The 60,948-nt window shown below is 43.5% G+C and overlaps 1 long non-coding RNA gene across 2 annotated transcripts; it reads right to left on the reverse strand.

Moving 5' to 3' along the window:
* Window positions 1–23,109: 23,109 nt before the first annotated feature.
* Window positions 23,110–60,735, reverse strand: LOC114597368 (uncharacterized). Of its 2 annotated transcripts, none has more exons than XR_013393226.1 (3): window positions 60,650–60,735; window positions 27,836–28,074; window positions 23,110–25,836 (listed from the first exon to the last, which is right to left on the reverse strand). It is a non-coding gene; the product is annotated as an uncharacterized LOC114597368 (long non-coding RNA). The 2 variants fall into 2 exon arrangements; XR_013393225.1 differs by having other exon boundaries at window positions 23,111–25,836; window positions 60,654–60,719.
* Between the last annotated feature and the right edge of the window lie 213 nt (window positions 60,736–60,948).

The following is a 60,948-nucleotide window of genomic DNA, read 5'->3' on the forward strand; positions in this document are numbered from 1 at the left end:
GCTCTATTTTATGTTCCTTTGGTTTCTCATACAGATGTTGAAAGTTGGTATTCACAGTCGAAGAACATTTTTCTTAAGATTCATTTCCTAAAAGAAAAGTTCCTAAAAGCAAAACTTACATTATCAATCATTTTATAAATAATTGTGCATAAATTGAAAGAACAAGCATTCCATTTATTTCCTTTTTAAATAATATATAATGCTTTAAACCAACCAGCAGATATAGATAGATATATATACCAGCAAATAAAATCATTTAAAGAGGACCGTTAAATGAATGTAGTAAAGGCACAATATATGGCAGTCTTTATTTCTGCCTTTATTGGCGTCAGTTTAGATGATCCACTGCTATAGTGAGCCATTTAACTACCAAAGTTTTTTGAGAGTCTTTGTTTCCCATTATTTTTTATACCATGGCAAATAACTGGCTGCTGTCTATTTCCAGAGGAATGGAAACCGAACGATACAGCCTTGACAACCATCTGCTATTTCTTGACGAATGATGAAGACAAGCATAATATTAATAGAACAGTGGGCTGGCTTGGAAACATCCTCACTATACTCAATGCCAAGGCTATGGACAGCATTGATTGGCTAGCGCCTGTAATATCACTAATCTACCTCCTCTTCACCCAAACAAGAATAGTCATCTTTTGGGTGGGAACTGATATAGATACATATGGAGATATAGATATATATATATATATATATATATATATATATATATATATATATATTACAGACACCATCCAGTAGCCAAACCATGGTGGCACCTCCGGATGCTGCACCCCCCTGCAATCCCTACACAGATCTGGCTGGCACAGGCCACAAAACCACAGCTCGCCCCTATACACGAAGCCAAGCCAGAGCACAACTAAACTCTTCACAAAGTTCAAGAGGTCAAGACACAAAGGCTTTAGCAACTAATCCACACCTAATGACCCACCTAAGTGGTACTCAGGATATCACTCAAGAAATCACTCATGATATCCCTCAAGCAATTAAGGAACAAAAGAAGAAAAGGCACACTAGCCTGGGAACTTCCTCTCTGCCCAGAACATTGGAGGCTATACACCACACCTCCTCATCAGTATTTATAGGAACTCAAACACTGAGATCCTGCTCTGTTCCAGTAACAAGAAGCCGAAAGCACCAGCCTGAAGATGACGAGTGAGACCTCGTCGAAACGTCGCCTAGACACCCCAACTTTTACACGGGAAGACACCCGAGGACACCAAAACCTGCATATATGATAGTATATATATATAGATGATGATAGATGATGATGATAGATGATATAGATATAGATATACGGTAGATATAGATGATATAGATAGATAGATAGATAGATAGATAGATAGATATAGATAGATATATAGATATAGATATAGATATAGATATAGATATAGATATATGATGATAGATAGATATAGAAAGATGAGAGAGAGAGAGAGAGAGAGAGAGAGAGAGAGAGAGAGAGAGAGAGATCCAAACAATTCCTACTTCCCTATTCCCCCACAGTGCATTTCAAAACTTCCTCATTTATATTCAGTAGGTGTTATCTATCTATCGACACACACACCCCCCCCATATCTGTCAGGGACTAGGCAGAGGAGGAATGGTGGAGACTGCCGCCCCATCCTGACCCCTCCAGGGAGGAGGAAGGGGAAGACAGTATAGATTTACAATAGGGGTTTGAGGGAGGTCACAGCTCAGAGGCAGATGAGGGGGAAAGTTGGGAAATAATGGGAGAGGAGGAGGCAAAACCGGAACGGCAACTGACTGGTGCAGTGTCTTTAGAAAGCATTCCAGACCCACCCCCCTCCCAGAACCTGGAGAGCCTTAAAAGTAGGAGAGCTAAGCGCTCAAAGACAGAGGGCATGTAGCAGCACCTGCAGAAGTGACGAATGAGGAAGTGGGACATTCACTTGGGACAATGCCATTATCTAAGAGGCTGGGTACTATAGCCTCTGTAATATTGAAATAAAAAAGGACGGTAAGAAACTTTCCCTTGTCTATATACTTTCCTGGGTGACCAGCCAGGAGCCGCTGACAGCATCCTGACAATATCTGTCTCTCTCACACACTACATATTGTGAAAGCATCTCTAGGTGGTTTATAACAAAATTCATTAAAAATACAGTAACAAAAATAAAATCCAGCAACATTAACAGCCAGTGGAAAAGTTAACCCACAAAAGCATGGCAAATGGCTGGCATTAGTAGCCAGCAAAGGCTTCTGTAAGTTTTCAGCATATGACAAAACTGAAGCACCATCAGCACAGACCCTACTTCTCAGGGGAGTCTTTTCCAAAGAGCCTCACCAGGTCTATGCAGGGTGAGGGCAGCTGGGTACACTTGCCCTGGGCCTCAGAGGGCAAAAGCCAGTGAGAGATGGAGCAAGAATAACAAGCAGGGCCACACTCCCCATCTTCCTAACTGCTTTAATATAACCATGCCCACCCTTCATCCCAAAGCACACCCTCCTTACCTGACACCCCAACCCCTCTTGCCGTGCCCTAACCAGGACAGAATCAGGAGGAGGAAGCTTCTATTTTCAGTAAAGTTTTTTTTTAAGGTGTGATAGCTAAATATGTATGTAGCGCTTAAAAATATAAAGTAGGCAGGCAGCCCACACTAGACACCTGGTGGGAAATACAAGACAGATGGTTCACCCAGTGTTCTGCTTGACAGAATGTATGTCTGACAGGCAAATTGTAAAGCCAGGAGGAAGCCTGTAGGGGAGAGACCCATTGTGACTTCTCTTTAAATATTATGATTGCCTTCAGCCTAAGCTTCAGTTTGTTCTAGAATGTTACAGGGGTAGAAATAACATGAACCCGGTGTACAACTGTCAGTCTCTGTAATCGTAACTAATATCTCAAATACTTACTATTTATTTATGGCTGGATTTCTGCCCCACCCTTCCTCCCTGCCCAGGGCAACTAACAAAAAATCTTATGAAACTGTATCCAATCGTCAATAGTGAAAATGGCAATTATAAAAATTACAGTGCCTAAATATATCTAGTAGTGGACTGTGGTGGGGCACCATCACCACTCACCTGACCTCCACTCAGTCACGCCACTGCTGCTTATTGGGATGTGGAGGGTGAGTGAAGTCAGAGTGGTACAAACACACTGGTGGAGCCAATATGGTTTTCCTGCCTGTATGTTTCGTGTATCGCTCAGCAAGCAAACCAAACTACTGTACCAGCCAATAAAGAAAAGAAACAAACCCTCTTGCACCTAGCAAGCTGGAACATCAGGACCATGTGTCCTGGCTTGTCCACTGACCTGCTGCAGGTCAACAACTCACAGAAGACAGCTATTTTGACTATGAGTTGAAAACACTCAACATTCATATTGCTGCTCTATAGGAGACCAGACTCGCTTTGAATAGCATCCTCTGAGAAAAGAACGACTGGCAACGAGGGCATTCAGGAGAACCATGTATTCACAATGTTGGCTCCACAGTGAGGAGCTCTCTTCTGTCTGTGACAGAACTGTTAACCAATAGCTCAGAACACTTGCTTTCCCTCTGCCTCCCAACCACCTCTGTTCTGGTTAATATTGTGAGCATCTACACTCCCACTGTGTGTTCTGACATGCAGACCAAGGATCAGTTCTACAAGGAACTAGACTAGGCTGTCAGGAGGGTCCCAGCCTGCAAACATCTATTCCTGCTGAGAGATTTCAATGCCAGAGTTGAGGATGATCATCACACATGGGACAACTGCATTGGCAGAATGAACAAGAATGGACAAAGGATGCTTGAGTTGTGCTTGTATCACTGCCTACACATCACAAACATGATCTTCTTTACCAAGGCAAAACAGAGTGTGTCCTGGAGACATCCAAGATCAGACCACCAGCACCAGCTGGACTTGACTGTTACCAGGTGATCAGCACTGAACTGTGTTCATGTCACACAGAGCTACCACAGTGCCAGCTGTGACATGGATCACCCCCTGGTGGCGAGTCAAAGAGGATTCATAGCACAAAGAAGAAAGTGCAGCCTTGAATCAACGCTGGCAGAACAGCCATACCTGAAATTTGTGAACACTTCTCTGATTCCGTCGAACAAGCTGAATAGCCCCAGAGGCATTGTCGAAGGTGGAACTAGATCAAACAGGCAGCCTGCAATGCAACAATGCTCTCCTTCAATATTTAGGTGTGATACAATAAAAGCCACCATATTTCTCTAGCTCACATTTTCAACCTCTTTGTTGAATGCCCACCCTTAATACACAAACACCAGGATCCTTGACTGGCTCAGCTCAGGTAAAAATCTGTTAATAAAGTACATAAAAAAATTTCCTCATCTGATCACATTCCATAGGGATAAATTAATCCCCATAAAAATTTCACATTAAGAGATACATTTTAGCAATGAAAGTAATTTGAACTAAATGGTGCGGTGATATGAAATCAAATAGAATTTGATAGCAATAGTATTAGGAACGTGTATAGCATGAAGGAAACCTTTTCCTGGAGGGTTCAAGGCATAGTAGTGGTGGTGCTTCTTTTGTGTTGTGTTCATTTCCCAACATATTTATAGAGCTTCCTTTTATAAAAGTCTGGAGTGAGATGAATGGCTGTCATGGGCGATCTCTCAACTCAAATTTTATCAGAGAAGACCCAGTGAAATAGAAGGACTTAAGTAACTTAAGCCCATTGACTTCAAAAGAACTAATATGAGTTTAGGAGTGGACAAATCTATTTTTGTGAGTGAGAAAGATTATTTCAATCTTTAATTCAGTTCACATCTCTGTAGCAGGCTGCAATTTTATTTTTATTTAAAAGTCATCATGAAAGTCATCAGCAGTTTAGTGTGATTTATACACATTTTTGCAGACCATTTTCCGTATTATGATGTGGGACTTACTGCTGAGCAGACGAGAGTAGGATTTCACTGTTAGCTACTCTTCACATACCCTCCAATATTCTTCAGATGAAAATGGGGACATTTCTCCCTCCTCCTCCCCACCAACTGACCCTCTTGGGGCCCCCATTTTGCACACACAACCCAAATATTTGCTATCAGAAAAGGGGGGAGTGCCACTGTCACTCCACCCAACGGGAAGCAGCACAACATCCTCCACTGACTTGAGAAAACCTCTTAATACCAATTTTATTTCATTTTATTCTTTGGTAGATTTACAAAAAGACAAACACACACAAATAAACTTTAGAAAGTGGCAAGATCACAAGCGGATGCACAAAGCATTTTTTTTTAAATAAAAAGCATGACTTCTCACGTTCTTCTCTGGTCCCCCTTTCTTCCTGCCCAGGGTGGCCCTACCCTCTGCCTGCCCTTCAGAGCTGGCGCATCACGCAGGCAGCTATAGCTTCTCCTCCTTGTCCGCATTCCAGCAGCTGCTGTGAGCTATCCAAGGGAGGAGGCCAGCGGTGGCGGCCATGTAGAGGCAATGGGATGCTCCCTCACCACTACCGCCACTCGGGATAAGAGCTGGCACATCCTCCTCAGCGACAGCACTGGTGGTGGGGAATAGGGGCGTTCAAAGCAAAAGCCAGGATGGCTTTTGTCATTTTGGGACTGTTCCCCCGAAAATCTGGACACTTGGAGGGTAGGTCTTGAACCAATTGTGGAGTTTAGCTGGGACAAAAAAAAATATAAGCTACAAGATTGATGACCTTAAATCTGCCAGGTCAAAAATGCTATTAAGCTAATCTTTTTCAAAAAATTGTTTTATTAGACAAGTTCAGAAGATGTGAATTAAACAAGACAGGACTCTTCACAGCACACAATTATCAGCTTGTTAGCTTGTTACTCCTTGTACAAAGCTCATGGCTCATGTGCCATGCTTTGTGGTTGCCTCAACTGAATGTAAATCCATATCCATACAGCAGCTTCCACCAACCTGGTGCCCTCCAGATGTTTGGGACTACAACTCCCATCAGCCCCAGCCAGCCATTGGCACCAGATTGGCAAAGACTATAGTACCATAATGTATATTTACTTTTAACTTTAGCCTAATGGAAAGAAGACTGTAAGAGTAAAAGAAAACATTAACAATCCAACTGAATAATCAAAGTGCACTGTCTTCTTCAGGTATAAGTATGTAGAGGGTTGGGGCCCTGCTCACTACTACAGCTATTAAATTTTGGGCCTGCTTTGGGATGTGCAGGTGCTGGATATTGTTAAGTAACCTATTGCTATGTTCCATTTTTTTATATATTTTACATGAATTGTTAGCTCTTGCAGTGGTAGTTGTTGTTTTGCTATGTTTTGCGCTATTGCGATTATATTTATTATTGTGGAAAGTGCAGTACAGTGGTACCTCGGGTTAAGTACTTAATTCATTCTGGAGGTCTGTACTTAACCTGAAACTGTTCTTAACCTGAAGCACCACTTTAGCTAATGGGGCCTCCTGCTGCTGCTGCGCCACCGGAGCACGATTTCTGTTCTCATCCTGAAGCAAAGTTCTTAACCTGAAGCACTATTTATGGGTTAGCGGAGTCTGTAACCTGAAGCGTATGTAACCTGAAGTGTATGTAACCCAAGGTACCACTGTATGTAAATAAACCAGCCATAATGATGACTAGCATTGGCAAGTGGCTCTTTCTTAACCTCAGTCCCTGATATTTAAAATGGGAATAATTGTCCCCAGTGACTAATCAATACTGCAGCTGAAATAAAGACTGCAATACACTGTGGGAATAGAACAAAGAAATAGACCATAGGTCTTCTGTACTATATCACTACACTTTGGAAAATTATGCAGTCAGGGAGCATAAAGTTTATTCTGAGGTTGCTGCTCCACTAATATAGTGAATAGCAGGTAATTGCATTTATTCCAATCCTTGCAACTGTTTCTAGTTCTATTAATCATATAATAGGCTGAGCTAGAACTCTCTTGTGCTAGAATTTATATCTGTTTAAAAGCCCCTCTTTGTCATGAAGGGTAAACTGAATCATTTCCATTCTTTTAAACAAAAGCGGGCAAATATCACATTCCAGTAAATTGTTTCAGGTAGTTACTTTCCCCCAGTGTTTTTCCAATTAAAGAACAATGCACTTCTGGATGACACAGTGCCTTCAAAACAGTATCATCTTCTGACTTGCTTTGATGCAATTTATTAAGTCAGAGCTATTTGATGCTACAGTAGTAAGCACAAGCAAGTACCCTGTAGATGATGAAGAAAAACAAGTTTAGCAGTAAAGCAAATAGAAAATATTGATCTCTCTTTAGATGCTGTAACTGAAAATCTTCTGTAAGATATATCTTCCCTTATTCTCTCCTGATCAGTGCCCTTCACTATTTGCCAGCAAGAGACACAGAGAGATGAGTGTAACCTTGAACGATACGAAACTTTCATGTAAGCACTGAGAAAAAGAAAGAACGAAAGACTGGTCCTTTCCATCATCAGAAAGGTTCAATAGTTGCATATAGACTGAGGAAAACTAAAAGGGTGGTTAATTCTCCCAAGTCTTTCTCCAGTATTGCTGAAATGAGTGCAGACAGCCATTCTATGCAGAATATGAAATGTATCTGATTATGTCTATAGCATAGCTTAATACAGACAGGAAGGATCTGGACATGAATAAACCATTAACTGATATTTTAATGTGTGAATACAAGTGGGAAGGCAAGGGTTGTGTGCCTTTGGAAAAAGTGCAAGCACGTTCCCCATGTGACAACTTCTGAACTCTTCTGAGTTCAAAAATGTGTGTGTGTTTACTTCACCAGTAACACTGCAGGAGACCTAAGATGCTGAGAAACAGATGTTTAAGATATTTTCTGTACCACTGAACACTGTTCTTTTTCTGCGCTCTCTAGCATTGCTGTGCGTTGGGAAATTATGAGTTGAAATTCATATGTTATTAGCTGCTGCGGAAAAAATAGACATGCAGTCTTGAGCTTATTATATAACTATAGTGGTGAAAGACTAACTGGGCAAGATGCCAGGGGATGTTAGCATTTTTAAAGGAACTGAGCTCTGTCAACAATACCTTCACCATTTCCTTACTGCCAACACATCATGGAAAAAGATCGAGAGATGGAGTCATGGTGGAAAGGTCCCATGTATTCACATATAACAACAGATCACCTGCCGAAACAATAACCAAACAATGTAAGTAGGGGCAGGTGGGTTTGAAGTAACATATATGAGGGAAGCAGCCCTCCATCCCACTAAGTATGGCAGTAGCCAAATTCCATGGCTCTCCAGCGAAGGGTTGGGAGAAAATTCTACCTACCTGCTAAGTGAGCCTTGGGTATGTAATTCCACCATATGCACTCAGACCTTGCTGTCCAGTATTCACCAAGGTGACATATCAGGTCTAAAGTGCAGCCCCAACAACCTCCTAAGCCAGCCTTTCCTCAACCTGTGGGTCCCCAGATGTTGTTGAACTACAATTCCCATCATCCCTAGCTAGCAAGGCCAGAGCTCAGGGATGATGGGAGTTGTAGTCCAACAACATCTGCGGACCCACAGGTTGAGAACCACTGTGGGACCTAAGCAAAGGCTGTGGAAGGTGATTCCAGGGTGCCATTGAATCCCATAATGCATTGGGGCATCTTGAGTTCTTAAATTCCCTTCCCTTCTCTTGCTAAATGCCAAACAGACCAAATAAGTACATACATCGAGAATAACCATACAGTGCAGAGTAGGCAAAAAAAAAAAGTCATGCCAATAGTCAATCAGGAACTCCCCCCAGAAAATTCCTACTCAGCCCCAGCAAAGAGTGATTAGCAAAAAAACAGAAACCCAAAGTATAGATGGCTGAGGGGAGAGTGCTGCAAAAGAGGAGGTGGAGAGGGGAGAGCAGACTTAAAGAGCAACCTGGTGGCTCCCCTCCTATTGGGCACTCCTGCCCATGTGATCCCACAGAAAACAGCAATTCGTGGAATACTCACGTCTTCTCACAAGAAAGGGTGTGTGGCAAATTCACCCCTGCTAAAAGGCAGAAGTGGCATTCTCAGGATTTGTTGCAGTAGTTGACATGAAGTCTGCAGGCTCTTATCTGTTCTTCCAATGATTCTTTTAATTGACCAAGAAGCTTTCTTGAAATTGATGGGCCCAGTTATGAATTACCACATAATGACAGTGTGTTTAATGGGGAAGGGAAGGCATGTGGTGCTGTTACATATATGAATCTGGGTTACACCTATTTGTCATGCATTCACATGGGTGTGAAATAACCGAGTAAGAGCTGGTAAACTAGTGGAAAGCTTTCTACAACCAGTTTTTGTATGATTATCATTTACAATTGTTTCCTAAATGAAATTTGCTTAAACTGGTTATTTTTGACAGTGTCTCTTTGACTTTTCATTTAGGACTGTGGGATGCAGCCCTTATTGTTCATTGCAATAATAAGAGTGCTTGTGTATTTGCCAAATATTCACTCGAGATTTCATATTTTTATTCGGTATTCAATTATGTTTTATTTCTGTATTTAATTCTTGTAAAATCTCTGCATCGATTTTGATAATAGATTTTGGCAAAAATTTAACCAGAATGGGCTTCTGATATCTCTGACACTGACATTAAACAAGACCAAAAATGACAACTGATATTTTCTGTAACAGCTTTCTCAAGCCTGGTGACTTCCAGATATTTAGACTATAATTCCCATCATCCCTGACCTTTGATCATGATCTCTAGGGCTCATGGGGGTTGGGGTTGTTGTTCATTTGGAAGGCCACAGCTTACCCATCAAGGAAAGCTTCTTCTAGGATTTTAACAGCTATTTAAGTTGAAATGGGACTTCCACAAGATTCATTTGGGGAGAGTGCTGTTGTGCTTATATCCTGCCTGGAGGCTTCCCATAGGCATCTGTTTGGCTACTGCAAGAACAAAATGTTGGACTAGATGTCCCTTTGGTCTGATTCCGCGGGACTCTTCATATGTTCTTACATTTGTATATAGATATAGGAACACTGGAAAATTGCCCCACTGAGTGTTTTGTTTATCCCCAAAGCAAAATAGCAGCAAAAAGCCAGCCGCATTCCAAGCACATTGTACATTTGTTTGTGACAACTGTTTAAAACAGCAGCCTTTATATGGTGGTAATATTGTGGTTCCTTGCCACCAAGGGCTCTTCTGCCTTTATATATATGCATACACATATATCTATATCTATATCTATCTAATCTATATCTATATCTATATCTATATCTATATCTATATCTATATCTATATCTATATCTATATCTATATCTATATCTATATCTATATCTGGAAGGACATTTCCAGAATGTGCTATACCAGAAACCACACTGGTACCTTATAAACAATAGTACTTTTATCAACTTCCATTGAAAGAACTACAAATATTGCTTTGAGAAAGTCTCCCTGTTTTTCATTCCAATGCCCGGAAATGTCAAGTGTGTTCCAAAACCATATGTTGCAATGTATATGGCACCAGTGTTAATAGCAAAGTTGTAAGCTGTATTTTCAGTGGAGTAGAGCTTGTTCTTAAGTGTTTGCATAATAATATACAGGGGTTGCTGTGTTGTTTTTTCTTGATGGGTATAGTCAGCAGATCTGATTCCAACCTCGATTATGAGAAACCATCCAGATCTGGAGGACCAGCAGTGAAGGCCATGCAACAATTGACCCAGGAAAGGCTCAAAGCCAGAACCAAGAGAGTGCAACCCCTAAGCCTGAAGTTTTAGAGGAACCACTCCTTATTGTTGCATCACTAGCACAGGCAAAGAGCCAGGGACTGAAATAATGGAGAGGTGATGGGCCAGGATGGGTGATCCAGGGGTAAAATAATGGAGAGGCTAGATACCAGTTCAGGAGATCCTCTGGGAAAGAGGGGGCAGTCTGATCTGAGTAATATAAGGGGTCTTGCTTGGGCTTCAATCAGAGCCTGTTTATTTATAGAATTTATATACTGCTTAGCAGTTTTAAAAAGTATCTTCCATAAGATATAATAAAAAAGAATAAGTTCATATAAAAAATTTAGCAATAGCATTCAGATGAGTCTTTCTAACAATTAAGTCAGAACACAATGCAGTGGAATACCCTAAGTAAAACTGAGTAGTGCATGAAATAGAGGAATTTGTGGAGCTTCCATTGCATAAGCTAAGTGGGAACTCATAGACAGACTTGATCATCATAGTATACAGTCGCTGGACAGCTACAGCCTTCAATTGCTATGACCAGGTAATGGCAGCATCACCTTCATGGAACAGGGTTGCTTACCTGAGCCCTCTGAGGTTTTGCAACTCTGGTCTCCATTGCCCCTTCGTGCCCTGTGGGATTCTGCTTGAGATCAGGAGGGCAGACGGGTAGCATCACAAACAACACTTATCATTCAGGATGTGGTTCAGGGGTTGTTTTCTTTCTTGCCATTCTATGCTGTATGTTTAGATGGGGGAATCTGTCAATTTCAGTTTGTCTCTTCATTTTTCCAGCCTTAAGCTCAATTCTCCACACTGAGGTGCATCAAAGTCTGCTTGAAAATTAATCAGCATTTTAGTGCCCATTTCTCCTAATACACACACATTGGTATGCAATTTTGCCTAATATATCCATTTTTTTTCAAATACAATGGTCCGAAATGCAATGCATATTGTATGTTATTTTCATCGACACTTGCATTTTTATGTGCACTGTACCCATGTATATTAATATTTGTCCACATTGTTTGGCTGGAGAGCAGCATTGCAAACATCAGAGATGGGCAAATTTTGAAGGCTAGCAGTCCTTTGGTTTGAGGGTTGTTTTGGAAAGTTCAAATTGTGTAGCCTCACCTTAAAATGCAAACTGAATTGATTTTTTTCCCTACCCCATCCCTACCAAATGCTCATGGTTTTCTTCTGCTCACCGTAGAAATGGATATGCTCTCCAGGATTGTATTCATTCGTCAAAAGCCACACAACACTGGCAGATCTTTCTCCCCACTAATTCTTTTCTCATTCCCTCGTTATGACCCATGAAACAGACAAATCCGCAGGCATGAAGCTTTTATTACAGTCGACAACAGTTGTGTATGTGTGGATCAAGGGAGAAATAGACCTTGAAAGGCTTTGCATCTCATCTGCCAATAATTTTCTCTTCTTTTGTCTGTGACACATCAGTTTGGTGTGCTGGCATGAGCAGGAACCTTCCTTACAACTTCATCTGGGCTTCACTGGCTTGAGGCGCATCATGTTTAATTATTTAAACATTCAGATGCAACAGGAAAGACAATGACACTTTTAAAGGCATGGCTTAATTTTATCAGTCCAATTTGGTGTTCCTGCAGGCCACTCCAATCTCTGCCAAGCAGTGGCAAGAGGTTCCACAAGGCTTGGCAATTACCCAGTGTTTGTGCTCCTTTGGAATGAGGCACAGCAGACACCGGCGTCTTTTAAGACACTATGGTTTATTTTATGCATATTTACAACCTGGGTTTTGATGGAGAGAGACAGCATTTACATCTCAAGATGAATGTGCAATCCCTGTGTCTTATCAGGCTGCTCCAGCCAGCCAGCATCACTGCTGCTGTCCTTCAGTCCCTGCATGAAGTTATACCCACTTCCTGCTCCTTCTTCCCAGAAAATCCCTGCTCCCCAAACCTCTGTTGTAAAAGGACACCTTCTTTTCCTGCGGTGACATCATGCCCCCTGTTACCCTGGCAACCTTCCTCTCTCAATTCTCCTATTTCTGTCCACTTCTCCACAGGGGAAGGACAACATCTGCATGGTCAATTGTTCTCAATAGCCCAGTACTTTGTTCTTAATGGCAATTGCTATCAGCAATCTCCTGAACAGAAGAACTGGTTCAGTCTGTATTTTTCACTGGCCTGGCATCTTCTCTTCAGACTCCAAAACCAGCTAAATTCTACCCCGCCCCCATACACACACACACATTCATAACGGTATTGTAACCCTAAGTTTGGAATGCTGTGTTACTTTAACATAGCCATTTTCAATAATAAAAACAACTGTTTGGAAAGCAATACAACATCCCCCCACATCTAGTTTTTGACTTAATCAACTGTTGCTTTGTTGGGGACTGAATAATTTATTTCTGAAATAAGAGCTCTCAGGAGCTTAAGAATTTTGAGGTAAAGGCATTGTGTCCTAATGCAAAGAAAGTCTAGGATGAAAACAGCTATTTCAAAGACTATAGCAAAGTCTTCTTGTATGTTTTGGCTTGGGATGGTGCATGACCTGAGAGAATTCCAAGGGCCAAAGAGATACCCCAAATCTACCTTAGAATATTTGTGGTTCGAGGACCTGTACCCCGTGCAGTGGAATGAAACACAAGGACACGTGATATAAGGTTAATGGGCAAGAAAAGGCCACAACTTTATTGATTACAGCAAGTGAAAAGGTATTGGCTTAGGCATTGGGTTACGTCAGCTGACTCCACCCCCTCAGAGAGGGGTGAGTCTGAAACAAGGGGGGGTTATTCACCAGTAGGTGGAGCCTGTTGATGCTAATCCAACTATAGGCTCTCCCCTGATGTCACCGAGGGTCGTGCCATGGCCTCCCACCAAGCAGGCATCGGACAGAATACACGACCGCCAGATTCCTTTAACGGAATACCTAGAAATTGAAGGCATAGGCGATGGCCGCACCTAGCCCTTCGACACCACAACACATTATTCCAATGCCTAACCTACCCACCAATACCACGATTGCTACGAGGTAGGCGGAAAAACCAAAAAGCCTAATGCCAAATGGAAAAATTCCTACCAGGCTCCCCGAACAACCAGGGCGACCAACCTAAGGTCCATTGTTGTTGTTGTTGTTGTTTAGTCGTTTAGTCGTGTCCGACTCTTCGTGACCCCATGGACCAGAGCACGCCAGGCACCTCTGACCTCCACTACTTCCCGCAGTTTGGTCAGACTCATGCTGGTAACCTCGAAAACACTATCCAACCATCTCGTCCTCTGTCGCCCCCTTCTCCTTGTGCCCTCCATCTTTCCCAGCATCAGTGTCTTCTCCAGGGAGTCTTCTCTTCTCATGAGGTGGCCAAAGTACTGGAGCCTCAACTTCACGATCTGTCCTTCCAGTGAGCACTCAGGGCTGATTTCCTTCAGAATGGATGCGTTTGATCTTCTTGCAGTCCATGGGACTCTCAAGAGTCTTCTCCAGCACCATAATTCAAAAGCATCAATTCTTCGGCGATCAGCCTTCTTTATGGTCCAGCTCTCACTTCCATACATCACTACTGGGAAAACCATGGCTTTAACTATACGGACCTTTGTTGGCAAGGTGACGTCTCTACTTCTCAAGATGCTGTCTAGGCCTGTCATTGTCCTTCTCCCAAGAAGGAGGCGTCTTTTAATTTCGTGGCTGCTGTCACCATCTGCAGTGATCATGGAGCCCAAGAAAGTAAAATCTCTCACTGCCTCCATTTCTTCCCCTTCTATTTGCCAGGAGGTGATGGGACCAGTGGCCATGATCTTCGTTTTTTTGATGTTGAGCTTCAGACCATATTTTGCGCTCTCCTCTTTCACCCTCATTAAAAGGTTCTTTAATTCCTCCTCACTTTCTGCCATCAAGGTTGTGTCATCTGCATATCTGAGGTTGTTGATATTTCTTCCGGCAATCTTAATTCCAGCTTGGGATTCATCCAGCCCAGCCTTTCGCATGATGTATTCTGCATATAAATTAAATAAGCAGGGAGACAAAATACAGCCTTGTCGTACTCCTTTCCCAATTTTGAACCAATCAGTTGTTCCATATCCAGTTCTAACTGTAGCTTCTTGTCCCACGTAGAGTTTTCTCAGGAGACAGATGAGGTGATCAGGCACTCCCATTTCTTTAAGAACTTGCCATAGTTTGCTGTGGTCGACACAGTCAAAGGCTTTTGCATAGTCAATGAAGCAGAAGTAGATGTCTTTCTGGAACTCTCTAGCTTTCTCCATGATCCAGCGCATGTTTGCAATTTGGTCTCTGGTTCCTCTGCCTCTTCTAAATCCAGCTTGCACTTCTGGGAGTTCTCGATCCACATACTGCTTAAGCCTTCCTTGTAGAATTTTAAGCATAACCTAAGGTCCATAGCAAGGCCAAAAGAAAACTGGAACCCTGCTCTAAGGGAGTGGAGGGTGGGTGACTCGCGATGGGACAACGAAAAGTGAGGGCTGGAGGCTGGCGCAGCAGCAATTTAGGCTGCTGTACACACTCCCCCTTGAAGGCACCTGGTTGGGTGCCTGGCCGAGGGCGTGGGCACCAGCCAGGTGAGTGGGAGGCAGGGGGCAAACGCCCCCTGCTTGAGGCGGAGTCCAGCTCCCGGCCACAACCACTCCCCTCTCTTGCAGGGAGGAGAGTCTTTCCACAACAGATGGAAATTTATGTTCAGTATGCATTTTCCAGGATACCTGATGATTAGGAAAGTGTGAATGTCTGATATCTGTATGTCTCTCCATCAGAATTCAGGGAATAATAACAGCTAGCACTACAGCAGAGAGAAAGCCAAACCACAGATATGACCATGCAGAGAGGTGAGAGCTCCCCTAGCTTTGGACCGAGGGAGGGATGATTTAGAATGACAGCCAGAAAGATATCTGTGCTTGCAGAGCTCAAGCTGTATTTACTAGCATGGATAAAAGCAGCCAAATCGAGCCTAACACCATTACCATCCATTTTCACAAATTGATTTTAGAAAGAATGAGTGGTGCTTCAGATATTACATTTCCCAATTTCTATTTTTAAAAATGTGTGCAGAAACAGAGCCAGACTATGGACAAAGCCACACATCTTTGTAATACTGGAAAGGTCAGGAATGAGTGTGTCCATTATCTTCAAGGCCAGCTCTGTCGTTAGGCAGAATGAGGCAGCCGCCTCAGGCAATGGATGCTGAGAGGCAGTGGCAGCATCTCCCTGGCTGTTCTTCCTGAACCCCAGCCACTCCTTTCTCTTGGAGGATGGAGCTGTGTATGCCACACGGACTGTGCTGGGCCTGCTTAAACTAGCCTGGCGAAAGACACTATCCCATATTGCTAGTGTTGAAGTGAAATTCAGCTTCCACTAGTCTGCTTGCATAGGTGGAATGGGGACAGACACCATTTTATTATTCACCACATTTCTTGGACTGGTCCTGTTTATCTTTCTGAGTTCCTGGGTGTTTGATCCGACTTCATCTCTTTGGCCTTTTCAAGCACTGCCTGGAAGATACTTTCAACCATTTTGTGGCAGCTTCTCTTTTCAACACTGAAGTGGAGAAGCGTTAACATCAGAAGCTGCTCTAAATAACTTTCCAATCCATCTCAGTACAATGAGGTATAATTTATTAGTTGACATTGGAGACATTAATTTAACAGTGCATTACAGGCCAAGTTAAGCTTCATATAAGTCACAAGAGGCCTTATCCAATCAGCCCAGATTATAGATTTTAATTTCTCAGCTTTCATTTATGGTAACGACATCAGGCAGGGTTGCTTTTTTACTGGAAACTGCCAAACCTCTGGTGAAAACATTTAACAAAGGTGATTATTACAATCAAACTTGTCAGCTTCCATTTATTATTTTGCCATGTGTGGCCTTTTCTCCCATCAGCGAAAAATTGTGCGCACAGTGAAGAAACGAATCAAATTATTTTCAGAACCAGTATGTTTACTATGATGAGCACAGTGTATTAAAACTTACCTGTTGATGAACACAAACTGAAAGGCAAACACAGAATTTATCAGAGTGGCTTAGAGTGCGAACGCACCTTGTCAGCTAGCCTTCTTCCTTGTTTTGCATTATTGCTTCATTGTTTGACTCTTGGTTTCAGTAAATGTGATGCAGAAGGTGTCGGGGTCTTCAGATCATATTCCACAGTACAGCTGGACACTTAGGTAAAAAAAGTTGGGTTCCTTTGTCCCTATGCTTCCCTTTGCTTAACAGTGTGTTTTGGTTTGTTTGAATTTGACTTCAGTTGCCACCTCTCTCTTTTGTACTGCTGAGTCTCTAAACACCATTAAATTTTACACACCCATGTGTCAGGCGGCAGAGGAACCAAGCCTCACAGCAGGTTGCCAGGAATGGATAAGACAAGAAAAAGCCCTTACCATCTGCTTTTTATTCTATATTTACAAAGAGAGGCTTTAGAATGTAGCCTCTTGGAATAATGACGTTGTCCCGAGTAAATCTCTCTCCCCCCCCCCTTTCTTCCACTTCCTCATTCGTCAACAGCACCCCCTCTCCCTTATGGTTGCTGAGCTCTTTACTCTCCTACTTTTAAGGCTTGCCAGGTTCTGGGAGATGGTGGGTCTGGAATTCTTTCTAGTGATAACGTGTCAGCTAGCTGCTCCAGCTCTGCCTCCTCTCCCGTTATTTCCCAACTTTCCCCCTCATCTTCCTCTGAGCTGTGACCTCCCTCAAACCCCTGTTGTAATTCTGAACTGCCTTCTTCTTCTCTGAAAGGGTCAGGCTGGGGAGGCAGTCTCCACCATTCCTCCTCTGCCTAGTCCTTGACACCATGTCACTCAGCACTAATCAGCTATTTTTCTCAGCAAAAAAATAGACAAAAGCACTACACACCATTCAGGCTGCATGCTTATGTTCACTTCACAGTCATGTTCTTATTTCCTTTTCCGTGGAATAAAAACTATTCGGGGAGAGGGCAATGAAGTGGTTTTCATAAAGCAATGGGCCATTACTCTTTCCAGTTCTACTTTTTAACTCCAGAGGATTACAAATTCTCACAAAAGCTTTCTGTTTTCAGAGAACCAGATGGATGAAAGAAACTCCCTGGTGACAGGCCACATGCACATGCACGTAGACCACAAATTCAGTGCAAGTACTAGAAACTCTGGCTTCTTCCTTGGGAGGGGGGAGAAATTGGGCTCGGTTTCTATTTTAGTACAAACCTACCTAATCCCCACTTCCCCAAACAGTACATGGTCTGAAACACAGGTATCCCTCAAAATTCACGTTTCTCTGAATTTTTCAATGCAGTTCTCCAACTGAAGAAAAAGCATACAAAACGGCACGTGTTAGTGGAGAGCGTGCATTAAGATGCACATGTTAGGCAAAATAAAATACACATTGGGGGAAATTTTGTTTCATTTGCAAATATTAGTGGAAAAAACCATGCAGAAATGCATTGTATTGGGGAAAATGCTTGCAAAAATGTCAATGACTGTCTAAACAGCATACAAAAACGTGTTATGAGAAATTCGCATAGAAATGCTGATTAATTTTCATGATGATTTAAAAAAAAAGAAATTGCAGGTTGCTGCAGAGATGTGGAGAACTGAATTTAACACTGGGAAAATGGCTAACTGGAGATAAAACAAAACCGACAGGTTCACCCATCCCTATGCTCCATCCTCATACTACCACCTCTCTCCTTGATGCACCACAGTGCATCCAGCCAGGAAGTCTTCAATTAATCATAGTTTCCCTTTCCATCTGAGCCAGCGTTCATAGAGCCATCATTTTGCATCCATACTGCGAGTGGGTAAAACATCGCAACTAGCTCTAAGTGCCAACTAATACTGTCACAACTCCGTTATGAGGCTTGAAGCTAGTAGGAGAGCTGGGATCACCACAACCATCTAGGTTTTGTTTTTCCTGGGAACTGAGAAACTGCAGGTAGGCTTTCTCCAGTCACCAGTGGCGTAGCGTGGGGGGTGCAGGGGGGGCCGGGCGCACCGGGCGCAACATCTGGGGGGGCGCGCTCGCTAGACTCGAGTGCTAAAATCCACAAGTTAGGGGGCGCAAATTACTTGCCTTGCCCCTGGTGCTGACAACCCACGCTACGCCACTGCCAGTCACCACTGGGTGTAGGAGTCAGCCTGTGTCGTTCTTCCCCCCCCCCAAGCTTCTGTTTGCAGAAACCTGGGAGTGTGTTGCTAAAGAGTCTGGTTCATGGCAAATAACATCGCAGAGGTCTAAAACAACCAGCCACCAGCCAGTATTCCAAATGATGAAAGAGTTTATTTTAAATAAGTAATGATAAGAAGGGGGAGAAAGATGATCAGAGTACAATATAACATAAAATGTAAATTCAGCCTATAGCTAGCCTAACACTACAAAATTCAGCTGCTTTGCTTGGTGTATGCATGGGTCGCCAAGATATTCCAACAAAGAAAAGAAAAAACTCATTAAAAAATCACCTAACTTTTATCTCGGCTGGCAGAGGGGTGGATGAGGGAAGGCCCAAAATGGAAAAAGGACCTCAGGCAGCATCAAATGCAGTCAACTTTCAGAGGTGGGTACCTGGGCTATTATCACTCTGGATTCCAATTATCACTCCTGGATTCGTGCCAGACAGATTTGGCTAAAGAGAAAATGGTATCATGTATTGGTGGGGGTGATGCTTGAGACATGCATCTTTGAGCAATGGAGTCTTTCTTTGGTTTAAGGAAAATTGTGAATGGACAGGCAGGGGTTTGGGCAGGCCATCATGACACCAGGAACCTGTGTTTACTAGGTTCTGTATTAAACAAGGATGTAATTCACAATATGAAGCCAGTTTAAGATCTTGACTTGTTCTAAAGCTGGTAACCACACTTTCACCAGTCCAGATGAAACAAGAAACTATGGAAAGTCTTCCTTTCAGGTTTGACTGTGCCTTTCTTAGAAGGGAAGAAAAAAGGGGTGTGTGCATGGATACTTGGCTTATTCACATCTCAGCTTATTTAAGCATGTGTGTGTGTGTGTGTGTGTGTGTGTGTGTACCTGCCTGCCTGCCTGCTTATGGCCCGTACTTTGACTTCTACAGCAATGACCCATTCGGTTTGGCTGAGTCTCACATTCCTTCTTTTAAAGAAACAAAAACAACTTCCAGCAGGCTTGTATCCATCATTCACCTGGAGAAACAAGTTAAATTGGTAGTTGGTAGCAAAGCCGCAGGTTTCTCAAAGCAGGCAAAGCTACGTGCTTGTGCTGTGTGAGAAACCACTCAGCTGAGAACGTGAGCAGAATTCTCTTCAGAAACAATGTGATAACAAAAGAGGCTTACGTTGATTCAGAGATATTGGTCAAGGCAATGTTCACATTTGCAATCGTATTGTTCAAAGGACCTAATCAGCTGTGATCCAAGCCCTTGAATGCTTCTTCGTTCATGCCTACACTGTTTTGTAGGATGACATCCTAAAGCAAATGTGAACATTACCATAGGTCATTTGCATATCCACATCTACCTTGTAGTTGTTCCAGGGTACAGGTTTCAAGGGAAGATCCTCAAGTCTAGGGAACCAGACACAAAAGGTTGTATCCAAAGTAGTGCTAAACAAGGGCTCAGCAAGACTTTTTGTTTTTGTCCAAGTGCTTTCCCTGGGAAAACTCATGTTTTACCACTGAATCAGAACAAATGGCAACAGCGTTTTCTGCTGTTTCCTGTTTGCACCAATTCAGCAGTAGAAAGAAAGTTTTCCTGAGGAACGCTCTGGGACAAAAAACAACAACCACTTGGACACAGAACCGCTTGGGCACAGAACTTCCCAGGACTTGTGCCTAGGAAGTGTAGAGCAAAAGGAAGTCTGGGTGAACCCTAAATTGTTCTGTTAGCACAAGGATTTAGACTTGCACAATGGAAATTTTTTCCATCTCCCCCTTTGCACCCACTAAATCTGTTCTGGGGGTTGTCCCGCCTCTCTGGAGCAGATTTGGGAAGGCTGCAGAAAATACACAGGAGGAGATGATGAAAAGTTTTGTTGTGCAAGCATACCTGAAGGAGCGTCTCCACCCCTATCGTTCAGCCCGGACACTGAGGTCCAGCTCTGAGGGCATTCTGGCAGTTCCCTCACTGCAAGAAGTAAGGTTGCAGGGAACCATGCAGAGGGCCTTCTCGGTAGTGGTGCCCACCCTGTGGAACGCCCTCCCATCAGATGTCAAGGAAATGAACAACTATCTGACTTTTAGAAAACATCTGAAGGCAGCCCTGTTTAGGGAAGTTTTTAATATTTGAAGTTTTATCATGTTTTTAATTTTATCATGTTTTTAATATTCTATTGGGAGCTGCCCAGAGTGGCAAGGGAAACTCAGTCAGATGGGTGGGGTATTATTATTAGTATTAGTATTAACAATAACCATGCATTACTCCCATCATCCTTCACTACAGGCCAAGCTCAGAAAACCTCTGGGCAACCACAGGTTTCCACCATTGGTGTAATGGAGCTTCAGTTTAGCATTGTGTGAATTGCCAGCAATGCATTTCTTGGATTTTTATCTGTTTCTTTACATGTATATCCCATTTTTCCACAAAAGAGTTCAAGGCAGTGTGCATAATTCTCCTTTCTCCATTTTACCCTCACTGAAACACTGTGAAATTAGGTTAGGCTGAGAGATAGTGACAGCCCAAGGTCTCCAAGTGATCTTCATAGCTGAGTGGGGGTTTGAAGCCATGTCTTCCCGGTTCTAGCTTGACATCGCACTGGCTTTCAGAGCCTAAGGAGCATCTTGTGGTTGAGTTGCCGAAACCTCTGTGTTGGTTTGGTAATGTTTGCAAGTGGAAAATTGCAGTTCTTGTGGTACACAGTTCATCAAGCCTGATATGAAAATCACCATAATCACTGCAAATTCTCAAAGCTTCCAAAGGAAAGTGAGGGGGGGATGGATTTCCGCCATGCTTTTAGCTTCCAAAGAATAGTATCAGAGAGTTTTGAGTAGCTACTGTTCTTTTTCTAGCAAACTGTGGTGGGGAAAGGCAATTACAGAAACAAGGGGCCTTAATGCCAGTATCCAGTAACAGCTACATGCTGTTCTTGGAGATGTTACAAATGAGCCGATAGTGCATTTCTTAAAAAAGAAAAGCCACAAGATTCTGCTTCATAGGAAGTGCAAAAGGAGACAAGTCATTTACGGCCCATTTTGTGGAGTGGCAGCAGTTGAAGAAGTATACAAACCTTGTACCGTTTTTCCTGATAGACAAATCCTAATTTTTACAGCATAAAGGAATCTGCTACAGCCCAGTCACAAGCCCTGAACAATAGTGGTCAAGACTTTTTTCTTTTTCTTTTTTTAAAAAAAGTTCTCTCCCACAACCACACTCCATCAACCGCCCCACAGCCTGACCTACTAGTGCTTGTTTCATTTTTCATAGCCTATCATTCAGTTTAGCACTGTCTTTTATATCTGAAGGAGTGTCTCCACCCCCACTATGAGCAGTGGGGTTACAGAGAACCAGGCAGAGGGCCTTCTTGGTGGTGGCGCCCGCCCTGTGGAACACCTTCCCATCAGATGTCAAGGAAATAAACAACTATCTGACTTTTAGAAGACATCTGAAGGCAGCCCTGTTTAGGGATGTTTTTAATGTTTGATGTTTTATTGTATTTTTAATATTCTGTTGCGAGCTACCCAGAGTGGCAGGGGAAACCCAGCCAGAAGGGTGGGGTATGTATAAATAAATAAATGTCTTTTTTTTTTGTACTGTCTTATTTTGCTATGGCTGTATGCTAATGCAATAAAGGTTTGATTGATTGAATAAATAAATAAATAACTTTTTTATTTAGGAAGCTTTAAGCTCTCCCATTTCACAATCTTAAGACATTTTACCTTTCAGCACCTAGGATCACTAAACGCTTCAGTCTCTTACTTCTCTCTTTTCTATGTAGGAAATTGAGGGCACCTCACACATGAAACATCATATGCCCACTTCACTGCAGGAAAACACAGTGGGGAATTTTGATTAGCAATAGATGTGGCTCATACTAGAAACTGCTTGTTTGTGTGGCTAGTACATATTAAGGACCCTGACTCTCTGCAGCCAAAGAGGAATGGCAATCACAGTGTTTGGTTCCATTTTTCTCCATTGCAAATAAGTAGGGCTGCACCGGATACCATACTCACTAATTCTGGTTTTCAATTTCTTTTGGCACTATAGACATTTCTCCAGAATCCTGTTTGGTGACAGTGTTGCATTATCTACAGCAGCAGCACTTTTCCCTGGCTGCTGCTTCCTCAATGAAGCACTTGGGAAATCCAGGTTGGGAATGTAATCACAATACCATGAAGCCAATAAGATTTGGCTTGGTGCAAACACCACCAAGGGCAACTGAGAAGGAGGGCAACGCCAACAACTTAAGGCTGCAGTGTAAGACCAATTTGCACCAGGCCTGGGGATGCTGTGTGCACCCACTTAATCTGTTCTTGGGGTTTTTTTCCAACTCTCTGGAGCAGATCCATCCAGCTCTGCTGGCCTCCAACTTCAGACTGATGCCAGCATAATTCTTCTGGTGTGGAGCACCCCATTCCAGTGAAATAGGAATGCCCCCAAATGGGGAGGAGGAGAGGGAATGAACCAGCCTGGTATCCACCATCATTTGAGGCTGCTGCCCCAGCTCCTGGCTGGTGCAACAACTTGCCAGTCACACACCTTGCAGCCAGGCGGATGCAGCAATGGTTTCACTGCTCCATCATACTCTGTTATTGCCCAGCAAAGGTTAGGATTGTCACGTTCACAAACATTTTTACCCAAAGAAAAAGGAAAATGCCAAAAAGGGCATCATATTTTTTGCAAAGCCTTATAAATGTTTACCGAGAGAGAGAGAGAAAACCCCAATACCCAGTGAATAGTTTTGGCTGATCTTTACTCATAAGCCGTTTTGCAAATGATGTTTTAATGAATATTATCACACATGATCTCCTGTAATCTAGTAGACAGTAGGAAATGAGACACCTGAACATTTAGGCAAAGCAAGTAGGATGCTATTGGCGTGAGGAGAATAATGAGGCATTCAGGCACGGTGTCGTGAGTAGCCAGGGTGACTTGCAGGCTGCATTATTGAATATTCTCAAAAGACCCAAAAGGTTCAATTGAGCACAATAAGTGAAGTGCTTACACTTTAACCTGGGAACCCAAGATGAACCAAGCAGCCTGCTTTATTAGATTTCTCCACTGTTATCTACACAGCATGAACCAGGAAACACTGCAGTGCATGGCAATAAATATAAAATGTAGAAGGCAGGGTAGATTTTTAAAAGGGAAAAGAAAAAAACAGAGCTAAACATTGCTCTCGGGAGAAAAGACGGGTAAGCCTTGAATACTTCATGTTGTTTAAAAGGTGAACAAATTCATCGTAGCAAAACAAGATAATTGAAAGACACCAGGCGTGGCTGGGATTTAAACATTTATTTTCACCCGTTTTTATGTACAAGGTATTCCTCTACCCTATAGCAATTAGTGATGTTCTGCAGCAGGTTGCACTTGAACGTTGTTAAGAATTAGTGCAATAATGATTTGCAGGCCTTTACAGCACACTTACCCTCCAGCTATTTCCCATCAGAACATAAATTCGTAGGATATGATTACTGAGACAAAGCAGCTGGTTACTCCAGGATACAGTGTTGACAACATGTATGGTATCTCTTAGGTCTCAACACTGTTAGCAGACAGTCTCATTAAAACCAGAACTGCCATGTTTCATTACTGATGCCAATGAAATGTATCTGCATAGCTCTGAGGAGAAAGTTCTCACCAGGGAGTGACGAGTGGCATTCAGTTAGTATTGTAAGACGTGAAATAGGAATGCTAAGAGAGCCGAGCAGTGAAGCTCTTTCTTTATGCTGTTCCTTTTTTCATGTAGGTTTCCAAAGCCAGTTGCCATCACATTCATGAGAGCTTTCTTTGTACATCTCAGCAGAGAGGCTTGCTTGGTCCTACTGATAAGTTGATCAGGCCCACTGACTTTGTAGACCCAGGCCATGTTGAAAGACCCTGAGCTAGGGACTATGAGAATGGTCTCAGGGACCTCTACGGCTAATTTCAGGCCTGATCTCTGCTGCTCTCTAACACCGCCACTGCAGGTGGCCAGTGATGGTATTGCAACTATCACTAGCCTTGCTGATCAATTTTAGGTCTTAAATAGTTGTGATGCTAGGGTGTTGTTGTTTTTCAATATATCATTTTTTCAATATAATTTGTTTTTATTGTTGGTGGGTTTTCAAAAGTCTGGGGGGATGGCTGTAGATTTTCATATTTCATTTTAAGTTGCCTTTGCATGTGCTGACAAAGGCGCTTTGCCATTGTTTGCACATTCCTTATTTAAATCCTTGGACATGTAACTATAAGAAGAAATGTGGATTGTTAATTCCCAGACCTTCGGATTCAAATTGTGCGGAGTTTGTAGATTTAGTGGTGTGGGGTTGGGTAATCAACTGATTAAAAAAATACAACTGGATTGAATTGCTAGAGTGACCATTTCTGCAAAAAGGAGTGTGTGGCTAGACTGTAAGGCATTAAGAGGACACTGGTTAACACTCTCCATTGTTTTAAGCCCCATCTAGACGAATCCCAGGCCATAACACTTGAGTGTTTTTATAAGGGGCAAAAAGACTAGCTTAAAAGCATGATATCAATTTGCTGACCCTTTAACAGCTCCCAATCTTCCCCAGCCTGCCTTTCCACAGTCTCATAAGTGCAGTGCCTCTGTAGCAGTTCCATACAGCCTATCCACAGGGATGGAGGCCATGAAATAAGGGCTTATAGAGAGTGTTCTGGTCAAAACAAATTAGCAGAGAGGAAAGCTGCAAATCTTTAGTTTGTATTTGATCAGGCTGTCCGGGCTCTGTGCTCTTGATTGATTCAGACCATAAATCTGGTACACTGAAGAAGCTGGTTTGTTTATTTTCTTGTTTGTTGTGCAAAGCACTCTGCATGCAGTATTGCTCCTGGAAGGCTCAGTTGGTTAGAGGGTGGTGCAGATTGATAACGCCATGGCTGCAGGTTCAATCCTGAGGGACAGCAGCATGTTCCTGAATTGTAGGGTGTTGGACTAGATGATCCTCAGGGTCCCTTCCAACTCTACAATTCTATGATTATATGTATGCCCACACACACACATCTGGAAATTGTCCTCTGCAGTTAGGCTGTGCATTGGATAAATAACTGCTGTACAAACTCAAAATGATATGGCAGCAGCATTGCCAAGGGATGGGCAACGTTCGCCAGTCCCTCTTTTATTTTCTTCTTTAACTTTCTTTATAGGGTGGCTGTGGAAAGAAGAAGAAGAAGAAGAAGAAGAAGAAGAAGAAGAAGAAGAAGAAGAAGAAGAAGAAGAAGAATTTGGATTTGATATCCCACTTTATCACTACCTGAAGGAGTCTCAAAGCGGCTAACATTCTCCTTTCCCTTCCTCCCCCACAACAAACACTCTGTGAGGTGAGTGGGGCTGAGAGACTTCAGAGAAGTGTGACTGGCCCAAGGTCACCCAGCAGCTACATGTGGAGGAGCGGAGACGCGAACCCAGTTACCCAGATTACGAGTCCACCGCTCTTAACCACTACACCACACTGGCATAGTGCTGGTGAGACACTAGCAACCCACTTCTTAATCTATATATCTAAATTAGCATATGTAAATGTATATCATGGGTCTATCTTCCATGTCCTTTAAGTACTAGCAGCACCCTGGAATAATGATGGCTGGATATCTATCTTGAACAGGCATGTGACTTTAATTGGAAATAGTATTAACTTAGGAGTGATCTACTTAATTGCCAGCTGGAAATCCTGTATATGTGATGGCACATTGACCTCCACAGGCTTTCCCTCTCGCCATGCTTATAACATGGGATGTAAGATACTGTATATGTATACATACCGAACATGTGTACACTGGATTGGGGTGATGGGAAAATTTGATTTGGTTCCTAGTTAAAGGTAAATTTACCTAAGCTGTATTTTCTGAAACAATAGTCAGTAGAGCATGAGACTCTTGACCTCAGCGTTGTGGGTCAAGCCTCATGTTGGGCAAAAGATTCCTGCATTGCAGGGGGTTGGACTAGATGGCCCTCGTAGTCCCCTCCAACTCTACAATTCTGTGATTCTACGGTTCTATGAGAATGAAAACAGGACTGCATTCCAAACTCACATTTCTCCATATTTTGCAATGCAGTTCTCCAGCTATGTGTATTAAAAAATGTACATACTAGGGTATGGTGTGCATATAAATGCATATGTTGGTGAAATTAACGTGGAAAAAATGCTTTGTTTTAGGAGAAATCGCTTTGCAAAAATGTGTATATTAGGCAAATATGCATGCAAACACATACATTCTGAGGATTTTTTAAAAAGTTTACAAATTGATGTGGAAATGTAGAGAACTGAAAATGGAGAAGTCATCATATTCACCCATTCCTCTACTGGATTCACATGATCTTTCTCACCATGCCCTGCCCCTCTGCTTCATATGTTGGGCTATATGTTCCATGGGGGATGGATAAGCAGGCCTGCCATTCAACCACAGCCACAAGTCTTCCAGCAACAATGCTGTGAACTGCTGCTTGTAACTAATTGAAACAATGCATGATGCAATGCATATATTTAGACTTTCCTGACACTTTTTCTTTGCTTCAGGGTTGTGTGTGTGTGTGTGTGTGTGTGAATTTTTATCTTCTCCCATAAAAGCTTATGAGGGGATGCAAATCTAGCACGAATGTTTCTATATAGAAACTGCAGAACCTGAACATCTGGGTGAAAGAGTCAGTGCTAAAAGTGTAGCTATTTTAGGGGTTGCGCGAGTGACATTTTCATGTGCATGGGAAATTAAGAAGAATGTTTGCATGCCAAATGATAGCTAATTTAGGGCTACAAGACTGTCAGTCCCCTAAACTTTTCTATACTTGCTCAAAGTGGCAAGCACCACCATTAAGGTCATAACAATTCCCCCGTAAATATGTCAGGGTAGATGCTTTTTAATGTGGGAATGGTCCATTGGAAGTGAAGGACTCCAAGAACAAATGCTGGTGGGATAATTAATAGGGACCTCTCCTCTAGGCTATTGTAATCTGAATCTTATTCAACCCATTAGCCTAATCTAAAAAGGCTCTTCTAATGTCCTACCAGATATGCTGTTTGAACACCTAAAAGATATCTTGGAATGGTTTCTTCTGCCAGAAGCTACTCAGGGTTCTTGCCTTCCCCATCCTTGTTATACTACCTATCCCATCTTAAACCATTTCTGAAACTGAAGGAAGAGTTGGCCACTTACCAACTTTTACCTCTTGCACCATTCATCAGACTTCCTATCCAACTGGTAGACCAGTCTTGGAAACTCAGCACTGGTTTGTCCTTTTCTTCCTTTTAATATTTCAGAATGGTTGCTGTCTCCGTGCCTTCCTTAAGAATAGAACATGCTCAGATTTATGCTCTGCCCACCTTCTAGCTTGAATTTCCATTGCTCACAGTTTCTTATTCTTTTTTTAATCTCTTTTTCAGTACTCTTTTCACCTGTGAAGAAGCCATGAATCATGACAGTCGATCACTACACGTTGATCTATACACACAGCCAACTTTGCCAGAGATAATATGGAAGGAAAGATTTATATCAAGTTGAAGAACTATTGTATCTAAAAGGAAGCTGACACGCTAAAACCCTCTCATTAAAAAACGGTTGAGACTGGGAGGGAAATGCTCTGCCTGACTCTGGATTAATGGGCCCACTATGCAATAGGAAGTTTAAGGTTGCAATCCCCCCCCCCTTTTTTTGAAGAGTCTCTGGGTTCCTTGGAGCAGAAAGTCTAGCTGAAAATAGAACTGCAGCAATCTATGATAGGCAAGAACCTACATTCATGCGACATCTATATCTAGCAGTGGGCACAGATGATGGAGTTTCTCCTAGCAGAACAGCAGTAAGGAATTAATGCAGACCTATTTAGGACAGACAGAGGTCCTAATTTGTCCCTGAGGCCATTTCCCCCAAACCATGGCTACCCAAACTGGACTAGTGTTATTGTAGTGCATAGAGTGTCAGACTAAGATCTGGAAGACCAGGGTATAAATCCCTACTTGGTCATGAAGCTTGCTGGGCAACCTTGGGCCAGGTTAGACCGAGTCAAAGGTCTAACTTTTCTGTGGCCTGCCCAGGCATACAAAGTTCAGTTATTGCAAAAGTTTTTCGTTGTTAATTTTATGCATTTTTAAAAATCACCATGGTATTTAACAGTAATATCTTATGTCCTTTAGAGGAGAAATTGTGAATTGCAGAATTTTAAATACCCGTCATCATCCTTGGCTTCACTCCATTTTGTTTACAACACTCTTCCATTTTCTTATAGTTGTGAGGGTGGGGGATGGGGAGAGGCCCCACAACTGGAGTAGCCTAGGGCCTCTCTTCATCTAAATCCAGCCCTGGCCCTGGGATTTTAGGGAGAAGGGCAGGCAATAAATAATCATACTGGATTCAGGAGCTAACTTGACATGATGGCAACAACACAGTGCATTAGAAACATACACACAGTTGCATACCCTCCCAACATTTCTCTGATGAAAATTGGAGCATCTTAAGGAAAAGCAGGACTTTCCAGGGTCAAATCAGGAACTGGGACGGCTTCTATAAATCCAGAACTGTCCCTGGGAGGGTCAGCAGTTGCAGAGCAGAAGAATGAAAGCAAAAAAAACCAGAATGCTTCGCCCCCTCCTCCCAGTTGTGTTTCTCCCAGTCTGGCACTGGTCCCAGAAAAAAGCCCAGCTGATGATTAGTGTTTAGAAAAAAGATCTGTGTGGCACATCCTGTGCTCTGAGGCACAGGTCATGTCACTGCCACTTGTAGTTAGTACCTCAAATCAGCTCCAAATAGCAGCTTCCACTGCTAGTTTCAGGATGTAAGACACCGCCTTTTTTAATGAGACCTTTGGGCCTACACTGACAGGCAGCGAATCTCTGGGGTTTACTCAGCAGTCTTTTCCAGCCTTACCTAGAGGTGGTAGGAATTGAACCTGGAACCTTCTCCATGCAAATAATGTACTCTACAACTCAGCTAATATGGGTGGTTTTAAAATAGAGGTTGGATGGCCATCTGTCAGGGATTCTTCGTCTGTGATTTTTGCATTGCAAGGAGTTGGACTACAGGACCCTTTGGGTTCCTTCCAACCCTACAATCCTGTGACTTTATACCCTTTTCCCAAATGTTCATGAAGCAAAGGCTATTGCAGAATTGACTCTTGATAAAATCTTACAAAGTGTGGTTAGAAAAACTACCATTTAAGAATCAGCAATGCATAGGCTCTACCTCGCTGGGGAAAGATGTTATTGTACAAACTAAACGTATGAATTGTTCCAGCAGTCTTCCCATGATGGGGAAGGAGGAGGGGGAAAAGAGACATTCCTCAGTAGCAGCAAAGGCTTTGATCTTCAAAGGGCATTTTCCAACTGGGCTAATAAAACCATACTTCTCTAACTTGGTAGATACACTACAAAGAGCAGTTCTTGAGGAGTTTAAAGTTAATAGAATCCCACTCACCACCACCACCCTCTACTTGTCTTCAGAAGCAGCTTAATCCCTGCATGTCTGTCACGTTGCTGTAAATTTTCACATTCCACAGATGATAAAGTGAGCAGAAAGAGAATATTTTGTTTCTCATGATTTCATGGCTGAACGGATATTTGATTCACGATCGCTGGGTTTAACACTCAGTCTGCTAGTTTGGGGATCTGCAATGAAAGGCTTCTGGGCCAAATTGACACACACACACACTTGATCTCTCAGTTGCAACCCAAGAGAAATACAGTTGTACCATAGATCTCAAATGGCTTAGTAGCCAAACAAATCACCACAAACCCAGAAGTAGGTGTTCCAGTTTGCAAACGTTTTTCGGAAGCCAAACTTCTGATGCGGCTTCCACAACTTCGGATTGAGTGCAGGAAGCTTCTGCAGGAAATCAGAAGCCGTGCCTTGGTTTTCAAATGGTTCTGGGAGTTGAACAGACTCCCAGAGTGGATTACGTTCAAGAAACAAGGTACCACTGTATGAAGTGTCACAGAGAATTGCATCTGTGTCAGGAAATCTGGGTAGGTGATCTCTTGAGCCCTGCCACCATCAACAAAATCTTAATTGTTGACTAGGGAACCAGGACAAACTTCATTTGAGAACCAGCTGTTAAGTATTCTGCAACACTCTTCAAACATCACATTTTTCCTACATAGGCTGCATACTCACCATAAGCACATTCCTCCATCCCAAAAACAGAATCTTAGAAACTATAGTTTGCTAAGGGTGTTGAGAACTGCAACTTTGTGAAGAGTAAATTACAGTTCCCGGCTTTCTTTGTGGGAAGTGGTTCAAATGTGTGTTGTGTATACGTAGAGTACAGAGGTGACCAGCCATGTGTACAGATGCATGTGGTGCATGAAAATTGCCTGGGTATCTATTTTACCCTGATTTATGCTTGCTCGGGAGGCATTGTTGCACTTTTGCAAACTTCAGTGGCTGTGCTTGGTGGCAAACAGGGCCTCTGCTGTTAGCTCAGGTGCTTTGCTTTCAAGCCTTTATGTTCTTTCAGGAAATTAGAAGTTTCATGTCGTTTGACTTCCTCCTACAGTGCCGCGAATAATATTCATCAAGCACCACTATTTTACCGTCTGCTCTCCGTCACTGACAATAACTCACAGTGAATGGATTTGGTTTACAATGGCCATTAAAGGATTGTTATGAATTTTGATTAGGGTAAGGGCTACTTTAAGCGATAAAGACTTTCCCGCAGGCATTATGTGAATGATGTTCGCTGTTCCCTTCCTGATGTAGCAAGCCTACAGCTGTTTTGTACTGATATCACTAATCTGACTCTTCGTTTTAGCAGTGGCAGGAAGGGGGGGCGGGCAGAACAAATATCTGAGAAGCAAAGCAACTTGGTTCAGCTGGCATATTTCTTTTCAAAACACACCAAACACAAATGTCACCCTTGCCCATTTCATGAAGTGGGGCATGAAGGGTCATTTTTCCTAAGGAAAGGAACCATATATCCTTTAAAAATATGCTTCCGTTTCTTATAACGAAGAATACTGTTGAAGCTTTAATGGTGCTGTTAGGTAATTATGGATCCTGGGCCCAGGCACCAATCCTAACCCCACTTTCCTGGGAGTAAGTTTCATTAAATTCAATTGGACATAATTCTATGTAGACATGGTTAGGATTGCAGCTTTTAATATATTACCAGGGGACACTTTAGATCAGAGATGGGCAGAAGAGAGATCATGATCTACTGTTAAGCGGTTTGCAGTTAGGGATTAGAGAATCACTATCAGAGTTTCTCATTTTCCAATCTACAGCCAGTCGGAAGCCACGCCTTTCGAATGGTTCCGCGAGTTGAACATACTGCGGGAACGCATTCTTTTCAAGAACCAAGGTACGACTGTGCAGTTTTTCATATTTCCACATCAGTTTGTGATTTTTTTAAATAAAAAGAAATCCTCAAGAAGATTCATCAGCAAGTTCCTCTTAACAGAGTGAATATTTCTTCTAAAATACACATTTTTGTATGCAGTTCTCCCTTTTAAACATGGGAAACTCACCTCTTTTCCCTGGCTTTTGTTGCTTGAGGTACATTGTTGGGACCCATCTTATTTTTATGTTTTTAACTTGTTTTTAACTGTTTTTAACATTGCGTTTAAATGTTGCAACCCACTCTGGGACCTTAGGGTGAAGGGTGGATAATAAATTAATTGTAATTATAATTGTTTTCAAAGCAGTTTTCCCTAATATAATGCATTTTTGCATGTACTTTTTGATAACACATACCTTTTCGTACACATGATTTGGTGGGAGAACTGTGTTGCAAAATTCAGAGAGTTGACTTTGACTCCATCTGCTGGCTTGGGTATCCAGCTCTGAGCTTGCCTTGCAGAATTGCCAATGGTGGGCAGGGTTGGGGGGTAGGGACCACTCGGGGGGCAGGCCTGACAGAGCAGATAGGCTTCCCTCAGGTCTGCTCCCAGGGCATTTCAAAGGATGGCTTTCAGAAAGTGAGAATTAGGTATGTTCACCTTTCAATGTGAGCTGGATCCAATTTCTCCACATCCCTGTTTTCAGCACATCAGAAGGATTTCTGACTACCTTTTGCTATACAAGAGCAACAACAAAATGTACTTTCTGTCCCGTCCTGCCCCCACCTCAAAATTAGACTGTAGGAATTAAGAAAAGCCTCCAGGTATCAGGAATGGATTTTGATCTGGAAGGACTGCGAGCTCAGCTCGGTTTTGCTGTTCAAAACTCAGCCACTGCTGGTATTCTGTGCTCTGTGCTCAGCTGCTGCTCACAGGCAGCATATTCCTTAATTATAAATTTATGTCTTACACACCTGGCTCCAGGTGGTGGATCTTGGGCTGGTCCTGTCTGCAGCCTACATGCTGAAAACTGTTCCCTCCACCCAGCCTTCCCAAAAGTTTGGGAAACAGGTTGGTGGGGTTGGAGATGTACAGGGGAAGACAGCGTCATGACTGGCTTTTGATGAAGCAGACAATGTCTCTGGGCTAACACCTGGCAATCCTAGAAAATGTTCAGTGCTGACTATCTTCTGTTTAACAGATGAATGAATGGATGGATGTAACTCATTTCCTCCCAGTAACACAGTAGAAGAATAATGCCTTCTCACCCTGCATGAAAAGTAACAATTTCAACTCAAGCAGTGATTGTGCAAATGCTTCAACGATGACTGAAGCTATGATAACCCCTTATTTTATTTTATTTTAAAAAGCAGAAGTAAAATTGATTCTATCCCATGTTAAATTTATAGTGATATAAGCAAAGTCCACACCTTGTCACATTGAACACTTGACGGAAGGGCGACTGCTAAATGCAGTAAATCTGTTTCCTTAGCTTTTGAGAATTGCACATGGAATTAAAGGTTCAGAGGAACTTGCCAGATAAGAACCTGCCTGAAGGTTTACTAGCAAAACTGAGAAGGTGCGCTGGATTCTGTACACTGTGTGAGGCTGCCACTTAAAATATTAGCTCTCAACATTCCTTAAAACCATCTTGCTCCCCTGTAAAATGAATTGTTGTCCAGGGAAACCGCAGTATGAAAAAAGCAGCTTCAGCAGGCAAAGGGTATCCTGATTTTCAACCCGCCCTGCCCCACTGAAAATGAGATTCGACGTTTCAAGATGGAGCAAAACATAAGGGAGAAAGTGGATGCAAGACCACGCTTGATCTCTTTCTGCCTTGCGAAATGTAAGGGAGAAAGAGGTCAAACACAGTCTTCAGGTTGCTTTGGGCAAGCTTACATGCTGTCATGTTCCACATGTTTCCACTCTGTTGCGCAAACGAATAAGGATGCATGCTGTATATTTAAAGAACGCAAGCTTAGAAAGAAATGAGAGGTTGAGCAGAGGGGGAAAGGTGGCACACAAGCCATAACTCGCAAAGAGTTTATGTCAGGGACTTTACTCTGGGGATGTCAGAGAATTCCAGTGAAAACAGAAATGGGAGCAGAAATTGCTGGTGTTCACTTATTCATCCAGGACAGAAATTAATCCAGACTATATCATCAATATTTACTTTCAGTCCACAAACTCTACATACGCACGCATACAATTTTCTTTGCTTTGAAATGAATGGGGTGGAATCATTGCTTGGCCGGGAGATTTTGGTGCCTAAGGCGAAACATATGGTGCCGCCTCTTGGTGCTGTAGCCACTGCCATGCAGGAACACCAGCACTACAGTGGTTGGCCCAGAGTGTCACCAGTGGCAGGATGTCTGCATCACAATAAAGTGGGTTATGGGGAGAGGGGACAGGGTGGCTGCTGTCTGCAATGTCTCCAAGCTGCTGCAGCAGCACAGCCTCAAAGAGCAAAGTCTCTTCCTTCTTTGCCTTTTCATTCAACGCCTTTGCTCACTCTTCCACCAGCATCACCCTTCTACCGATGTGGTGGTTAATGCATTCCTTGGAGGCCAAATCTGCCGCCCCTGTGGATCCTGCCCCCTGAGGTGGCCACTTCACCTTGCCCCATGGGTGGGCCGACCCTGGGTGGAATAACGTAATGTTGATGTAACTTACACAATGTATGCAATTAGCTACGTAAGTTGCATGATTCCATCACGGCAGATGGCAGGATAAGTAAGGCAGGTTTTGGTGGAAGGCAAACTGCTGTGGAAAGCAAACAGTGTTGCATGCAACAAATACAGAGTGGAAGGGGAAAGGGTTTCTTCTTACATCTTGCTTCACTCCCATCTCGTTAGCCTTCCACCTTTATTTTCTATGAAAGCTTCCACTCCAATTCAGATCAATCATTTATCCAGTCGCATTGTGTCATTTTGTCCTCGGCACGGTTTTAAACTGTATCCTTCAGGGCAGCACTTCAATTGCTTAGCCATAATTAGGTTATATTGGAGACCAGAAATCATGCTGAGAAGACCTCAGCCAGCTATTAAAACTTCCCTCCGGCATGCAAAGAATTCCCCTCTGCACAGTTGCTTTGTGACTCTTGAGTTGCAAAGTCCCTAATTTTTGTTTGTTTTCTTTAAAGGGAAGCATATCATTATCGAAAAACTCCTGAAAGCTCAAAAAGAAAACTACCAGTAATTTCTGATCTGTTTCGTTTCAGTTGTGTTTTTGGCAAATTATGATTTGTTATTACTTCACTATCTGAAAATAAGAGTAAACCAAAAAAAAATTCCCCCGAACATATTGGAATGTTTTATTTGTTCATTTTCACAAGGCCTGTGTAAATCACATAGTGGGTGATGCCACAATCACATAAGAATGGGACCATGCATTTAGCTCCATCTACTGACAATGCTTCAAGCAACAACTGAATATTGTGTGCATTTGTCTGCAAAATTATTCCAGCACATAAGGTCCTGCTTGCTCCATGTTTAAGGGCTCAATGTGAAGGGATTAGCAGGCTTCCCAGTCCCATTGAGCCCTTACGCGTGAGCTGGAGGTCACACTTTAGAGTTGTTTTAACTAGATAACTGCGTTCAACACATGGTGCTAAAAGAAGCAAATGCAATGTCAGAGCAGGGCTAAAAGTGCAGTCTTGCTTCAGTGGGAACACACCATTGCTCTACACGTGAGTAATATGCATAAGGCTACTATGTCTAGGGGACGTGGGTGGCGCTGTGGGTTAAACCACAGAGCCTAGGACATGCCGATCAGAAGGTTGGTGGTTCAAATCCCCGCGGTGGGGTGAGCTCCCGTTGCTCAGTCCCAGCTCCTGCCAGCCTAGCAGTTAGAAAGCACGTCAAAGTGCAAGTAGATAAATAGACACCGCTCCAGCGGGAAGGTAAACTGCGTTTCCGTGTGCTGCTCTGGTTCGCCAGAAGCGGCTTAGTCAAGCTGGCCACATGACCTGGAATGTGTACACCGGCTCCCTCGGCCAATAAAGCGAGATGAGCGCCGCAACCCCAGAGTCGGCCACGACTGGACCTAATGGTCAGGGGTCCCTTTACCTTTACCTTACTATGTCTAGACCCAGCTTTTTCATGTTTATTCAAAAGCAGGGCCTAATCTGTTCATTTGGGATTTTGCACAGGTTAAACATACCCATGATTGCAGCCTAACAAGTGTGATCTTGTGCTTGTTTACTTAAGAATTAATTCCCAGTGATGGAGCTTGGTCCAAAAATAAGTACGCCCAGAATTACAGAAGCAATATTGTAGCAGGTATAGTTTAGGCTTTTGAGGGCAGCAGTCTCAATAGCTCTTCTGCTTACCCACATAACTAACACACAAGACTTCCTGGCTGGCTCTTTGATTGCTATGCAGGAAACTCATAAGCTTGCAGTCAACTTCATGATAGGGGCACTATAACCAATTGTGCTGGTGAGAAAGCCCAGCTGTACTCCACATGAGTGGGAAAGATTATGATTGCTTGATGGATGCTTATGGACATAATATGCTGCTTCCTGTCTGCACCTGTGCCTGTTGCTAGCTCTATAGCCACTGCAATCACAGGACGGAAATCATATGGGAAGGATTTAAACATAGCATGTTCCAGTGAAGCCTGCATATTTCCTAACAAATGCAAAGACTCAAATTGGAAAGGGGTCTTACTCCTGACAGGATGTATTTAGGTGGCTGGAATACGAGATAGATGATAGATAGATTAGATAGATAGATAGATAGATAGATAGATGATAGATAGATAGATAGATAGATAGATAGATAGATAGATAGATAGATGATAGATAGATAGATAGATAGATGATAGATAGATGATAGATGAATGATAGATAGATAGATAGATAAATAGATGATATAGATAGATATACAACTGATGGTCCCTATCATATCAACTATGGTGTAGTCAGATATACACTACTAGACATAGGAAATAATACCATCCTTGACACAAGGATAGAAATTGGTGGCATGGGTCTTGATCCTGCTACACATCACTCTGCTGATAGCAAGATTCTAGGAAGTCCCAGGTGCAAGCCCAGGGTTGTGTTTCCACTGAGGAATCAAGGCTGCAGTGTCTTTATGAACTATGGTTTATTTGCACATATTTACACCTGAGCCTTGATGGAGGGAGTGCAGAATATTGCACCCCAAGCGTGTCTCTTGTTGCTTCTCCCATAGCTCCAGCAAGCCTGGATCCAGAACGGAAGGCGGGCATGCTGCCCAGATGCTGGATGCAGCTTCTCCCTGCCAGCCCGCACAGAGTTCTTCCCAGAACCCCTTGCCAACCACAACTTCCCCCTTCCGTTTACATCATCGCCCACTGTCACCCTGGCAACCTTTGTTTCAAAAACCGCCTGCAAAAGGACACTTTCCCCCCCTGTGGTGACATCATGCCCCCTGTAACTCTGGCAACCTCCCCCTCCCAATGCTCTGTCCACTACTCAGAGCTTGTGGACAGATGGTATTTGCATTGTCAATCACTCTTTATGGCCCAGTGCTTTGCTCTTTGTTTCTTAATGGCCCCTCTATCTCCTGAACAGGAAAACCAGTATATAGCCTGTGTTTCTACACTGCACCTGGCATCTTCCCTTAATACTAGCTAAATTATAACATTTACTAAATTTAAGAATTTAGGGGACCTGCTCTCTCAAAATAATACTTGTGGCATGGTGGCATCGTAGGTGACATGATACTTACAGTATCAGTATGTTAAGGCTGCTGAGAATTGTAGCTCTGTGAGGGTCAGTTGTGGTTCTCAGAATTCTTTGGAAGAGGGAGCCTTGTGCTTCCTCTGCATGTCTTGGATGCAAACAGACAATAATCAGTAATAAGGCAGCCTCTGCTCTTGGGCTTCTCCTTGCTGAGGACAGCCATAAAGGGACAGCCCTCTGGCTTGGAGTGCTCTTGCTCTCCAGGAGCTCTTGCTGGGCACATTGCCTGCAAGGAGGTGAGCTGGACTGGTGTAGTGGTGGACTTCAGCAGTGCCCTGTGCAATGCCAAAATTTGGCACCCCCCCTCTTCTCTTGCTCCACTCTAAATCATAGCTGTGGTGTCCCCAGCAGCGCCCCCAAGACTCCAAGCCCAGTTTGACTGAACCAGTCATGCTCCTCTAAATCTGCCTCTGGTTGGTGAAGTCCAAGCCCCTTGGGGAAGAGAAGGGCAACCCTGCAGTGGAGTGAGGCTCATAGAGCAAGGTTCAGGATTGGTGCTGCATCATTACTCTTTGGGTTCAGGCTCAGTGATGGGGGCTTGGTGGGGTTCCCACGATCTCCTTATGAGCAACAATGCTACCTCACACTTTGCATCTGGGTTGTTACTGAACGTAAAAGCCATAACCATTAATTTATTGTCCTGTCCGTTAATAAGTTTTGAATTAGACAGTGATCAAAGCAATTGTTGAAAACCCATCCCACCTCCAAAAAACCCCCAAACCCCAGTCTAAAAGCTCCCATTGACCTCTGTGGGAACCCATCTCAATTCTAAGATATTAAAAATTAATCTAATCAAACATTTCCTATCAAGTACTTATGATAAGATAATTACTCTTTGATTTTCCAGGCAGTATAATGCTGGCATTTTTCTGAAAGTTTGTATTTAATAATCCGAATCTTTCTAAATTAGTAATTAGGAAGGGGGGGGGAGTCATTTCTGGCAATTCTTTTCTCTCAACTGAGTTGCTTCCCAAATTGCCTTGTACTGCAAGAAGAACAAATATTAAAACACTTTCGGTTCTTGCAAGCGGGAACGGGTGCCATGATTTTTAAATCCAATCTAGGCCTGCTCATTGAGCGCTTAACAAATTGAAAATGTTGTTTGTTCTTTTATTAAAAATCTTACAGATATATATTTGATAATCAATTCCCAAAGAAAGAGTGCTGTAGATGTTTCGATTCGTGCCTGAACACTGCCCTCTGCTGTTAAAGAACAGAAAGCTACCATAGGAAATATAAGTAGATGCTTTATTTATTCATGCATTTAGAACAGAGGACTCAAAACAGACTCTGAGCTTCCAGTGTGTTGTTTTGTTTTTGTAGAAAAGTAAGTCTCTAGGCTTCCTAGAAAGAAAGCTATAGGACAAAACGTGCAGATACTTTCTAACTGTTTTCTGTGAAATAAGAGTGGTATAGCTACCTTGTGTACTTTTCCCAGTACTGAGGAATGCTCACCGTTGTTATTAGATAGCCATAGCATCAGTGTGTGTGTGATCTCCATAATCAGGACCAACAGAACATTCCTTGGCAAACATAAGGTTGTTATGCGACAGCTGTCCCTCTAATTTTAATATATGCTACACTGCCCATGATAGGAATTTTGTGTTACACCACACCTTACAGCAGCCATTTTGTGTTCTCCCATGCCCTCTCCACGGCAGCCATTTTATGACTGGCAGCCCCAGAATTCTCTCAAAATTCAAAATGTACCCACATAGTCCAAAAAGGTTGCTACCCTAACCAATGGGGAGCAGCCTGCCCTTTCTCCTGGGCAACTCTTTGCTATGGCCCTCCATTAGAGATCACAGCTGTGTATGCCACACAGCTAGTCCTGCGTCCTCTAAACTCGTGGGACATCCTGAGCCAGGTACAGTGGAAGATGCCATCCCATTCACAGTGTCGAAGCAAAATCCTCTGAATACCATTATCATCTGAAGCAAGGTAGATGGTGAGGGGAGAAAGCGCTTTTTGGCAATGGCACCACAATGATGGGATGATCTCCCCAGCAAGACTCAAGTGGTGCCTACTCTGGTGAAGGCTGGGCCAAATCAGGGGTCAGCAAACCTTTTCAGCAGGGGGCCGGTCCTCTGTCCCTCAGACCTTGTGGGGGGCCGGACTATATTGGGGGGGGGGGGTGATGCAAGGGTACCACGAGCCCCGGTGGCTTCTTACCTGTGCCTTGTGAGCAACAGGGGCTGGCGGCGGGACGATGAACGGTGCATGAAAGGGACCTGGAGAGGGGCTGCTTAAAATGGTGGCCACTCAAGCACTATTGCTGCTGCTGGCACCAACAAAGCCCATCCCCCTTCCTCCTCTAGGCAGGGCAGGGAGAAGCCAGGAGGAGGGAGGGAGGAGGAGACACTGCCGTGAGGGAGAGGGAAAGAACATGCGTGCTGGCGATCCACGTGGCAATTCCCAGACTGTCCGCAGGCAGGATCCAGAAGGCAAATGGGCCCGCGGGCCTTAGTTTGCCTACCCATGGGCCAAATCATATAATAATAACATGGGGGGAAACATATGTCCCTTGAGTCATGAAAGGAACATCTTTTGCCTCCTTATGCTCCCACCATCAACCCCAGCCAGCATGGGCAATGGTGAGGAATGATTGGTGTTGCGGTTCAGAAGCAACCGTATGGCACATCTCCTATGTTAACTAAATTTTGGAGCTTTATTCCTGAAGTGTGCTGGTACCTTATTTAAATCCAAACCGGTTCTGCAGTTGAGAACCTGAAATGCTTTCCAGGCCAGGTGGCTAAGTTGAGCGCAAAATGAGTTTTAAAATGTGTTCCAGCCTTAGAGAGATCTCAGGTGCTCATTAATAGTCGGAAAGTGTGCGTTGAACTCAACAAGTACCTGTTGTGTTTTAATGACACCTGCATTTTGTCCTATGGAGGAAAATGTATTGGAAGCAGATGGTGAGTGTGTGTGTCTGCCTTTGCTTTGCGGCGAAAGCAGCAATGTGAAGAGAGGGAAAATATCAAGGTGAATCTTGTTGCATGAAAAATATAGTGATACAAGGTGCTCTTCCAGAAGCTCCTTGAGGCAACGGCTAGTATTTTCATTTGATGTGATATCAGATGCCACATGCATTAATGGCACTTGTCTTGCCATGCTTGTTCGGCACACATGTCTCTAGCACTTACAGTTGTACCTCTGGTTAAGAACTTAATTCGTTCTGAAGGTCCGTTCTTAACCTGAAACTGTTCGTTCTTAACCTGAGGTACCACTTTAGCTGGGGCCTCCTGCTGCCACCACACCGCCGCCGCATGATTTCAGTTCTCATCCTGAAGCAAAGTTCTTAACCTGAGGTACTATTTCTGGGTTAGCGGAGGCTGTAACCTGAAGCGTCTGTAACCTGAAGCATCTGTAACCCGAGGTACCACTGTATCTGCATCTAACTATGAAGTTTGGAGGCATCTGACCCCTAAACACACTGACCAGAAAGTAAGCCCCACTGAGACTGGCTGATTAATTTCAAAATGTATCTACAGTCATCAGAGAAAACCCAGTTGGTGTGCAGAAATAGAATATAGAGCATTTTACAATCGCAAAACAGTATTAAAGCATAAAAAGCCAAAATAATTAAAAACTGCAGAAATAAATATCGTTGGACTCCAACTCTCAGCTAGCCTGGCCAATGATCAGAGATGATGGGAGTTGTAGCCCAATACACATGGAGAGCCACAGGTTCACCATCCCTGGTTTAAACTGCTGGAAGCTGTGCCACAAGGTTCTTAGATGTGTAAATAGTTCCAATAGCTGCCTTAGTCCAAGAAGTACAGTGGTATCTTCGTTCTTGAACTTAGTCCATTCCGGGAGTCTGTTCAGCTCCCGAAACTATTCAAAGGCACGGCTTCCGATTGGCTGCAGGAGTTTCCTGCACTCAAGCGGAAGCTGTGTTGGACATTTGGCTTCCAAAAAACGTTTGCAAACTGGAACACTTACTTCCAGGTATTGTTCAACAACTAAGCCATTTGGGAACCAAGGTACCACTGTACAGATCAGGTCATTTCACACTGGTATTTGCAAAGATAGGAATTCCTCAGGCATCCCTAATTTCAGAAAATATTACAATTCCCTACCTGGGGTGGATGGGGGAGAAAAACACACTTGGTGTATCTTTTTCATGGCCAAGTAGACAAATTATCTCCTCCTGCTAACACACAAATACCCTCACCAAAAACATAAATATATAGAGCCATTCTGTTCTATACAAATGCCCCATTCCGCTGCTTAAACAGCATCGTGTCATCTACCCTTAATAAACTGTCGTCTGGAAAACATTTTTTAAAAAATGATATTGAACATGAAATAGTTAGATCAACTCATCACTGAGGGGCAGGAAAGTGATATCAATAGCCAATGCCTCAGACTATGCCTACCTGTCAGGGAAAATAAAATGTGAATATCTGAGTGAGCCGTTGACTGGATTTTCCCTCAAATAGCAGTTGGCTTTTAAGACTTGACAGGGGGGAAGTAAAAGGCTATGAAAAAAGAAAAAGAAAAACTTTTACCTTCCTAAAATAGCAAGCAAACAAACATTTCGGAGACACACTTCTTCTTTTAGAGACAGCCAGATGTGGGTTGTTGCTGTTGTACAACAGAGCAGAACACTTTGTAATTTTCGCCTTTTATACCAGCAGGCCCCCTAATGCATTTCTTTCATGAGGCAGTGTTTGGGCATTGATTGCAGCTATCATTTGTGTTCAGAATTGCCTTCTTTCAAGTGAGAACACTTCTGGCAATTCTGAATGCACCGTGTTCTTGACTAGCGTTAACCGTGGTACTTAGGCAGGCCGACAAATCAAACCGCAGTGGCAGTCTGTTTTAGGTCTGTAGGTGCAAGCAGTGCCCAATGCTTATTTCATTTCATTGACTTATTGCAATAGGCAGAGTAAGGCACAGACTGAAACAAAACACTGAATGGCATCCACGAAAACATTTTTAACATTACAGTGGTGCCCCGCAAGATGAATGCCTCACAAGACGGAAAACCCGCTAGACGAAAGGGTTTTCCGTTTTGGAGGTGCTTCGCAAAACGAATTTCCTATGGGCTTGCTTCGCAAGACGAAAATGTCTTGCGAGTTCCTGCAGGGTTTTTTTCCTCCCCCCCCCCTTTTCCCAAGCTGCTTATCAGCTGATCCGCTAAGCCGCTAAGCCGCTTAACAGCTGATCCGCTAAGCCGCTAAGCCGCTTAACAGCTGATCGCTAAGCCGCTTATCAGCTGATCCGCTAAGCCGCTTAACAGCTGATCCGCTAAGCCGCTAAGCTGCTTATCAGCTGATCCGCTAAGCCGCTAAGCCACTTATCAGCTGATCCGCTAAGCCCGCTAAGCCGCTAATAGTGCTAATCCGCTAAGCCGCTAATGGGCTTGCTTCGCAAGACGAAAAAACCGCAAGACGAAGAGAATCGCGGAACGGATTTTTTTCGTCTTGCGAGGCACCACTGTACATTTATGAAATATTTGGAGAAAACAAATGCAATGAAACAAACGCAGTCAGCAAGCACCTTTAATGAAGTTGTATGGTGGCGCTGTGGGTTAAACCACAGAGCCTAGGGCTTGCTGATCAGAAGGTCAGCTATTTGAATCCCCACGACGGGGTGAGCTCCCGTTGCTCGGTCCCTGCTCCTGCCAACCTAGCAGTTCGAAAGCACATCAAAGTGCAAGTAGATAAATAGGTACCGGGAAGGTACCGGGTGGCGGAAAGGTAAATGGCGTTTCTCTGGTTCGCCAGAAGTGGCTTAGTCATGCTGGCCACATGACCCAGAAGCTGTCTGCGGACAAATGCTGGCTCCCTCGGCCTATTGAGCGAGATGAGCGCCGCAGCTCCAGAGTCATCTGTGACTGGACTTAATGATCAGGAGTCCCTTTACCTTTATCTTTTAACACAATACATTAGACTAGGGATTGAAGAAAGGGCCATAGATTGTTTGTTGTTGCAGGATCATTCCACTTTATATAATTGATTTTACTCTTTTATTGATTTTTCTCTCTCTCCTTATGCTGTAGTTAAACATAATGGATAAACTCTTATTGTATTTTTAGAGATATCAGAGAATATCCCTTCCTTTCTCAATTATATTCCTCGTTAACTGGTTTGAAGTCAGTATGGTAACAGGAACTGGGGGAGGAAATTGATATAATGAAATGGAATAAACTCTGCTTCACGAAACCATTCTGTTCAGTCTTAGCATCCATTAGAGAAAGTTTCATGAAAAGAGTGAATGGCACATATTCAAAACTCAGGGAATAAGTCCTGCTGGTGGCACTACGGACCCATAGGGACATATTGACACCTATGGTGGATCTGTCCATTAGCCAGTATTTGGGTAGCTTGAATGAAAAATGGAGGATGTTGACCCATTACACAATTCTACTGGACCTCGGAACCACACAAAATACAGTCCGATGCAATATTTTGCCTGTCTAGAGAGGAATTATCCGGTTATCTAGGAAATTATAGATAGGAATAGCAGGATTCCTTAAAGTTTCCCTATGTCCATACAATATTTTTCTCCCTGACCTTTTCAATTTGCATACTTTTTTTTGTTGTTGTTCCTAATTAAGTTATGCTTTCCCGAGACTTTTATTAGATGCCCTGCTTCTAACCTTCATGAATGCAAATTGGGATTGTTTTGTTAAAACCAGGCTGAAGGTAGTTTTTATTTCAACAGCTGCCCTGTTTTCATGGTTCAGTATATATATACTTCCCACTCCCAAGCATTTTGTGCTCCAAGTAGCTAAATTGCCTATAATAAATCACACTCTTTGCAAAGTGCATTGACTTTTCTATGTTCTGACTTATTAAAAGTTAGCAATTCACTGAAATCCCCACTATTTATACATAATTGGGCTGGGATTTAATCTTCCCTGATGTAAAAGGAAATGGGTGTTTCTCATTTATTGTTGTTGTTAGCTTTAATTAACTGCTTCACAAAATTAAGCAGTGGTGGTCGATATATAAACATATCTCTGCGAGCTAATTGTAATACATCTTTAAAGGAAATAAAGATCATGGGATTCCATTCTTCAGCTCGATTCATTGGGTTATATCCAGTGCTGTCCTGCTCACAGAAGGCTGTTTGACCCATTGGGGGCTTCCGTGAATAAAATGGGAAGGTGAGACAATTTCTCCCTTTTTCCTATAGTCCCACCCATGCCACTTCCCATGCCTTTCTAGAGATTCCCCATCCTCTGAAACAATTTTTTGATTGGGTACAGGGAGTGCAGAGAGAAGGGGGAATCCACAAAACTTCCCTTTCCCTGACTTCATGGGAGCATCCGCTGGACCATAGAACATTCTGCAACTCGAATGATGGAATTGATTAAAACCCACTGTTGTTTCATTTTCCTCCGGTTGCTTGCATTTTGACCAGTTAATTGCAAAAAGGCCACTGAACAACTGCATAAACTATCACCGTATCAATACTATGTGGGGGGGGGGGGAGATTCGCCTTGGGGGTTCAAGTACAGAGGCTCACAGCAAATACCCAACCTGACAGACTTAATAATAATATTATATTATTATATTATATTATATTATATTATATTATATTATATTATATTATATTATATTATATTATATTATATTATTATTTATATTAAAATTTATTAGCTTTTACAGTTTAATATTCAACAGATTTATCATATAAAAAACAAAAAAGCGAAAACAAAAATTAACACAAAACTCCCCTCACCCCATGACTTCCCTCAACTTCCCTTTCTGCTTAACAATTTCCTGGTTCTGCTTAATTTTTTATCTAATTTTTCGTCTTTTAGCTGAATGCTCTTATATTCTTTTCATTTTTATATCAGATTTTCTTCAAATTACAACTTACATTTCATTAATTTCCATATTGTTATCTCTTAACCTTTACTCTTGTGTTGCTGCTGTTGTTGTTTTTACTCAAACCCTGCGAGTGAGTACCCATTTCTTTACAGCATTTCTGTAAATACAACATGAATGGTTCCCAGTCTTTTTTAAAATCTTTATTGTCCTTGTCTCTGAGTCTTCCTGAGAGTTTCACCATTTCTGCATATTCCATGAGTTTAACTTGCCATTCTTCTTTTGTTGGTATCTTATCATCTTTCCATTTGGGGGCTAGTAAAATTCTAGCCGCTGTTGTAGCGTACATGAATAGCTTCTGTTCTTTTGGCAATTCCTGCCTTATAGGGCAGGAATAATAATTTATTATTTATACCCTGCCCATATGGCTGGGTTTCCCCAGCCACTCTCGGCGGCTCCCAACGGAATATTAAAAACACGATAAAACATCAGACATTAAAAACTTCTCTAAACAACCAAAGAGAAAAATGGCAAGTTTTTGATCACATTTGGATGATTGTATCTTGGCTTAATAACCTGAGATACAAATGAGACTTGTACCTTACACATGCAGCCAGTGACTTTATTCAGTAATGCATTCATGGACAAGAGTTCAAAGAACTTTTCTATTGGGATACATGTCTATTAGGATTCACGCTATATAGGGGAAATGCACCTCATCTTAGCTGTTCATCCTCTACCCAACCACCTGCTGCCACCCCAGCACCTCGCCATCTCTCATCCAGCCACATTCCTTGAAAACTCAGTGTGAGATGGTGAATAGGTGAGGCCCCATTCACTTCAAAGGCATAGTCAAGAGCAATGTGGATTAAGAGCTCAGTATTAGGAGTGATGTGACTTGGGAAACAAGGCAAGCTGCAGGGCAACAGAGCAACGATGCTGCTGCATGTATGAGAGGGATGCCATTGCTCTGAACTCCTTCATTGGAGGCTCAGGTTGTATATATGTGCAAATAAACCATATATCATAAAGGCACCCCAGTCTCTGCTGTGCCTCATTTCCCAAAAGGAAACACAGACCCTGGTAAGCACCTGGAACTCCCTGGAATCTCAGACTGCTGTGGAGATTGTGGGTGGCATATAACAGTATGTTTTTAAGCACAGAATGGAAAATCGAGTTGCACCGCACACATAGCTTCAAACAACTAGATTACACCCAGGGCATCAGAAGGGGAGGTAGTGACAGTTTGAATGCAGGTCAAAAACACTCCACACTTTTAATTCTCCACTGACATTGTGCTCTGAAAAGAGATTACTAAATACCTATGTGTGAAATTATGAGAAAATATTAGTACTGTATGTGACATTTGCCAGGAACGCTCATGTCCCATAAGGAAAAGCCCTTAGTTGCTCTTCATCAAGTACATTTCATGTCTGATCTGTTAATTTGTCTGTCTTTGCTCTGAACTGACACAATTCCCCTTCATGTGCTACAGAGCTACCTGAAATATAAATTAAATCATGGCCCCTGCAGAATGCTTCATACATATTGCACAGTTACCAGACTGCGTGTGAGGTGAGATCACGGGGATGGTTTCATCATCCTGCTCTTTAAAATGTCGTATTTAAGCCTCTTGTTGTGACTGACATTGGGACCCTAATGGAAATTCAGCGAATGAACGGCGTTGCTTATTTCTTCCAAACAGATTCTAAGTAGGCAGGGAAATGGATTCTCTGGGCACGCAAAAGGGGAATCCCTCCGTTTTTTCTTACTGGATGGCTTCTCAAGTGTCTAACACTGCTCCATCTCTTATAGAACAATCAAAAAGCACATTTGTGCTGGGTTAGGAAGTGGGGGTTGGATTGGGCACCAGTCTCTGCCTGTGGGCTCATACCAGCACCACTTTGCTGAAGTCACTTTGCCCTTCCACCTGCCAAGTGGGCAGAAACCTGCGAGAGAGGACATTCCTGGGACAGAGAAGGGCTAAGCTGTCCCAGGATCCATTGGGTCCCAAGCCAGTCACATGACAGCATCAGGCCCAATCACCGTGCCAGACCCAGGGTGGCAGAGCAATCTGCCTGCCCCCCACTTTCAGCCCTGGGCAGCATGCTCAGCAGGGCTGTGGAGTCACTGGTGGATGTGCTGCTCCATCAAACCACACTTCATAACGCATGCCGTTTCATCTAAAAATGTGCCAACTCTGATACACAAAATCTGACTTTAAAAAAAACACCAACCAATATAGATATTTATTGGGCCTCCCCAAATCAGATGCCTCCAAAGTGCCCACATCTCAGCTTACATCATAAACTTCAAGGCTGAAACCAAGGTTACTCGTTGTGTAAACATGTGGCTTTGCACATGAAATATGGGCAAACACGCAGTGTGATTCTACAAATGCCTATTCACTGAGTTCTGGCTGCAGCTCTCTGAGCCTGTTGATGTTTCTGAGCACTTTTCAAAGGCAGCCCCACATGGAGCCTCTTGGGGAAAGGGAGAGGGGAATCTGAGTTGTTCTTCAGGCACAGATGAGCCCTCCACTATCGCTGGCCATTGACCATGCTGGCTGAGCTACTGGGACTTGGAATCCAACAACATCCAGAGCTTCCCCATTCCAGTCTTAAGGGAACAGCGTACAACAAATTCCCTGTGCCTGAACACACCCCTGTTTCACCACTGCCAGACAGGTTGCAGAAAGATGCATTTTATTGGACAGCCTTTGGATTGCATTCAGTCTGGAAGGTCATAAGTTGTTGGGGCCTAAATTGCATGCATTGGGACTCAGAAGTGGCATCAGGTAAAGGCTTCAAGGTCAAGTACTGGGGAACCGAGGCTCAAATTAAGCCCCGCTGCTGACTGACAATCCTGCAGTTGAGCTGTTCTCAGCATGATGGGGGGAGTCAGGTAGAAAAGGAATACTAATAGAGGCCTTCTTCAAAGCAGCAGGTTGTTCTTTTCCATTTTCTTTTTCTTTTGCCGAATACACTTTCTACATTTGTTACCCCTGCGCCTCATGGGCTTGTAGTTACTAATCCATCACCGAGTTTTCTGAATTAGCAAGCAGCAATTATGCATGCTTTATTCGCTGGGTGTAAAAATGAATTCTTGACCTTTCAACTTGTGAGCAGAGGCTTTCCATTCAAAGCAGAGATTTGCCGTATTATTAGCATTCTAGAGAAGGCGGCTGCTTGAGAACGGATGTGAAGACATTTCCTCTGTTTTACACATTTCTCCACATTTGAGAAACTAGTGCGGGAGCCAACAAAGGGAATCTAAACTGTAATGATAAATCTCCCCAATATTTGAAGCATTTAAGTTACTTCATGTCTCCATTTTGATTCATGTCCAGAGGCAGATTCTAAAAGGCCCTGGAAGTTCAAATAGTTCTTATCTATATGTTTTAAATGTCAAATGATTCTCGGCTACAGTAAAATTCATGAAGGAGCAATAGCGCCACCCAGTGACTGTTTACATAGACAATTATGTCAGAGTAAATCCTGTGAGTTACGTTTACAATGGCTGTTGGATTTTGTTGCAAACATATATGAGGAGGAGTCACGGCAAACTGCCATGCTTTGAAAAAATGCATGAGGTGTGTTGCAGAAATAGGTGGGGGGCAAAATGGAAGCTGGTTTGAGGGAAAGCACATCAAACAGGAGTATTTCTCAAGAAGATATGGGATACCTACAGATTGCGGCTAACTCAGCTTCAAACACCGGCAGTGGGAGCACTCTGGAGCCAGAGTAAGTGGTAATGTGCACAGGGGGGGTTTTCAGCTGAAACTCACAGGTGGGGTCCATTACCATTACCATTACCATTACAGTGGTACCTCGGGTTAAGAACTTAATTTGTTCTGGAGGTCCGTTCTTAACCTGAAACGGTTCTTAACCTGAGGTACCACTTTAGTTAATGGGGCCTTCCGCTGCTGTCGCGCTGCCAGAGCACGATTTCCTGATTAAAGTTCTTAACCTGAGGTACTATTTCTGGGTTAGCAGAGTTTGTAACCTGAAGCGTCTGTAACCCGAGGTACCACTGCATAAGAGAACAAGCGAGGCGTTCAGGGTGAGTTCTGGTACCTCTTTTTCTAGAAAAATAGCAGTGCACACAGCCAAAGAGTCAAGACTCTAGCACAGAGCTTTCCAAACTTTTCATGTTGGTGACACACTTTTTAGACGTGCATCATTTCGCGACACAATAATTCAGTTTTACTAGCAAACCAGGAGTAGTGAGGGGAGTGTTTGCGTGACACACCTACACACTGCAGCCGACACACTAAACTGTCGCAACACACAGTTTGGAAAACTCTGCTGCTCTAGCACATACAACATAACAATGCGCATAAAGCCACAGCAAATAACCAGCACAGAAAGCCATATTTAGGGTTGCCGTGAGTTTTGTTTTCCTTGCATGTCTGTTAAATATATTTTTTTTAAGGATTTGATGTCAGATTTTGTTTTTGAAATGTTTTAAATGTATTTGGTGCATGCTGCCCAGAAAACTGTATATTATGGGGTGGCATACAAATGCGATTATTAATCATCATCATCATGATTTTTCAGGCAGACCACAGTAGAAGGCAGATTACTGGAGTGGATCAGAATTGTTTGAGGTGAGGCAAGAAATAAAGATTCTGTTACCTGCAAGACTAGATTATTGATGCATCACAAATGACAATCCTGTGTGTTTTTGGAGGCAAGAAAGGCTTAAAGGAAAAAAGATAAAACCTGGTTCTATGACAGATCATTGGCCAATTGGTCTGTACCAACCCATACCTATGGGCTGCTGGAATGTTTTCAGAGAATGCTGGATTAGCTAAACCTTAATCTGATCCACCAAAGCCGCCATCATCATCATCATCATCATCATTATTATTATTATTATTATTATTATTATTATTATTATTATTATTATTATTTTAAGCAAGATTGCATACTCAATATAACTTTGCAGTTGCCAGAAGCGACACCTCAATGCCTTCCCTTTGTAATGCACCAGGAGGACTTTGGGCATCACATGGCAGGACAGATGCTCAAACAAAGATGTGTTCTCCCAAGGCCATATCCAGTTTGCACTTCTGTCTCAGCAATGGATGCTGGCTTGGTCATGGAAGATGGGCTCTGTGAGCAGCTGACTTCAAGCACCAGGCCTATTGGCAGACCAACTCTGTGTTACAAAGACGTCTGCAAATGTAACACGAAGGCTGGCGACTTTAACACCAACCATATGGAAATCCCTTGCAAACGATCACAGTGGTTGGAGGTAGACAGTCAAGTAATTGTATCCACAGCAGTGACCACAGGAGGAATGACTGCTGTAGGTAATTAAGCGTAGGAGGATTTATTGCAAAAACAAAAAGATAGCTGCGGACGGCTCTGACAAAGCCTCCGGCATCACTACTCAAGATGACCCTTCTGAAGACTCCTTCCGGCATCGCCAGAAGACAATGAACTTACAATCCTTACATCTCTTGTTTTGCTTCATATCTAGCAGCCCTCCCATTAGCCAACTCTTTGGACTTAGTGGATCAGCTCTAACCTCTTCCTTTTATGAGAGGCTGTCTCTGAATCTATTCGTTCCTATTTGTGCTTCCGGCGAGCTTTGGCTGTGTTCTAGCCTGCTCTCAGCTACTGCGTTATCAGCCTGTCCGTCAAGGTCAGGAAGAGCCGAAGTCTGCAGCTGCCGGCTCTCCTCTGCCTGACTCACATCAAAGCCTCTCTGTTCCTGGCTGCTTTCTGCACTTGGCTGCAAACCTTCGCTTGGAGCTGGTTCATTCCTGACAGCCATGGTGCAGCTGTATTGGCAAAAGCGGATGCCTTCACCTGCCCCACCTTCAACAAGCCATGTCTCTCCCACATTGGTCTCTACAGCCACTGCCATAGCTGCAACCTTCTAACAGTTTGACTTCACCTGCAAAGGAGCACTCTTCCATTTCATCCTGAGACAAGATGGGTGTCAACAACAATGGCTAGCCAAGGGGTGAGAAGCCTATGACCCTCTGGATGTTGACTATAACACCTATTTAGCCTGATCATTGGTCAGGCTGGATAGGACTGATGAGATCTGGACTCCAGTAACTTATGAAAGCCCACAAGTTTCCCACTCCTGAGTTAAAGAGACCCTGAGGATGCATCTTGCGTCATACATTGTAAGCATGCTTGCTGCCAGGGAGTGGACTGAACAGCAGGGCTGGGAAGTCTCCCCTCGGTCCATTTGGCTCCTCTCGGAAGAGGAGGGGGAGGGAGAAGGTTCACACCCCCCCCTTGTCTCCAGCAGTTTCAGGAGGAGAAGGAGACAGGGCTGATTTATAAATCAGCCGAGTGAAGAAATGCCTAGTTACGAGATAGTGGAGAAAGAGGGGAAAGTGAGAGAGCAGCCCGCAGAGACCTCCCTGGAGAGTCTGGGAGATCCTCCTTCTCCAAGAGCTTGTCAGTCCCTCTGCATTCAAAAACAGAGTCCTGGAACTTCCCGTAGGTAGTCAGGATATTGTTGGGGGCAGAAGAGGAGGGACTCAGAGTAGCCAATGTCTCCTTTGCATGGAGACATGGATTCTTTGTCTTGCAACCAGATGACTGAATAATAATAATAATAATAAAAACAACCCAGAAAATACGAACTGCTTCTTCCTGCCTCTGATGCTACAGGGGGAGGAGAGGGTCCTCCACGCCTGACACCTGCAGACTATGGAGATTCTTGTTTCGTTTTGTTTTTCTTTTAAAAGGTAAGCAAGTCAAAAGTGAAGCCTGCTTACCCCAGCATAAACATGATCAATGGCAGAGTGCTGCCCTGATGGAGCTCAGCTGGTCCAGTTTTTACAGCACGACTCATCTCCCCCGCTCTAAATGCTAGCAATGTGAAGAAGTGTAAAAGCCTCCTGCGTTTTTACCATTGATTGAAACCATTGATTAAAAGAGATGGCGCAGGCTGTAAAGAACCCTTCTGAAAATATGTTTGCGTGACCATGAGAAGAAGCATTCCGTAAGCCAAACATAGTCTTATACGCGAAGACATTTGGTCCATTTATCCCAGTACTGCCTGTGCATTGATCAAACTCAGATCTTTCCCAGCCATGCTACTTTCAACCGATGAGGTTAGGGAGTGAATGTAGGTCAAGCTGCATAGGAAGCATGTGTTCTGACATTAAGGTCACATCTATACCATACCAAGGGACTCTTATACCACTTTAACAGTCATTAAAGGTACCCCTGCCCGTACGGGCCAGTCGTGACCGACTCTAGGGTTGCGCGCTCATCTCGCTCAAGAGGCCGGGAGCCGGCGCTGTCCGAAGACACTTCCGGGTCACGTGGCCAGCGTGACGAAGCTGCATCTGGCGAGCCAGCACCAGCGCCGCACATGGAAACGCCGTTTACCTTCCCGCTATAAAGCGGTCCCTATTTATCTACTTGCACCCGGGAGTGCTTTCGAACTGCTAGGTTGGCAGGAGCTGGGACCGAACGACGGGAGCTCACCTCGCCGCGGGGATTCGAACCGCCGACCTTACGATCAGCAAGTCCTAGGCACTGAGGTTTTACCCACAGCACCACCCGCGTCCCTTTAACAGTCATTACGTCTCCCCAAAAATCCTGGGAAGCATAGTTTGTGGAAGGTTCTGACCTCACAGACCTACAGTTGTCAAGCCTTCTTAACAAATCGCAGTTCCCAGAATCCTTTGTGGCTGCTAAAGTGGGATAAGAGCTCTTCAAATGTATAATGTAGGTGTGACCTTTAAACAATGGGCTGTTTCTGAAAGATCAGACGAGGTCGCTTACAGGTGATCTGTTTATTGTGCATTCCTCCTATTTTTTGTGGGGAGATTAGATTATTGTGCCAATTCTTTACTGATGAGTTATTTGCTTGTGGGGACGTTAGCTGATGCTGCAGCAAGCAAATGTTACCCCACAATTTCTATGGCATTTCCCCCATCACTTTCATTCTTGCAAAATGTCCAATCTTTCAGGTTTGTACAGAAGAGCTCTGAATCAACTTCAATTGTGCATCCTGAATTAGAGACAGTCCGGAAGCACAATTTAGGCGCCCACAGCTGTAATACCTGGAAGATAAATGAACCAATCAAGCTGGATTAATTCATTTCAAGGAAAGGTTATTGGAAAGGCAGAAACTGCTTAATGGTTATTCATACAGGTTAATCTAACCATTCACTACAGCAAAGGGGCTTTGTGTGCTAATGGGAGGCTTGGTGTCAATGTGAAATTAGGTTCATCTGAAGGCAATGTTACAGCACTGCTTGCAATTTTCCATTCAGAAATTAGGTTTATCAACATGGTTAATAGCCTTAGTCCTGTGCTACAGATTCCATCATAGCTGGCCATTGTCCATGCTTGCTGGGGTAGATCGGAGCTGGAGTTCAGTTATGTCTGGAAGGCACAACATTGGCAATCCCGACCAAATCTGATGAAGCATTCTAGAGAACTCAAAAGCTTGTGCATTATTTGGTTTGACATGGTTGGCATAAGAAAATGTATTGCCCTCATATGAATGTTGAGATATATCTTATGGGCCCTGACATCTACCTTCTGTTTTTGAGATAGGAGAGGAATCACCAGGGCCAAGAGGATGACAGCATGATTAACATGGAGGGTCAAAGATGCTATTAGAGACAAGAAGGCTTGCTTTAGAAAATGGAAGCCTTGTGCATATGAAGAGAATGAAAAAGAACACAAACTGTTGAAGCAGCAGCATGGCTTCTGCAATAGCAAATTCTGTCTCATTAATCTAGAGGGGGTTTTTAGTGTCAACGAGTATATAGAAAGAAATGATCGCATCGACATTGTGTACTTGGACTTTCAAAAAGTACCACATCAAATACTCTTGAGTAAGTTTAGCAGCCAGGGAATATGATGAGTACAGGCAATGACTGATTTAGGTGAATCCGAATGACATGGAATTGTGCACACGTGCATGTCGTCAAACCTAGAAGTAGCCCCAAAATGTCACAAAAGCATCACAAAAAGGGGCAGAACGGAGTTGAATGGACTTATGCATGCTCCACTGATGCACACAAGGGTCCAGAATGTAACACCTGTGCAAAACGAGGATTGCCTGTTGTGGAGCATTAAATGATTAAGAAAGAAGAAGCAAAGAGCAGGAATATATGGCCAGTTTTCCCAGTGGAGGGGTGAAGATGTCTTTCAAGAATCAGTATGGGGACTTGTTCATATATGATCTAGAGGCAGGGGTAAACAGATAAGTAGCCAATGATACTAATTGTTCGGGGCGATTGCAAGCAGATTATAAAGATCTCCAAACATATCACTCCAAACTGGATGGTAACATGGAAAGTGCTGTTCAGGGTAAGCAAGCATGAGGTGATGAAAACTGTGGCAAAAACAACAACCTGGCAGTGACTGACTAGGCATGAGCCCTTAGATAGCTTGATGAAGATGCTGAACCAGTGTTTTGCAGCTGTGAAAGAGGCAAAGAATTTGTTGCATTTATTTGCATGCAATGTCCACTTTGGTCCTAATATCCATCATAGTCATGTGCCCTACTTTACAGATGACAGTCCTCTGTTTGAAGATGCCTGTTTGAGGACTGTCCCGTCCATATCTGGTTAAAAAGCAGGAGAGCAGAAAGTGGGAGAGCAGAATCCTTGAAGTTGTTCATCAACAGTTAGCAGTACAGTGGTGCCCCGCAAGATGAATGCCTCGCAAGACAAAAAACTCGCTAGACGAAAGGGTTTTCCGTTTTTTGAGTCGTACCGCAAGACAAATTTCCCTATGGGCTTGCTTCGCAAGACGAAACGTCTTGCGAGTTCTTGCGAGTTTGTTTCCTTTTTCTTAAAGCCGCTAAGCCGTTAATAGCCACTAAGCCGCTAATAGCCGTGCTTCGCAAGACGAAAAAACCGCAAGACGAAGAGACTCGCGTAACGGATTAATTTCGTCTTGCGAGGCCCCACTGTACCTGGGTAGCAGATTGGGCAGACCTGGACACAGTATCCCACCCTATGTTGAGATGCATTACATTTCTACTTTTCAGTCATGATTCCTAAATTTGTGTCTGTACCTATAAATTACCATTTGCAATTTTTATGCAAAGTGGTCTCCTCTTTTTTGGTGAGGCATAACTGGTTGTCTTAATAATAGCTGCCTGTCAGAGACTGCCTCCAGGTCCCAGCTCACAGAGGACCAACGCTAGCCAGCGGTAATATACAAAAGTCTTTATTAAAGTACATTATCCATTTTCAAACCCTAGCGTGCGTCTCTACGTCTGGACACTAGACCGGCGAAGCTCCGTCTGAGTCTCCGCCCCCTATACACCAGCTTAAGACTCTAGCCTTACTCCACCTTTTCCGTCTCTCCTTCCGCCTCTGGGTCCTACCACCCCCCGGGGTCCCTTCCTTCCTGGACGCTTCGGAGGCGGACCCCTCGGACTCTTCCCCCTCCCTTCGGCGGGCTTTAGGACCTGGCTCCCTATCCGGGCTGCTCATTGCGCCACCCTCTTGTACATTTGAACTTGGCGCACGCGCGCTGCCTCCGACCTTCCTTTTGACCGTTTCCTCGCTCTCTGATGCAGGCGTGGCTAACCCTGACTCATGTCCTTCCTCTGACGGAAGGCTGCCTGATGCCGATGCCTGGGACCCCTCCCCCCTATTGCTCTCCGGTGGGGAAGCTGGTCCCGATTTCCAGCTGCTGCTCTCTGAGTCCCCTCTGGCCCCTTCTTCCTGAGGTGTTCCCTCTGGCAACCCCCCAGCTCTGACCACGGGAGCCCCTTTCTGTGAATCCTCCGATTCGCTGGAGAGACTTAGAGACCTCGGGCGGCTCTCATCGCTCACTTCCCCCTCGGATTCCTCCCCCTCGGTCTCTAATTCCTCCCTTTCCTGTCCCTCTGCTCCTGAGCCCCTGACACTGCCAAATAGTGATTTTTTTCAGTTTCACAGCATCCCTTCTTCATAGATTAAAAGCTAATTGGTAACCACAAAACAGTAGAACAGAGAAATACTACAGAGGATGCGATGTTTAAAATGAAGTTTTCCAGGGTTCTTTGTTACACAGTTATTGACTGCAGCGATTGCATTGTCTGTGTCTCATTTTCTGAGCTACATCTCTTGAAGATGAACCTGTAAGGCCTGTTTGTCTTAATGACAGCATGTTTGCACAACACCTGTGCCAACTGCAGAAGTATCATTACTGCATTGAAGTGCAATGGAGTCTATTGTGCTTCATGTTAGCTTCACAATAAGTGCCATTAATGGTATGGTGAGTGTGCACACAAATATCTGCCTGGAATACCTCAACAGTATTCCAATTGCACGCCTATAGGTTAACAGTAGAAGAGGAGAATCATAAACAAGGGAGGAAAATCACCTATAATGCATACATATGCCAGCCAGCAGGTGGCAGCATTATACTTTTCATATAACTGTGTTGCTAATATGGCTCTCTCAACATTCAGAAAAATGTAAGAGACTTTCTCCCGTTGATGCTGATAAGAGAATGAGTTGATGGTGCATAAAATGCCTGCTTATATTGACTGTTCATCTCTCGGCTATCTTCCTTTATTCATTCATTAAAACAAAAACAAAATGGATTCTTCAGATCATATCAGATTTTCACTGCCAGGCATAAGACTAACCTATTTTCGTGACCATTTGCAAGAAAACAGCTGCACACTCTTTTCATTGATGCCACTTTGCCTCGGATTTTAATGCTCCTGTCAAAAGGTATGCAATAAACATTGAAATGATGCTCTGTTGCTTTTCTGCCGTCGCAAGGTATTCGTGTACATGAGGAATTTCTGTGATAAACACATTCATGGTGGAAAGTTGCATTTATCACAGTCATATTGGTGTCTGACCTCTGTCAAGCTGGGAGGTCAGTTCACCTCTTCATTCAAAATGGAACTATTGCCTCTGGAGCAAAGAGGCATGAGAACATAAGGAAAACTCTGTTGGATCATGTAGCTCAGTACCCTATTCTCACAGTGGGACACCAGATCCCCATGGGAATCCTGCAAGGAGGATTTGAGCTCAATAGCCCTCTCCCACTCATGCTTCCCTGCATCGTACCTCTGATCCTGGAAGTAAGGTAAAAGTAAAAGGTAAAGGACCCCTGGACGGTTAAGTCCAGTCAAAGGTGACTATGGGGTTGCGGCGCTCATCTCGCTTCAGGCCGAGGGAGCCGGCGTTTGTCCGCAGACAGCTTTTTGGGTCATGTGGCCAGCATGACTAAACCGCTTCTGGCACAGCGGAACACCGTGATGGAAAGCAGAGCGCACGGAAACACTGTTTACCTTCCTGCCACAGCGGTACCTATTTATCTACTTGCATTGGTGTGCTTTGGCAGGAGCTGGGACAGAGCAGCGGGACCGCACGCCGACATGCGGCTTTGAACCACCAACCTTCTGATCGGCAAGCCCAAGAGGTTCGGTGGTTTAGACCACAGCACCACCAGCCAGCATGACTAGTAGTCACTGGAAAAGAGCTCCTTTGGACTGATGGAAACAAATAGGAAATGGGAGAGTGTGGTGATAGATAGCATCCAGTGAAAGGTCATCTGAGCTTCAGTGCATCCACCGTTATTTATCCTACCACGTAACTAAGGCATAGGAATTTAAATGAATGTCTGCAGCAGAAAAAACCAAAACCAAAACAATATCCTGAGGATATTTAATTGTAATCAAGGCTCATTGTATTCAGTGTAGATGTGCTTAGGGCTACAGCCTCAGGCAATTTTTTTTATTAAGTTTCTCTCTTCCTTCCCCTGCCCCACCCCTGATTACCCTTTTCAGTATCCCGAATCACCATGTCATTTGATCACACATTTGATCTCAAAATAAGCTTTAAGGATTTGCGGCAGCTCAGGCTTTGGTACATAAAAATCCCAATGCAGAATACTATGGCATTCTCCAAGGAGCCAAAGCAAATAATCAAATGCTACATTAACATATAGTAGCAAAATGAGGATACAGCTCTCCCTATGTAAATCCTTTGGCCCGTTATCTCACCGAGAGGGCTACGCAGTAAATCTATCATGAATATTATTTTTAAAAGAGAAATATACATTGTTAGCGAGGCTGAGTCATCTGAAAACACTATTGACATATATTAGAAGCACAGACAAATGCTGTGTGTCAAAGATCCCACAAACTAAACCCAGCAAACTCAGACTTCCTGGCTCTTATCCTAAACAGATACAGCACAGCACAGAGGGACTAAAAGCACAGTCCAGCAAGGGATTCTCATGAGCAAACACAACGGAAACAAATGAGAGTTGCATGAGAGGCACTATCGCTTTTTTACATCACTTCTGAGAAATGCCAAGGAGGATTCCATCCACATCATAAAGGATGCTGCAAGACTGGCAAAATAGGGTTAATACAGGGAAACAGCTGAAGCTCAGTGGCAGAGTAGAAAGTCCCCCGTTCAATCTCCAGGGAAAGCTGGGAGATTTCTGATCTCTGTCTGAAATCCTGAAGAGCTGCTACCGGTCATCATAGACTGAGGATTGGGAACCTGTGGCCTTCTAGACTACAGCTCCCATTACCCTGATGATTGGCCATACTGACTGGGGCTGATAGGAGTTTGAGTCCAACAGCATTTGGGAGGTGTCACTCCTGGTGCGGACAATACTGAGCTAGGTAGTGGTCTGACTCAGTATAAGAAAATAAGAAGTGCCTGCTGGATCAGGCCTATGGCTCATTTAGTCCAGCATCTTGTTCTCACAACAGACGAGATGGCTCTGGGAAGGACCTGAGTGCAATAGCACTCTCCCCTTCTGCGCTGTGCAGCAATGGATTCAGACAAGCTGGACTCCACGGCCTGCTTCAGCTACATTTCTCAGGGACATTGATGCCCACATGGACCACAAGAATGGACATCTTCCCCAGGACCTTGGTATTTAACTGAGATGACTCGTGGCATCTGCAGTGTTCGTATAGACCCAGTGCCCCTGAAGACCTCGCTTAGGCAGCTCTTTCAGATTCTCTAGGCCATCCACTTTAGTCTTGATGGGAGTTATTCTGCGGGTGCCGAGAGCCCAAGCACACAGCCAGAAGCAGGGCCGGTCCACTGATGAGGCAAGGTGAAGGAATCGCCTCAGGTGGCAGAATGCACAGGGGCAGCAGATCCCAATGTAGATCTTTATTTGCCACCCCCCCCCCTTGTTTCTGACGCAGGTCTTCACTCACCCCTTCTTCCATGGTGGGGAAGCACCATTTTTTGGTTCGCCTCAGGTGCCACAATGTCTTGGGCCAGCCCTGCCCAGTAGGAACATGATCATAGAAATTATGCCCTGTGAAAAACACTGGATTGCCCCTCACCCAGGTGCTGTCTATTCTTCCTTTTGCAAATTATTTCTCTCCCATTTGCATTGTGAGCAAAAGAGGTTTATACTCCTCAAGCTTCTTCTTGCCACAGTTCGACTGCAAGAGTTTACGAGGCTCTGCTGCTGTGGCTGTGACACTCCATCACCAGAGTGCTGTTGTACCTTCAAGATCCTACTTTGGCAGCTTCTTCCTTCCTTGCCTGTTGAGATCACTGTTATTCCATTTCCTGATCACAGTTCAAAATCAGGAGGCAGCAGCCAAAACAACAGTGGAAGGACGGAGTGGGGAAGCAAGCTATAAACATATAAAGGGCCATGGGAAATGCCAAAAACAGCGACTATTGCTTTATTTGAACTAGTTTTCAACATAGCAGCAGCTACTTAGCCTTTCTCCGGAAGTATTGGGTATTCCCCAAGAGTGATGGACTTCCTGGCATTGAAAGAAGAAACGGCACCACATGCAGCACACTCAAAGCTCGTGGCTTCCCCCAAAGAATCCTGGGAACTTAAGTTTATTAAGGGGGCTGAGAACTGTAGTTCTGCTAGGTGTGAACTACAGATCCTGGGATTCTTTGGAAGAAACCATGCATTTTAAATGTGGACGTGTGTGGATGTGACCACAGTCCTGGAATTGGCAAAGGAATGCTGGTTTTGTTTCATGATCTTTGTTAAGAAGCATTCCAAGATTGCATTTGCAAAATCTTAAAGCAGCTTCCTTTACGGGGAGAGCATTGGGCGTCTGCGAGTGCTAAACACATACACATGCACACACACACACACACACACCCGTGACATTTGTTTTGATTAACACTAAAGGAGAAATTATAAGCTCCTGTTAACAGCTACCAAAATAGAAACCCACAAGCAATTTTAAAAAAAAAAAAGAATTGTAGCTGTTTCTGACTTACTTACATTGTGATGGCTCTTCCCTTCCCCAGGGGCCTTCTGCTGATCCCCCTCTCCTCCCCAACTCCTGTTTGTTTATTTATAGCTGTCTCCAGAAGGAAAGACATAAGAATTTGTACTATCTTTAGAACATAATTCTGTCACACATTTCAGGAAGCAGCCACGCTTCATATTCATTGGCTCCTTTTCAAACCCCACCTTAGAGAGGTTATTAATCCTTTCATTCTCAGAGAGCAAACGGACTTGTTGGTTCACGTGAGAGATATGTGGAGAGACGAAAGGCCTTGAAAGGTAGAAATGC

The sequence above is a fragment of the Podarcis muralis genome, chromosome 6, assembly GCF_964188315.1.
Source record: "Podarcis muralis chromosome 6, rPodMur119.hap1.1, whole genome shotgun sequence".
NCBI classification, from domain to species: domain Eukaryota; kingdom Metazoa; phylum Chordata; class Lepidosauria; order Squamata; family Lacertidae; genus Podarcis; species Podarcis muralis.